This window comes from Pithys albifrons, chromosome 4, assembly GCF_047495875.1.
Source record: "Pithys albifrons albifrons isolate INPA30051 chromosome 4, PitAlb_v1, whole genome shotgun sequence".
Lineage (NCBI taxonomy): Eukaryota > Metazoa > Chordata > Aves > Passeriformes > Thamnophilidae > Pithys > Pithys albifrons.
Window position 1 is genome coordinate 54,399,568 of NC_092461.1, and position 72,089 is coordinate 54,471,656.

Sequence of the window (72,089 nt, forward strand, 5' to 3'; positions counted from 1 at the left end):
GCACACGGTTTATATAGGGTTAGAGGTACATCTTATTGGCTAAAAAGGTCTCACCCCAACACCCTAGAACTTCTAATTGGTTAAAAGCCTGTCTCTCACAAGTCCAGTGTTTGTATTATCTCATCCCGATGTTTTGAGGTCCATGTCCAGAGATCAGGAAGGCAGTTGAGACGTTTCATGAAAACATTTGCAAGGAGTGACCGTCGCCTAACAGACAAACAGCAGGTGTGTGTCCTTGCAAACTGAAATATCTGCATGATTCTCACTGAGCTGAAGCAGTTTGGATTGCTCAGAAATTCACTTTTTGCAAGCAAAACAGTCTACTATTGTGAAAATAAAGGAGAATGCACAGCCTTTCTAAAATACAACAAACTGAAACTGGAACAATTAATACAAAGCTGTATCTTTAATATTACATGAAGGTTTAGAGAAATCTGAATGATGTATTACAGATAAATCTATATAAAACAAATCTATATAAAAATAGAACTTAAGCAGGTTTGGTTTTGTATGTAACCTTTAAAATGTGACTTTGTGTAGTTTTATGTGGTGAGCATTTACTGCAGGCTCAGATACTTCAAACATTCACTTGCCCTTCTTTTGACTGATAATCATGGCAGTTTCTGGTGCACAGGCACCAAACTCTTCTTATGGATCTCTCGGGGCATCCAAGGCATACTGGAGAATTTGTTAGTGTCTTCTTGGAGAGTTCAGCATGGATGCTTTGAGGAACCACCAAAAGTCATTCAGTGCTGCAGGATGTAGCTGTGCTTGTATACATTTTATAACCTCCTTTCTTTTGGATCCAGCTATGCTCATTTGATATCTGTGTACACCACTAGGGGTGGCAATTCACAGGAATTTCAATATGATCAACAACTTGACTAGTGTTCATGGACTTTGCTGGATACCTTGCTCAGTCCATATTACAAGGAAATGAGGGGAACTAGCAAAAAAGCAGGCGGAATCAAGGCCACCTCGTAAGAAAATCAAGTCACAACTGAACAAACTCAGTCCACTTCCCTGAGATGTCTGACATGTCAGAGAGTACCAGCCCTTTCAGTCCAGATGCAGTGGTAGGATTGCACCACTTGGGAGAGTCACAGAACAGTGACAGATTTACTCAGCCTATAAGAAAAAAAACAAGCTCTCTGAGAGAGATCCTGGGACTGTTTATTCATTTTATTATTATCTGTTGGAAATTAAGTCAAAAATACTGAAAGACATAGGAGTAATGATAATTTTGTTTGTAAATTTAAAAAAAATTGAAAATATTGGATAAATCCTCAGGTAATTTTAATCTTGGATTGGATAAATCTTGGATTGGATAAACCTTGCTATATTGATGTATGAGGATCAGTCAACACTTTTCACCCCTAACCTAAAACAGTATTACTTTGAGAATATGCATGGCTGAGGAAGGCTGGAATAGTTCCAGTAAAACCAGCATGCTTTAGCTGTTTATTTGCAGGTTCCATTCAATACTATGGTACTCACTAAACCAGATGCTTCATGTAGTCAGCTCACAAAATGTCTTAAAGAAAAAAAGTAGTTTCCTGGATTCTTTTCTCTGCCCCACACTCCCAGAGTTTAAATGTGTTTTGACAGTCATTTACTACATGTCTAGTCCCCATGCAGCAGCTAGATTGCTTGTGAAGCTGTTTGTAAATGTTTTCTAAATTCAAAGTCCACATGTTTACCTAGTTTGTCTTGATAAACTGTTGGAGGACAACTTGCTATAACAGAGGAGAGGGGACAAAATTACAGCCACATTTCTTCTAGAGATTCCCTGATCCTTCCTTGGCAGTTCCATCTTGTTTAGTTTCTAGTGTCCTGTGTTTTGGAAAACTAGAAGTACTCATTTCCTTGGGTTAGCATTTTATTGCAGAAGAAAATAATTACTGTTTGCTCAATAGAATAAACATCATAATTCTTTTTATTCTGGAGAGTTTCTGTCTCCTTACTTCTTACTCTATCCTGCTTCTGAGACATCCAAAAGATGATGTTTACAGCAACACCTATGGCTGATCAGACCCTGTGGTGACCCAGGGGTCTCTGAAATTTCGTTATACAGTCAACTTCTTACCTGCAACAAGAATCAGATTATATAGATTATATAGGTTACTGAATAAACCTTACTTTCCAAAAGGCCTCAAACCTCTAGGAAAGTTAGAGCATTTGTCTCGGACTGAAATACCCATGAAGTCTGCTAATTTGCACTGTCCTGAAAAAGCAGAAACACCTTAGTGACTTGCAGCTCTCAATATTTTAGTATATCTGGAATTTGATCTATTAGTTATGGTGCATATTAGGAATAAATCTTGGTCACTGACCTCTGTTGCTAAATAGGAGCCAATATGAAGTCAGGGCTGAGGTGCTCATGGAAGCCAAGGACATCCAGAAGGTGAAGAGGTACATTTTGGGTCAGCTGGAACTTCTTCAGCTTCAGTAACTTCCTCCTCAGATGCAGCAGATCCAAAACATCCTGCCTATGTGTGTGCCCCACCAGAGGAAGAGGCAAGGTTGGTGTAGTGCAAGGATGTAAGGTGTTGCCATGCTACATGACACAAGTTCCACCATGCTGTGAGCTGAGCCTACCGAGCAACCCAGCAGAGCTCAGAAACAGCACGGCTGAGAAATGAGGGCACGAATGGAAAGTGGGAATGCTGTCAAGTCTGGTAATACTAAACACATTCTGGAGAGTGAGGAGTTGAGACATGTGGAGAGAGATCAGTAGGCCAATATAAATCTCTTTATCGTCTGGATTTGTAGCAAGCACTAGAACTAATACAAGTGCTCTACCTGAGAAAAAATAAGCAAAATGAAAAAAAAATTAAATCTGCATACTTTCTCCACTTGGTGCCTTTTGCTGGCAACTGCTTACAGATATCTTGACTGCTCTGTACATATGATTCAGTTGCAGCTATTAATGGCAGGAGCTAATTCAGAGTACCTTAATATATCGAGAGAATTGCTGGCAGTAGATAGATATCCGAAGCTGAGACAAAAGGCAAGAATGGCTTGGTATTCCACTAAGTGGGCAGAGCTAGGGGATGGTTCTAGTAGCCAGTTAAAGCTGAAGTGAATTCAACAGAGCAATATGGAAAAATAACAAATACATAAATAGAACAAAGGCTATAGCTGTTCATGTACTGACATCATGTTTGCAGTAGATGAGCAAGCAACTGTTTTGACTTACACACTATATTTTCCAAAGGGTGTCTGTAAATAGTTCACTACCAAATAGCAGGGGGACTTGGTTTTATCTGAGAAAAAGATAAAGAAGAAAAAAGGAGAGTATGAGTATGAAGAACTGCTCAGACATTCAAACAGAACAATTTTTTTCTTTTTCATAAAATAGCTAATTAATTATCTATTAATTTGTTTATTATTTATGCTTAATGCGGAAGTTCTGAAAAGGATGTTCTTGATCCTTTTCATTCATGCTGTTATATATTGGAAGCAGCCAGGATGAGAAAAATCTGGCTGCTGTTGCAGGCAATCCTATCAGGAAAGGGTAATGCTTGAACTTTAACCTTATCCTCATTTCAGTCCGCATCAGGCTATTTTACAGTATTATTCATAATATTTAGATGACAGTTTTCACTGAAGCTAAGCCTATGCTTCTCAGCACTTTTGCTTTGGACAAGAAGATGAACATCATTCTGGTTCTACTGCTCCAAGCAGAAGATCCCAAACCAGCAGGCTCTTTCTTTCCTGAGAGCATCAAGCAGAGGAGTTCTCCCTCTTGTGGAGTCAAATGTAACTCCACTGGAACTTTTACATTCTGCTTCCATGACCAGAGACTCTCTGCCACAGACAGGACGTAACTCCTAAGATAACAAGAGAAAGGTGAATTTAATTTTCAGGTTTCCTTATGTGATGACATGATATGGGCAAGAGCAATGGCTAACAAGGTAGTATCACCCTAACAAGCATATTTTCACGTGAGCACACACTGCATTGCAACCATTCAGAAAATCGTTTGTACTATTATAGAAGCATGTCAGGCATCTTGTTCAGCAGCTTGTCCTTGACCTTGTGGCCATTACCGTCAAATTTGCCTTTTTTTTCTGTTTCTAAATGACTCTTTTTTATATAAAGAAAAGATTTATTACAGTTTTAAAGCAGTGCATGTTCCTTTCTTCATTTTTACTTCACACCCACCCCCCCACCCCTCCCCTCCGGCTATCTGCATATAGGTAGAATGTCCTCAAACATCAGCAGAAAGGTTTTCTTCCAGTGTAAACTCTTTTTGCCCTCCTTCCCTACAGCAGGTGTGGCTCATAGTTGTTTCTGGCTCTGTGAAATGAACATTTCTGAGCATTACATAAACATATTGCTGAATTGATTTTTGTTCTCTTTGTTTCCTGAACTGTATTCTCTTCTGTCACTGGACAGACAGCACATTTTGGGTGAACAGCTGTTTAAACATCTCCTGATTTCTACTGTGGTTTTCTTATTGAACTGTAGCATGAACCAATTCATTCTCATTTTTTCTTCTCAAGAAGATCAACTCCTGATTGCTTTGATATTGACCTCTCCTGTTTCAAATCCATGGTCATGTAACGATTCCTTTGACTCTAATAACTGACCTTACAAGGTAGCTAATAGCCAGACATTTCAGTAGCCCACTCGTCTTTCATGTTTTTCAGTGATATCCATTATATTAAATTAGTCTTCCTAAATAAGTATTTATAATTTTTTTTAGCAATAATCTAGGCTCTTGATGTACAAGACAAAGAAGTTAATTCTCCTGTTACTGTGTGGAATCTTATTTCCGTTTGCATTTTATTTCCCAATACATTTTTTTTAGGGCTTTTAAGCCACTTGCAAAATACACTTCACATAGTTGCTTGGCTACCACTCTTCATAAGTCAAAAAATCAATCCTGCACAAAAAAAAAAAAAGGGAAGATTTGCAAAACTTGATAGACTTTTAGAAGAGGGACTTGACAAACATAGTACTACAGATTGAAAGATTGTGCAATAATACTTCAAAAGATCCTGTTGCACAGTGAAAGATGTTTAGGAAATGTCTTCAGTTTCAAGTCTCACATGCAATGAAAGCACTTCATCCTGTAACAGAACTGTGACCTGTTGCAGTGTCAGGAAGTGCATATCTTGGGTTGGTTCACATTTCAATATCCTCATCCTACCTGATGTATGAAGGCATTCCTTTCCCTCTGTTTCCAGGGAACACACAACTGTCCTTACACTTCAGGCTCATGCAAAGCCCAGACATCTTCAGACTTGCTATGGCTGACAGCAATACCAGCTTGTTCTCCTTAGCTGACACAGAAATTGAATTTGATCCCAATTCTCTTCTCCTGTTTTTATTCAAAGAACTGTGACTTTTTCTACAAAGCGAGAACCCTGTATTTTCTTAATTTGTATAGAAGAGCTAGTATTCCCCCCAAGTACTGCATTGCTCCAGTTTTTCCCCTGAAAGACCCTTCCCCAGCTCTACATGTGATCTCTTGTGCCTGCAGCCTGCCAGACTCCTGTTACGCTTTGCAGTGCAGCCTTTACCTCCACAGGCTGCATCTTTCAGAGGCTTCCAGTATTACCCATATCCCATCCCTTCCACCACAGAGATGTCAGCTGGAAAACTAGATGTCAAACAGCCTCCTCCTGTGTTATGTAATGATGAGATACTTAGCCTAGGTGCCAAGACTGTCTCTGAAAAAGTAAAACTGTTTATTGTCTTACTGCATAATTGAGCGTCTGTGAAAAATGTAAAAAAACTGTTAACTCTTAGAACAAGAAAGTGATTGAATTGCTCATATGTCCCATCTGAGAGCAACTCAGATTTTTTCCTTCCATAAATGCTTATTTTATTGTGTTACAGAGAACACAAAGAAGAGTTAGCCTCACTGCTCTCCTGGCAACCCAACTTGTGAGATGCAAGGCAGGGCAAATTTCTTTCACAGTACTATTTTTTATGCTTTAAAACCACAAAACTACAGCATTTGCCAAGGCTCAAATGTTTATTTTTTTAAACACTTGCAACATCTATGTCTTGCTTTAGATATTTTGTATTATTTTTAAGGAGTGAAAAATCAACAAACATGTTAACATTTCTGAGATTCCAATGTCCATAGAGAATTTCAATAACTTTATTTGCATTTATAACCTTGCATGTGACTACTGCTTTCCTTCTGTCCAGAAAGAAAAGAAATTCCTGTGCAACACACCCAGAAAGTTAACAGACTGTAGTGCTTTGATCTTGACTGGATGCCAGGTGCCCCTCGAGCTGCTCTATCACTCTTCCTTCTCAGTTGGACACAGGAGAGAGAATAAGATGGAAAATGGTGGTTGAGATAAAGCAGTTTAGTGAAGCAAATGTGCACAAACAAAGAGGGAAAAAATAATTTTATTCTCTAGTTCCCATTGGTAAGCAATGTCCAGCCACTTCCCAGGAAGCAGGGCTTCAGCACATGTAGCAGTTGCTCCAGAAGGCAAACATTCAAAAAATGAATGCCTCCTCCCTCCTACTTCTTTTCTTAGCTTTTATATCTGAGCTGGCATCATACAATATGGAATATCCCTTTGGTCAGTTTGGATTGGCTGTCTTAGCTGTGTCCCCTCCCAGGATCCTGCCCACCCCCAGCCTCCTGATGTGGGGTGGAATGTTAAAGAAAACAGTGCTGATGCTGTGGGAGCACTTCTCAGCAGAGGACAACACACTGGTGTGTTATCAATGTGGTTCCAGCTACCAATACAAAGCACAGCACTTAGGGGGCCGCTGTGTGGAAAATGAACTCCATCTCAGCCAGATCAACACACACATTCATACAAAAACAGATTTTGGCAAAGAACAGATAACAAAAGAAGCTTCCCAGCTCAGAATTCTCTATGGAAATGGTCTTATGCCATTATTATACAATTATACAAGCGCTTATTATACAAGCTGTAATGTCTCCTATGTGTTACCACCTCAGATGTCATGTCAGGTGTCTCAAATCACTCAGAAACTTTGGTCCTCCACGGAAAAGCTTCAGAGGACGGCACAGTGCTCTCTTGGTGTGACACATGGCTCAGCATCAAGCATGACTTTAAACTCCATGGAGGCAAAGGTTGTCATGTTTAGTTTGGTACTTAGAGGGTTTGTACCTTGACACAGTTTGGAGCCACAGATCTGTTGCCCACCAGTGTTTTGTAAGAGATGGGGCAAAAATGCAATATTTACATACAATCAGAGTAGGATCACAGTGGTGCTATACTGTAACAGATGCATGAGTTGTGTGTGAGGAGTACATGGACATGTTCTGAGCTGAGCAAACTAAATTACACCCCAGGTCTTCTTTGCTCTTTGTGTATTGTGACACATAACTGATTTAAGTGCTCGAAAGCAGTGGCTTCCTAAAAGGAAAACAAGCATCTCTAATATCTCAATGTTTACCTTAATTAAGTGCATTTTTATTGTTCATACTTTGTATCAAAAGAAAACCTTGCTGAAGGGAAGCTGCCACAGCAAATGGCACTAAAATGCAAATAGAACGTTACATAGGAGCCCTATCAGCAAACACATGGTGTTGGAGATGCATGAAACTACAATCTTGCAAGTAACTTTACAGTGTGGGATAGGAATGAAGAGACATTGAAGTAGCAACAATTGCCTATTCTATTGCTCTTTCTCTGAGCAGAAAACAACAAAACATGGTAATTCTAGAAGCTACAGGAACTTGATTAAGATTAAACTACCCTAATTGGGGCTAATTGAAGAGGAACAACAAAACTCAAATTAGAAACAATGTAGGTCACATTCAAATATAAATACAGAAAGGAAGTATGACTTGCCAACGAGGATTACAAATGGTACTGCATATCAACAAACCATATTAGAGCTGGAGCACTTGGTTTTTAAGGTCTACGTTGCAAGGCTGATGGCTTTTTTTCCTGAACAACATTTTCTGTCTTCCATTTCAGAAGACTGAATTAGTCTAATTTGCTAATAAGGAAAACTTAACTGACATCAAACAAATGCACAGTGCAGTGATTAGTGCTTCAGCATGACTGAACACATGGGGAGAACTTCAGATGATAAAAATTGCTGCAGATGGGAGATGTTAGGGCCCAACTCTCAATGTTGAGGCAACTCTATTTACTCTTAGCTGCTGTAGGTTCCACATCTATGTCTAGGTCTGACAGAGCACAGTAGAAGAGCATCTGAACATACTTTGTTGTTGTAGCTGCAAAAGCAAAAATTAATGAGACAAAGTTATAGCATATCTTAGAGAAATATATGGATTTTAAGGATCTGAAAGCATTACACTGGTATTAGGAAAATCTTAAAACACCTTAATCAATTGAATTAAGCATGTTATAGATAGATAAAGTAGTACAGTATTTAAACTCAAAGTCTGGTTTAATCATACTTTCACCAACATTTTCATTGAATTGTCAGATTGATAGCTGAGTCCAAAGTAAATAAAAATATTAATGTTTAGCTTTTCAAAACTGCCTGAATTTGAGGAGTGGGAACTACCCTTCAAAACAATAATTAATTATGTCATTGTTTATGAAAATGCATGGACTTCTCTGACTTGGATGTTCTATGCCTTGGATAGAAAGTGAAGCTGTGGTGTCCCCATATTTCTGCCTTCCAGGGTGTTAAAAAGTATGCATTTAGTACTCACAATCCTAAATGGCTTTTACGAGGCAGCATATGGAAATGGCTCAACACCACAAATATCAGATGACCATATAACATCCATATATTGGACTAGCTTGTACAAGTATGAATGATTTTGTTTTCAAGACCATGTGATGAAGCAGATGACATGCCTCATACAGAAGCATAGCAAAGCCTAATACAGAAAAAGGATTTTAGGAAAAATTATTCTTTCTTTCTTCTGACCAACATTTTGTCACTGTGACTATGACAAGATGATCTTGCTTACCAGAGAGCCACTGTAGACATTTAGGTCGTTTTTCAACTGGCAGATAGACTCCCAAATAATATGCAGGAATGCCTGAGAGGGCAATACCAACGCCAATAAGGGAATTGATTGTGTCACTGTAGAGAGGAACTAAGACCAGGAAAAGGGAACATAAACAGTATACTATAGGGAAGAAGAGGCTAAGCTGTGGAGACAAAAAAAACCCAAAAAACATTTATTAAAAGATGCAGTAAGTACTCTGTTGCAAAAATGCCAGGCTTTGCAGATTAGACAAATCAATAATAAAAGTATGTACTGAATCTTTTGACTCATTACAGTCACCACAATTTGCTAAGTTCTGTGTACACTGCTGAGAGCCTCGTATTTGGTACACACTTGAGTATCTGACCATTTTATTTTTTTCAGGCCTGCACAAGCTCAGTTCCTTTACAATTAGGAAAAGATCAACCTTTGAAAGCAATAATTTCAAACTGAGTAGTGATGGATAGTTTTCCCTCTAAATTCAGATGTGAGTTTTTAAGTGTAATTTTGATTGGGAACTAACTCAGCAAGACTTCAGTTATCATCTTGATGCTATAGAACTAACGGACTGATTTACAACCATTTTGTGTGGGTACTTAACAAATACTACGCCACAAATAAGGAAAGTTGGGCCACAACGTTGCTAAGAGGACTGGAGCACCTTCCCTGTGAAGATAGGCTGAGAAAGTTGGGGATGTTCAGCCTGGAGAAGAGAAGGTTATTTAGAGACCTCACAGCAACCTTTCAATATCTGAAGGAGCCTCCAGGAAAGCCAGAGAGGGACTCTTTGTCAGGAAGTGTAGTGAAAGGACGAGGAGTAACGGCTACCAACTGAAAGAGGGGAAACTTAAGCTAGATACTAGGAAGAAACTCTTTACTGTGAGGCTGGTGAGACACTGGAACAGGTTGCCCAGGGAGGCTGTGGATGCCCCAACCCTGGCAGTGTTCAAAGCCAGGCTGGATATGGCCTTGAGCAACCTAGTGTAGTTGGAGGTGTCCCTGCCCATAGCAGGGGGCTGGGGCTGGGACTGGGTGATCTTTAAGGTCCCTTCTTACCCTTAACATTCTATAATTCTATGAAAGTTGTAATAATCTCTTTATGAATTTATTTTTCACTATCTTTTTTTCATTGTCTGAGGTACTGAACCTTCTTAAGAGTCCAGGAGTTGACATTTGAATACTAGCTGAAGCTCCTGAGAGTTTACTGGTATAAATACTTATTTTTCCTTATAAAGGTTAAAAATGCAAGCTGCTACATTTCGGAAAAGGAAAAAGTGTATGTGGAGTTGTGGTGTTAACTAAGCTGCCAAATGCTGACAGGAATTAAACAGTCATTATCTATAATTTCAGTGTAATCCTTAGTTTAGTAGAATCAGAAACAAAAGTGCCATAAGGCAGGATTTAATCTTTGTTTTCCATATATTTTGGGGGAGAGTTCAGAAATCAGTATGAACATGCTTCACAAAAATTTGGTCTGCTCTGGAAGACTGAAAACATTTCTAGCAGTAGGTCCTTTAGGATAATTTTTTTTTGAACCATTTTTAAAAAAAATTAATCAGGATGTTAAACTTCCATGGAAAAAAAGTGTTCATAAAAAAGATGCAGTTTAGGAAGAGAGTGACAAGGAAGAAATGTTTAGGTTGGGTGTTCATTGTAGTTCTCTTAATATTTACTGCAGAGTCAAAACACAGGTAATCGAGCCAACAAATGGGGGCCAGGTCATGATTTTGTGTGCCTGTGGGAAGCTGTGTATTTCCAAACTTCCTCCTGGACAATCATCGGATTAAAACTGAAAACTTTTAGACACACTTTGTTTCTTTGCAGTCTACCTCTCCTAACTGATAGTTAAATGCTCTTTTAAGTCAATTATTAAACTTGCATTTTACTGTCTATGACCACTATACAATGGGAGGAAGCAAATCAAAATATATTTGATTATTTAAGCTTTTGCGCTTCTCTGTGATCAGAATTGTGGACATTTATGGGCTTTGGAGGCATTTTGCTGAGTTTGTTAAATCATGTAATTTTGATCAGTATTAATCTCTCTGGAGCCTCCAGCACTAGCTCTGCTGAGGTCTACTGTTCTTCCAGGATGGACTAAGAACCCCAGACACTTATTTATTCCTTATTTATTTGAAGTAAAAATATTTATAAGTTTGAATGAAAGAAAAATAAATGGTAGATGTAATTTTAGCCTCACAACAAAAGTCTCAGAATGGATATTCTTGTGGAACACTCAAATGGGTTTTGCTCCATCATCTAGTATTTTGAAAGAATTTCTATAGCTTGTACCGTCTGTGACATAACTGGTAATGTTGTGGTTGTGGTATTAAAGATCACACAAACACATGCATTTGCTGGCTTTTAGGGCTTGCTTCCTCTCTTGTTTACTTACTTTGACAGGCCGTGGTCTATGCGGCTGAGTATATCTCAAATATATTAGTCCTCCAATAGACAGACCCACGAAGAGCCAGTAGTTGAAGCAGTAGTAATTAATGAGGAGAAAAACATCTTCCACAAGGAGATAAAGCAAAGTCATTAAGCCCTAGAGATAATACAAACAAATACTTTTTAATGTGAAAATAAAGGCAGAGTATTATAAACTGGCCTGTTTCCAACATATTTGCCTGGACTTAGGAACAGGTCCTTGCAAGAATGATGTACTGAAAACTTTAAGGAATCTGCAAATATGCTGTGTGAAACATGATGTAATCTCTTCATTAAACACAGCAGTGAGACTACCACATTTAGCTGAAGAGGTGTTGGGTCTGTGAAGTTATGTTTCAGCACCAGCAGGCAACTCTCCAAAGAAGGCCAGGTGAGGAGCCCCAGACACTGCTCTGGTATGGAGAAGGCTGGGAAGTTTTCAGTATGTAGAGGCTTCTTTTGCTGTTCTGGTTGGCTTCAGTTTGAAAGCAATTTTTAATTTACTTTCACTTTTGGAGGCTCCCACAATCCACTCATAAATTGAGACCTTTCAAGTAAATTCTGTTGCCTGCATGTATGCTATACTGCCTGCATGGAAAGACCTAAGCCACCAGGAGCTGAGCAGAAAAAACTTCCACTTTCCACATGAAAAATATGAATGGTGGTGTATTAAGAGAGTACAGCTCATCTTACTACTGCAAACAAAATTCCTGTGAGAAAAGTGTTCATAATGAAATAATAACTTTTAGTAAATTATTTGATGTCAAACAGGACCAATATGATAATCTATTCATAAATAATATGTAACACAGGGCAAAAGCAGACACAAAATAAAATACACACTCAAGTACATGGATTATTTATGAAAATAATTTGCACTAATTCTACAACTTTTGTTTCCTCCATTTTGTGTCACAAGACTCATTTTGTATAGTGACAGCAGGAAAAAGTCAATATGGCGATAGGCATCCAAAGGTAGAAATTTAATTTTAAATGCTTTGTCACTCCTGTTATAACTAGAGTCATAGAATATCAGCCTATGGCAGGGTCTGAAAGATGTTCCTGCCATATCCTCCTCCAGTGACACTGAAAGCTCACAGAAAGACTTCAACAGTTCCTGTCTATACCATTACATACTTAGCCATTCTCTGTTTTCTCAGTAGTGGTACTGTACTTCTCACTAATATTGTTTGAAGAGTGTATGAATGTGAATCAAGCCATTTCCTTTCCACTGAAAAAACCCGTATCAGACAAAATAACACCATGCCCCTCCCCTCAATGAGTTTTAGAAGTTGTGGGCATTTGTGGAAGATGTGTCCAGCACAGGAGAGGCCTGTGATTACACCAGGCTGAGGTGAGCTGTTTTGCCCCTGGGTCTGAACCCTGGCTGCTCGAGGCTGGGCTGTCACTTACATTGAAGAGGAGAGAAGGGACTGGTGTGAAGCATTTCACATGAATCAAACTCAGGCTGACAGGGAGGTGGCCCTCTCTGGCTCCAACATAAAAAAGCCTAAAAAACAAGTAAGAAGACTCAGTGAGACAGTGAGCCAAGGAACAGCTTGTTGCTTTCTGACAAAATGAAGAAATAATTCTTTTATTACTCTGTTGTAAATGCTGCTTTCATCTCAAGTGGCTTTTGTTTATCAAATGGTGCTGATCATGAGAAGACATGTCTGATTGTAACAGCTCCTCTATAATAAATGGACAACTTGTCATGGCAAAAAATAACTGGGTCACTCTTACCACGTAGTATTAAGTAGTATTTATTTTCAGTTATTTAAAAAAAATCTTGCATTTCATACCGAGATGCTGCAATAATTGATGAGTTTAAGCCACTATAGCAAGACATGGCCACTGCTATAGGAATTATCCACTTAGCATGACTAAGGATTTCACTGCCAAATGTCTGTAACAGAAGAAGAAAATAATAGTGAGATCCATTACATTAAGCATATAGACAGTCCTGAGAAACTCAAGAAAACACACCATCCCAAATGTAGTGTCATACCCCATGCTTTCTTATGACACCCAATAATGACTTGGGAAATTAGAATTTAGAAAAGCTGATCAGTATAAAAATAAAAATGGTAGATATATTAAAAAACATATAAAAAAAATTCTAAGCCTAAATCAAGTCAATGAGGGAAAAGATGATGTATTGGCTTTAATCTATTCTGAAGGATCCCAACTGTAGTAATCCATGAATTTCCATTTCACTTCTGTATAATACTGATAAGGTTTAAAAAAAGCATTTCAGTGAACATTTTTGTGTTGAAAATATTGCTGTGGTCCTGCAGCATTAAACATCATAGACTGTAAATTAGAATGACAACAAAAAACCCTGGTTCTTCAACCACCCAGACTTTTATAGCTCTTACTCTGTCTGATCCTGGCAAAAGCATCTTTCCAATGATGAACTGTTAAGAACATGATTTATGGAGTATATAAGCTGATTTTTCAAGAGCAGATTTATTGGATACATTCTTCAGATGCACCTTCCAATATACTGGTACTCTTATATGAAAAAAATGTTTTAACCAAAGCACCACCCTTCATCATGAAATTGCTTGCCAAGAAGAATGCTATCTGAGATTTTTCAGCAGTGTCTTTTGTTTCAGTTATTTTCCCCAACTTACCACAGCCACTGCATCACTTGCGAGGAGAGCTGACATGTCCAACACTACATAGTATGCTATATTAGTCAGCAAGTAAATAATAGCCACAATAGGCATTGAAATTGCAATAGAAAGAGGTAGATTTCTGCAGAAGGAAAATGGAAAAAAATTATTTCATGTTCTTTAAATTAAAAATACTTAAAATAGAAGATTGTTCCCAGATTCAAACATTTGTGAGTGGATACCTCCATCACAGCTTGTAATCCATCTTTTTGTAATCATGGGCTTACAAAAAAACATGCAGCCATGTGTGGAACAATTCCATAAGCAGCTTAGTTTGTTGCTTGTGGGTCTGTCACAAGTTTTAGAGAAAAAAAATGCACATTCATGTAAATTTAATATACTGTCTTTCATATGAAGCAATTTAAGAGAGCACTTAAAACAATGCCATTTATATGCACGCTTCGGTATTTTTTGATTGTGGCATTTTTTCCTGACTTGTAACCTATGCATGTCCTAAGACCAGGTGGACTGTATCACTTTGAGTAGCTGATGCACACAACTCCCACAGGGCTGACATCCCGACAGAGGGGAGGAGATGGTATTTGCCCAGAAACAGTAATGCTGAAGATCCCCAAAGTATTCCCAGTTCCAGGGAAAAATCTTCCCTTAGTTTGCTAGCAAAAGTACCCAAAGGAACTAACTGGAAAGAAATTGGGAATTTTAGAGGGCTACATGGACCCATAGTTTTGCCTGCTTTCAGCAGGGATTTGTTTTCCCCATTTAAAAATTCTAGTCGAAGTGTAAGGTGTAAAATATATGCAGATAAGTGATTTATTAGTGCAATATAACTGATGACTGAGCACAATAATCAGAAAGAGTTCTCATTCCTTTGTTTGAAAAGAATAAGGATTTTGCAGAGAAAATAGTCTGACTAATTTCCAGTCAGAAATAAGTAGAGAGTGGCTTGCCCTGCCACCACCTCAGATTCAAAGGAAAAGCACGTTTACCTTTTAGGGTTCTGCATTTCCTCAGTGACGTAGTTGAGAGTGTCCCATCCCGAGTATGAGAACAGGGCAGAGTAGAAAGCCAAGGCAATCATCCCTGGGTTTGTTGCTGAGCCCTCGAATGGAGCTCTCAGGTTTTCCATTTCCCCTGTACAAATGGCAGGCACCAATTGTGTGTTACGTTTCAAGGATCACAACTTAGGGTGCATCAGGAACGCATCACCAGCTGGTCAAGGGAGGCAATTGTTCCTCTCTGCTCTGCACTGCTGCAGCCTTACCATGATATTGTGTGCAGTTTTGGGCACAAGATTAGAAAGATATTAAGCCATTAAAGAGTGTCCAAAGAAGGGCAATGAAGATGGTGAAGGGCCTTGAGGGGGAGCCGTATGAGTAGTGGCTGAGAGCACTTTGTCTGTTCAGCCTGGATAGGAGGAGACTGAGGAGGGAGTTACTCATTGCAGTTACAACTTCCTTCTGAGGGGAAGAAGAGGGAGAAGCACCGATCTCTTTTCTGTAGTGACCAGTGACAGGACCTGAGGGAATGGCAACAGGCTGTGTCAGGTTTAGGCTAGATATCAGGAAAAGGTTTTTCACCCAGAGGGTGGCTGGGCACTGGGACAGGCTCCCCAGGGAAGGGGTCACAGCAGTAAGCCTGACAGAGTTCAAGAAGCATTTGGATGATACTCTCATGCACATGGTGTGACTCTTGGGATGGTCCTGTGCAGGGCTAAGAGTCATACTCGATGATCCCTGTGGGTCTTTTCTAACTCAGCACATTCTGTGATTCTCTCATACACTGAAAGTCTCAGCCAACCAAAAGGAAATAAACTCCCACTGCATCCAGGGTTTATTACTGTATCTAAAAGTGAGCAGCTTTCAATTTTAATTGACCAACAGGAGAGTTTCTGTCAGATATTCAGAGAACTACACTTGTACAGGGAGACAACAGAACAAATTTTCCCATATTTGTTATTTGGATGACTTGTGTAATTCTACCAGAATTCATGAGTTTTCATCTCCTGGCATTCCTGCCAAGCCTTCTGAAGGAGGGAACCATACTGAGGGCATGCAGTACCCTGTCAGCCAGACACAAGTACTTTGGAAACCAAATTTCAGTTCCTGAATCTGTCTCATATTTCTCTCTAATATTAGTACTTTTGTTTTCACCGGATGAATTAGAGACTACTGGAGTGGGACCTCCTGGAGGCATGGATCTAAGTGGGATGCCCTGCCCCACAGAGGTGTTCCCCAGAATTAAGAGATGAGAATTAAAACAACTTTCCTGTCAAAATTCTCTTCTAGTTTAGCACAGTTGGTTGAGATGACAACCTGCAGAATGCTGCAAAATAGATGGAATGTTAATGAAACTGTGTGAGCCTTCACAGCCAGTCTGAAAAAGGGAGGAAAGGACTTAAAGAGTTTGCAGAAGGAAAGTTGGCTACCTAATGCAAATGGAAGTGGGTTAAGTATTAAGGAAGATACAAATATGCTGAAAACTAAATTTGAAAAGAAAATAAGGCCTTTGCTGTAAAATAAAAGCAGTTCACGCTGTGGTTAAACTACGGAGTTCATAGATCCCACAAAAGAAATTCAGCCCTTGAAGTGCAGTCACTGACAGGAGGCTGTTTGAACCACAGAAGAGAAGCTATGAGATGTAAGTGCACTTTGGGGAAGAAAATGGTTGGAGGGGAAAAGCCCAAGAAAAATAAGCTGGGTTTGTTTTGTTTTTTTTTTTTCCTGTTTTTGTTTCTGGGTTTTTTTTTTAGTTTTACAAGAGGCAGCTCATATTCAAAATTAGATACATTGTGAGTCTTTTAACTCAAAAGGTGTATCCAGGCACATCAGAAGGAATTCAACATGGCTAAAACATCATAATTGTTCTTTTCATGATACCATTTGAGTTTCAAAGTCATTGACCTGATCATAGCTTCCTCCAGAAGTCTACATCACTCCTCCTTCCATTCCTTCCTGTATTTAAGTGCTCAGTTCTGCTTAAACAAAGCAGAGATGAGACCTTTACTACCACTAAAAGCTCTCAGCATTTCGTGTTCCTCACAAGCATGTTTCCATTCCACTTTCACCCTCCCTGACCCCTCAAAGCAATGCAGATGAAACAAAGTGGGCTATACGGATGTGGGACCAGAGGAAGCAGCGCCTGTGCCAAACAGCACACCACAGAAGGCTGGAAATTTTGAAGGAGGTGATTTGAGAACAGTGGCAAGGCTGATATAGAGGTGACATCACAGACTCATATGTTCGTAAAACTGCAGCAGTTTTATGAGGGGAACTACTCCTTCACACAACTGTGGCCCTTAGGCAGTGCTTTTCCTCATCTTCATGTTCCTGCCCTTAGGACTGGGTTCAGTTGTTTTGATTTCTTTAGACTTGAACCAACCAGTGATAATTGACATGCACAGATCATGATTAAACAAAAAAGCTTTCTTAAAGTCTGGTGTAGCTTTACAGTGACAGCAACAGCAGCCAAGCAAAGGTCAGCAAACGGAAAAGCAAGAACGCTCTTAGGTTTATAAGCTCGTTTAGCAGGAGAAAAAGAATTCCAAAACCAAGGAGGGGAAATGATCTTTATTTCAACTGAATAAAGACACAGTGGCTATACAATTTAAGAATGTCAAGTGAAATGAAAATGAAGAAACCTTAGTAACCTAAGCAGCAGAGTTAGAATTTGAAGAGACTTCACTTTATCTAAGGCCCACATTAATAAAATCTAATCTATTGTCATACGCAAAGATCAGAGGTAGCACTGGAATAGACTACTCTCCAGCTTTTCAGTGTGTTCAGTTTAGTCCATTTATTGCTGATAGGAGCTGGCTCATCTGTCCTGTGATGCCTTACATTAATACAATACCACAGTGATTTACAGAACTGCACTATTACAGCCTTCTCCCTTGCTGAACAACCATGCCCTCCCACAAATCCCACCAATGATTTCCCCCCTCCCTGATCCTCTCCCTCTGGCAGTGTGTTCTGGGGCAGGGCTGTGTGTGGGGCACGGGAGGAGTATCATGGTAGGGGAAACATGAGGAGCAATGCAAATTCTGCTGTGCTGCTCTGTCATAGCACAGGTAGCCATGTACGAGTCAGAGACACTGAGGCTGACTTTAAACTAGTTAGCAGTAGAGTGATGTTTATTCAGCTGCTATTTGCTATTCAGACCAAGTCCTGTGTTGATTTTCTGCCAATGGACATAAGAATAATTAATCTCTTATTGCATAAAAAGCCATAAAATTCCCCTGGTCTTTCTATGGCAGACTTTTTTTTCCAGAATAAACAACGTTTCATATGTAAGTCCCAGGGTATCTGATATCCTTGCATGGATTTTGAAATTAGTATATGGTTCATTTCATAAAATTTAAATAAATGCAAATTATTCTTACCTTTACCAATTTTGTAGAGACCAACAGATATCACCAAGATAAGAGCCATAACTTTTGCATATGTGAAAACATCTTGTACACGGGTTCCCCACTTCACATTAACACAATTAATAAATGTTAAGGAACCTACAGAGAAAAAGAATATGCATGAAAAGAGCACTGGATGTTCTACATCATTGAAGTTATATATTAAATCCATCCTTGCAGATATCACCCCTCTTTCAAGGAGTAAAATTGACTCAAATTTCAGCCCCCTTTAGGACCACCTAAATTTATTAAGAGGAAATAGCAGATATAAAATTTACACAATGGTTTTATAAAGGATACTGTCTTCTTGACAGTAAGACAAAACACATTAGTTTTTCAATTTTAGGACTACCACCTGCTCCTTTTAAATAATATTTAAATAATATTTAAATAATATTTACATTTTATTGAAGTCAACAGAGTTGCTTACATGCAATAGGTAAAATTTCTTTATATCTTTACAAAGTTGTCCATGCTGATTCAAGCTCTAGTCTAGGTACAGAATAAGGACAGCTTCTGCACAAAAACGTTTGGATGCTGTGTTCAAGATCCTGAATCAAGCCAGGCTCAATTGTTACTCATGGCTTAGAAGCTACACCATTCACACTTTGGCCCTGAGTCTGAAAATTGCACAAGTACCTATTTATGGAGTCCTTTCAAGTCCCAGTTTAGGAAGAATGTAATAGAAATAACAAAGTAGTTAGTTTCAGAGAGTAGGTAGGATCAACTTGTTTTTCTTCTCTCCTTCTGCCATATTCTTTGCAGTCATTTTTGTCACTCAGCTGACACATATCCAGCCAGGGGCTGAGCCATGTGTCCACTTATTCTCATTCTAGCACACACATGTGGCATCATGGGCAACTTCTCTCTCTTGCACTCCCATGATTCAAAACAGAGAGAGATGAGGAAAGGTAAGGACATGCTTTGGTATCAGGTATGAAGCCCAGCTACCAGAGAAGTAAGCAGAACAAATGTGGCATAGGTGAACAGAATGCTCCTAAGCATGGATCAGAGTGGCCTATTTCTTTTCTAGAAGTCTTGTTTGTCTTTGCTTCTGTTTCCTTGACTTGGTTATGACGTACACTTCAGTTTTGAAAGGAAAAAAAATGGTTTTGTAATCCTCAAAACTAAAATAATTTAGAAATAATTCTATATAGTAAGGACAATAGCATCCAACCACAGATGCTCAAAGAACTTCTTGCCTTCATTTTCACAAATGAATCTGCATATTTGACAGTGTCCTATCAGCTGTCAAAGTAATAATAGATCTATTTACAGCACGAGGACCTGATTTGGACCCCCTATTTGTTGCTAGTAATATATCAATATTGAGCAATGGGAAAAGAATTTTGTCTTTATTCTGTTATTAAAAAGCTTAGTAGGTTATATAGTGATAACTCATGCCTGTCATGTTTGACTATGCTTTTAAACATGTCTGTATAGTATGACTTCTGAAAACCTTGCTCTAATAAAGTATGGAGAGGAAGAGGAGTTGCCCTCTACATCAAGAAATGAATAGTGTGTGAAGAGCTGTCTCTGAAGAACAGCCACAAACAGGTTGAGAGCTTAAGGGTAAGAATCAGAGACTGAGATAACAAAGGGAACCTTTTGGCTGGTGCCTACTACAGGCCTCCTGCCAGACCAAGGCGAGCCTCCCAGAGAAGCCTTCTTGCTCCAACCACAGGAGGCATCGTATCCTGCTGGGGAACTTCAACCACCTTGACATCTGCTGGGAAAGCAGCAACGAGCTGTAGGCAATCCAGGAGACTCTTGGAATGCATTGAGGAAACTTCCTAAGCCAGGTACCAGATAGCCCTACCAGAGGGGATGTGATCCTGGATCTCATGGTCATCAATGTAAGTGAGCTAATTGGGGACATCAAGATTGGAGGCAGCTTGGCCTGCAGTGATCATTCATTGGTGGAGTTTGCAGTCCTGAGGGATATGGGTCAGGTGAAGACTTAAATCAGGACCCTGAATTTTAGGAAAGCAAACATCCAGGTCTTCAAGGACTTAGTCAATAGGGCCCCACTGGGAAACAGTCCTCCTGAAAAAGAGAGCAGAACAGAGATGGCAGCTCTTTAAGAATACTTTCCAAAGAGTGCAAGAGCTCTCACTCCCAAAGTGTAAGAAGTCAGGCAAGGAAGGCAAGAGACCAGAATGGCTGAGTCAAAACCTGTTGGTCAAACTAAAGGGCAAGAAGGAAATGTACAGACAATTGAAACTGGCCAGGTATACTGGGAACAATACAGGGACACTGCCTGGTCATGTAGGGACAGGGGTCAGGATGGCCAAGGTGAAGCTGGAGCTGAACTTGGCAAGGGGTGTAAAGAATAGTAAGAAGGGCTTCTACAGGTATGTCAGCCACAAAAGGAAGGTCAAATAAAGTGTGCCCCTCCTCACGTACACAACTGGTAAATTGGTAACAATGGACAAGGAGAAGACTGAGGTACTCAATAACTATTTTTGCCTCAATCTTCCATGGCAGCCTATCTTCCTACACCTTTCCAGTGGATGGACTGCAAGCTAAGGACTTAGGAAATGAAGTCCCTTAACACTATTAGAGTCTAAGATCAGATGCATGATCACCTGAGGAATCTGAACACACATAAGTCAGTTCAGAAATCAGAGGCACCAGAGAGTCCACAGTAGATTCACATAAAGACTACAGAAAGAATAAGGAAAATGATGTCAGCATTTGAAGGCTACTCATAAGCGTTAGGGTTTCATGAGGAGAACACAGAACACCAGGGAAAGAACTTTTAATCTAATAAATAACTTGCTTTGCTGTGCAAGTGGAGAATTTCAGCTGATTAAGTCATTTGGAACAGCGTTAGTTGCTTTTTAGACTGAGTGGCCATGATGGTCCCAAGTTATATCATAAAGCCTTTTTCAGAGGTGAACTTCTATGCACCACACTGATGAAAGTCAGGAATACAGGGAAAACATCTTTTCAGAATTATCAGTATACATTATATTATCTTAAATTAAAACTACTTATCCTTTTTGAAAGCTTTTTGAACCGTACAATTTAAAACCATGTTTAAAATTGCATGCTATAGCACAGCTTCAAAGAAACTCATACTATAGCTTGAGAAATCCAAGGTAACTTTACTTACATATACATGCAGCTGCAATCAACCTGACTGCATCATATGGTGGCTCACAATGAGGAAAAATTGGTTGAACAATATAGTTAGCAAATGTGATTGCTATCACAGCCTGAGTTGTTGGTTCAATAATTAGCAAGGAAGACCAGAGTCTGATGAAAGCCACAAAGGCACCAAATGCTTCCAGGATGTAGGCATAACTGCCTCCAGATTTCACAATGGATGTCCCCAGTTCAACGTAACACAAAGCTCCAAATAGTGAAAACAATCCACCAAGTGCCCAGATGACCAGCGAGAGTCCATAGGAAGCACTGTACATTAAAACACCTTTGGGTGATACAAATATCCCAGAGCCAATCATATTCCCTACAATTAAAGAAACTCCATTTAGTAAAGTGATTTCTTTTTTCATCTGCATTTTTTCACTCATCTCTGCCATATTGTCCATTTCAGCTTTTCCATTCTTAGTTCTGGACATTTTATCGCAGCATATTTTCCAAGGGGCTGGCATCTTCAAATCACATTACCTGAAAACAAGAGGAGAGAACATATTCTGTAATGCACATGACATCACAGGTACAGATAATTAGCACACAAGGCATAAACAATACCAACTATTTTGCCTGCTTTTATCTTGCAGTTCAGGAAACACACACTATTGAATTTTCTTAACTTTCACTGTTCCATACCTTTTTAATGGATAAATGTGAGGCCACTGTCCTTGGTTATAGGTCCACAAGCTTTTGTTAACTCTCAGTTCACTTTTATTACTTGTCTTCAATTGTAATTCCATATTATGTTTTTGAAGATATTTCAGGGAGAAAGGAGACACTGTATCCCTGTAAACATGTTCCAATACAGCTGGAGTGTCCTCTACAGGAATAGTCTCAGTTAAAAAGGAAACCTCAAGGATAGTGAGGAATCCTTCTGGACTAGGAAGGGGGCCGCCCTCTTCTCAAGCCAGCACAACCTTTGAAATTGAGACACTTTAATCAGAAAATGTAGAAAGGAGGATAATAGTTCTTTACTACAAATATATAAATATATATATATATATATATATATATATATATATATATATAACCAAACCGAAGAACAGAACAAACAGCAACACAGTAACCAAAACTTCCAAACAAATCCAGTCCCATTTCTGCCCCTTCGGAGCAGTTGTATTTAGAGCCACCAGGCGACGCTGTCGGGCTCCGGAAAGGGAAGAACGGGAGGAGCCGCCGGTTCCGAAGCTGCCGTGGGAATGGCTGGAACCTTTCTGGTGCGTGCACCAAGGACCTGCTCACTGTCTTTTGTCCGAAAAACTGGGGGGGGTGGACTTGTTAGAAACATCTGCAGAGGGTGCTGGTCCCTCAATGAGTCCGTAGCAAATCCAGGCAGTGGTGATTGCCCTCCCAAGAGAACAGCATAGGACACGCAGAGTTGGGGGGATGAGCCAGGACCCCTCCCAGTGCTGCTGCCAGCCCAGCAAGCAGGAACTGCACCCCCAAGCAGATGCAGAACAAAGGTGCAGTGCACCGGCAAAAAATGAGCATTGGGAAACCACACTCTGACAACTGGAAAATTGGTAACAATGGACAAGGAGAAGACTGACGTACTCAACTATTTTTGCCTCAATCTTCCATGGCAGCCTATCTTCCTACACCTTTCCAGTGGATGGACTGCAAGGTAAGGACATAGGGAACGAAGTCCCTCCCACTATTAGAGTCTAAGATCAGATGCATGATCACCTGAGGAATCTGAACACACATAAGTCAGCTCAGAAATCAGAGGCACCAGAGAGTCCACAGCAGATTCACATGAAGACTACAGTAAGAATAAGGAAAGTGATGTCAGCATTTGAAAGCTACTCATAAGCTTTAGAGTTTCACGAGGAGAACACAGAACACCAGGGAAAGAACTTTTAATCTAATAAATAACTTGCTTTGCTGTGCAAGTGGAGAATTTCAGCTGATTAAGTCATTTGGAACAGGGTTAGTTGCTTTTTAGACTGAGTGGCCATGATGGTCCCAAGTTATATCATAAAGCCTTTTTCAGAGGTGAACTTCCTATGCACCACACTGATGAAAGTCAGGAATACAGAGAAAACATCTTTTCAGAGTGAAGTCCTTCCCCCCAGCCATCACGTTGGAATGCAAAGCTCCTAGCTATCCCTTTGTTTAGGCTTTAGAGAATTAGCTGGCTCCTGGAGCAGGTAGTGACAGAGATGGGTTTCAACAATCCACCTCATTCTGGCTCCCAAACCTCACACTTCTGTGTTGGCAAAGGACAAAGAAAGAAACACAAAATCCCAAACAAGCAAGAACGAATCCATAAAATATTTTGAAACTATAATAAATACCTCTTCCTAAATTTTGCCCTCATCCCAGAAAGAACTTGATTTCATTATTATTTGTTTCATCAAATCACATCCACTTGAAACTATCTGCCAAGGTACAAAAGAGAAAAAACAGAAAAAAATACTCAAAACCTGTATTGTCACAAGATAAATGTTAATGTGAAGATAAAGAAAAGAGTTTTAGCTGCTCCTAGAGAAGAGATTGCTGCTGCAGTGAATAGTGTAGCTTGTTTAGTTATTAACCTCACTTGACTTCTCAGTAGAAGCCACAAGCATGCATAGGGATTGAGTTTTGAACACCCTGTCCCTGGAACACTTCTGTATAAGAGAGTCCAACAAAACATCACTGTAAAAGCATCCCACTTTGGTGCTCAAAGGGCAAGATCCAAGTATTCTGGGAGCTGGGAAAAATTACCTTCCTGCATAGCTGCATCGATGAGTCGGCCTTGTGCACACACTGCACTACTCTGGGTCTGAGGTCCTCAGGGATGAGGACGCTGGGACTGCAGTGACGGTCTCAGTTCTTGGGGTCCTGCTAACTCATAATGATGCTTAGAACAATGGCTAATTTTTGGTGCCTGTTTCAACAGAAGTTTGTTTCTTCTTCCCTTCTCCTCTGAGTAGAACAAAGCTCATCGATGCAATACTAGCAAAATCCATTTTATTACAAATGCTTAAAACTTACATTTACACATTACGTTTGATTCACAAATTTGTATTTTTAAAGTGTGGGTCAATGGCCAGTTTAAAACAACCTGCCCTCCCCAAACTCCCTAAAAGGTTTGCTTTCCTTTGTAAAGTATGTCTCTTTTAGCAGCCCAGAATATAATTCTATGTGTTCTTTTCTAGGTTTTGTGATAAACTCAGTTTTCTAACTGATCAAATAATAAATGAGGCATGATGAGTATTAAGTATTAAAAGCTGCCAAACTTTTTTCAAAGATTAAATGTTTTTCTCATCCTAATGGCACTTTAACTGCAGGAACACTGTGGGAACACTGGAATAAAGTTAAATATTAACTCTTGCCATAAGTGGTCAAGCATTCCTGCAGTCTCCCATGATTTTGCTGACCTCCACCTCGTACACAGGTGACTCCTCTTCTCACTTTGTCCCTCTATGAATAAAAAACAAAATCCTGGTTTGCAGGGAGGAATTTCAAGTGTCCAATACACCAGTCATGTATCTTCCTTAAAATTCCTGATAAGCATTCCCAGTTTCCTTCTCCCCAGGTAATGTCAATGTGGAGCTATGCAAGTAGTGATCAAACACAATGGATATCAGTTTTCCTGAAATGAAGTCTCACTGATAAGTAAGATAAAATTATTTTCTTGTAAAAAAGAGGATACATCAAGTAACTGGTAGATTGTCGCTAGTACATGTAATTTGTACATGGTATTAAACCTGAACTTTGATGTCTAGTCCCTGGTAGCTAAAGGGAATTTGAGCACTTAAACTGGCAATGCTACTAAAGTCTAGTATCACTTTTCTGATCTGCAGCTTTCATGACAGCACAAAGGTAAAGATTAAATTTTTTTCTTAAGTAACATAGTGTTTTGCATATTTTTCTGTTATCTCTGGTGCTAACAAAAGATTATTTCAGATTTCTAAAAATGGGTAACCAGAGCGCTGTAGGAAAATATTTATTTCATAAATAAGTGACTGTGGATGAAACAATTTCAAAATTCTGCACTTTGAGAGATGTCACATTAGCAAAACCTTTAATCAGACCCTGAATTAAGTCCACAAATAAGTATAACCTAAGAATCAAAGGATAAGAGATTCAGTGTTCATAAGAAAATGTGTATCTTCACTTTAATTAAGTCATCTCCAATTTTAGATAAACAAGGTTTGACTGGAGCAAGACTAATGCTAGGCTAGGACAAGTCCTCATGTTAGGCTAGGACTAGCATGAAATCATTACTTCAGTCCTAGGTTAGGATTCAGCCAAGTCTTCATGCTCTTAGGAAAATTAGCAGAATATAGGAAAGAGTCTCCTGTACAGATCTTCTTGTATAATAACAAAAAGAATAATAATTTTTTGTCAAATGTGTGAAGAATTTACTGTCATTACATCCCGGCAGTGATGAAAACATATGGGGGATATGGCCAATGTCTGTTGCCATAGTCAAACTCTTTATCTCATTTATAGCTTCTGCTATCTTGTTCTTACTGAACCTGGCCTGCAGTCCTACCTCACTGTCATCACTGTCACTTCATCCTTATGGCATCATCTGCCCTTTCTGGGACCATCGCAGAACCAATTAAATTCATAGAATCAATTATCTTGGAAAAGACCTTTGAGATCATTGAGTCTAACCTATAAGAGAGCAGCAGATTGTTAACTAGACCATGGCACTAAGTGCCACATCGAATCTTTCCTTAACCACTGCTGCTTCTGCCTCACACTGGTGCCAAAAAGCTTAAGCTGAGAAGCTTAGCTGTTCAAGAATGCTTCAGTAGCTCTTCTCTATCACTTGGGCATTTGTAGGCCACATTTTGAGGATGCACATAATCCAGGTGAGAGCCAGTAAAAGCTATATTCTGGGAGAGCTTTGCTGGGGACAACCATCAGAGCTGTAACAAGTTGACTTCTTACAAAGGGGTGACCATTTTCAGGTGTAAAATCCTCTATGATAATAGTTAACAAATTCTTATTGTCAATCTTCTAGCATTCAGAGTTGCTTTCTGAGAACAGAAATATTTATGCAGTAATTAAAAAACAGAGGTTCTTTTCATTTTGCTTTAATGTGGTTGAATATTTAAAGGCTAACCCTACTGTGATAGTAAAACTTTAAGGCATCAAAAATGTAAGTACAGGTGTTTTAGTAGCTCTTCATTATGAAGGCTGAAGAGCAATTCATAAAACTTTCTGACGTGAAAGAAGGTCCCTGCTCTTTTGGTCCCCATAGTCTGTGAAAAGCAGAAAGAGCTATTGTTCTCTGGAAATCTGAGACTCTGAGAGGCATCAACGTGCCAAAGTGCTTCAGAGGCTGCCGCAGGCTAAATGAAACAGCTGCAAACACTTGTCTCTGCTTTGTTTCAGCAAGTGATCTCTGTTACAAAACTTCAGAACCCTGTTTTCACGCAGGTCCTGCATTTTCTTAGGGGCTCCCTCAACAAATGGAGGGAAATTTTTCTCTCAGAGAAAAAGCACAATGCCTTGAGAGCACAGACAGGCCTAATGGCCCTACACCTTTTGCGCTTTTATGTTTTACCTCCCAGCTGTACGTGCAAAGAGCAACAGAAAGGAACTTGTAGACTGACACATGAGAAGTTAAAGAAAACAGTTAATACCATGTACAGGTAATTCTCAATAGGTAATTTCTTGATCCTGTCACTGCCAAAAGTCATACAGAAAAGTGAAGGAAGAAGGGACAGCTTGATAGTAGTTGAAAAGCCAGAGCTGAAATCAAAGACAGTTCTTTCATTAAGTACTGCAGGGCTGGTTTGGCAGGGCAGGATTTTCTGACACTTCCATTCTTCAGGGGTCTACAGCCTCATGAGTGATTGCCTCCTTCTTAAGGGGCTAATTAACCTTTGCCAAATGAGTCAGCAAGGCTTGGTCAGGGGTTATGGAGGTGCTTACGAACTTCCATAGGAACTTACAGTCTTATAAAGCAGTCTTATGAACTGCTTCATAGACTTCCAGAGGGACTGAGGTGCCTCTATTTGCTAGAACATTTTGAAATTCCCAGCTTCTAATTCAAGAAATATTCGTAAATCAATGTGTTTCTCAGAGATCAAATATTATTGCCTTCAGCAGATTCCCTTGGCTTAACTTGCCAAATCAGAAAGACTTTCAGAGAGGAGAGACTAGCAAAGAGTGGTAGCTAAATGAAAATCATAGGTATTATTTAATTTCAAACAACCTAATATTTTTCTGTGTTTTTTAAAATATATTTTAAGTTTAATCTATCTATTGCTAAATACTTATCACCTCAATTATTTTTCTTACCTTTAAAATTATAGATCTTTAGCTTTTGTAGTAATTTATGACATGATGCATGAGCCACAAAACAGGCTGATCTGGTGTTAAGATCTTATTTTAAATAAAAAAGCTTTAAAATATCTAGGAATAAAATAAGCAAGGAAAGAAATTACTTACCCAATGTATTCAGCTTTGTCTTTTGAAAAATTATGTTGCCCTGTGTGATGTACTGTTGCAAACTATGGTATACAGCACAATATACACTGAAACAAGTAGACATCCAGAAAACAAAGTCTTTTGGGCAGAGCAAAAAAGTTAATGAATGCAAGAGCACTAACCTGAGATTTTTGTTTTCCATGAGGAACAAGGCCAGTAGTAAGGCAAAAAAAAATGTGCTCACATGCCAAAGGGCATCTGATCCAGCAGGTCAAGAGTCTTAAGTCAGTGGAGTTGAGGCACCAGATAACAGGACTTCATCCGACCGGATTGACTAAGTCACGAAGGAAAGAGAAATAATTATGTCCCTTCAATGAGTCCCAGTAGTCCAATAAGAAAACAAGCAGGAGCACATCGTGTTGCACATTCCATTCTGTTACCCATGGTGAGCAAAGGAATAATAAAAACAACATAAATCTTTCTGTCATAAGCCAGTGCTCCTTCAGTTTCTTCCCTTTAAAGTAACATCTTGTACAAACATGCTTTTTGTGATAGACCAGACAGGTATACAGTTTACACAGAAATGGCTGTGCTGTCTTAAAATCCTATTCAAAGCAGGTGTATGACAATTACTTTGAATAAACAGCTTTCAAGCTACTTTGTCTATAAAGGATGAGAGCTCTTTAAGTCTGCCAGAGAAGATTGCACAACTCCAGTTGTGTGCAAATCTATGGTTATGTACATTACAGTGAGAATTATTCTGGCTACAGGATTGTTTTATAGGGATGTTCTTCATTGCTGGAAGAACAGAGGGGCTGAGTGCCATGTTCCTTAACTGAGACCTCTGTCATCTTAAAATCTTTTTCTTCTGCCAGAGCAATGTTAACGAACTATAGCCTAAATACCAGAATGTGTATTTTCAAGAATGTATAATTACTTTCACTTGAAAATTTGAACTTGAGTTTGTCATATTTCTGATTTTGGGCACCAAACTAGTCTTCTGATTGTATGTTATGCTGGGGGGGGGCTCTCCTATCATACTACCATTATACTGCCTATATATTCCCCTCCTGAGCCAGCCTCAGCCCTTTAATTCTGTAGAAGCTGCATGTTGGAACATGAAACACAATGTTTTCTTCATTAATGCATGCCATATTACTATGGGTCTGACCCTTGTGGTTATGTCCTACTGGATATTTGCCACAGATTTACGGGAACAACACAAAAATCAGCATTGAGCAATCATAAAGCATGAACTGTGCATGAAAAACTTGAACATTTCTTCTGTGAACACAAGATCTAGTTCCTTTGCCAAAGAAGATTGCATTTAATCTTGTGTTTTAAGTAAGCAGGATGGATAACGTAGAGATGTGACTAACTTTGTAACAAGTTTTTTTTACTCTCTTTTACAAGAACTTCTGCAGCAAGGCTTCTCCTGTACCAATTTACTGCTAATAGCAATTCCTCTGTGTGTTATAGTTACATATGCAGACACATTTGCTTTTGGAGCAACAAACTAAGGTATGTATGCCTGAATAATCCTGTGACACTTTCTGGTTTCTTGCCCACAATTCCATTACTGCTTAGGAAGGCATTTCATAGTCTGCACTGGAAACTACTTCAATGATACTTCAGTCTTACCATTGCCCAGCTGCAGGAAACAGCTCAGCTACACTCTGCCAAGTCCTCTTCTTCCTCCTGTTCCTTACCTCTGCCCCCTGTGACTTAGTGCTCAGCCACCGCTGGCTTCTGCATTCCTCATTGTCCTGGTTCAGCAACTGAGACCACTGTGTATGACCAAAGCTGTGTATTCTCCACCCTCTATGTAATCTCTCATGAACTGCTAACAATAGACCATTTGCAGCAGCTACTCAGAGCACACCTGACCCCTCAGGGTGTAAGGTGGGTGTTAAAGAGGCTGGGAGATAAGAGCTGTGATAACTCCCATCCAGGGAGTCGTTAGCACCTTCACACCCAGCCTGAGGGGGTGTGTCTGCTAAGGGGCCATAAATGATTCCAAAAATACCCCATGACTCACAGTCAGCTCACCCATTGTGGAACTCCCTGCACTGGGGAAGATACTGGGTGCTCCCACCTGAACCTGAGGGTATATAATCTTGGGGATTTGGGACTTCTGGTACCACTCATTAAATCCTGAGGAGGACCAGAACCTCGACAGGAGGAGACCACTACTCTTGACCAGACTGCGACTGTCATCTGCACCAACAGATTTTGCACTTCCTTCTACTTTGGACTCAGGGTAACCATGGGGGATCTCAACACAGGGGCTAATGAACACCACTGTGTTTGTGCCCCAGAGTGCTGGGTTATACTTCTGGATTTTATGGGTTAAAACCAGTTTCTCTTTGTGCATTTATTGTAATATTGTTATTAAATCGTAACTCTGATTATAATCTCTTTTGTGTTGAGTTCATTTCTCCTGCTGGTTTACCTTTAAACCAGCACACTCATCTACAACAGACACATTTAGGCTTAATCTGGGTTGTAAGCACACTACCAAACAGCATTTGCCATTAGGTGCAAGAGTGTGAATGACAAAGGCCACCATTTGTGTCATCTTGGTAAAATCAGATCTTTACTTACTTTGCCATGAAACTGATGCATGACAGAACACAGCTCACAGACCATATCAAGAACCTTCTACCAACTATATTAACTCCAGGTATGGGAGCGGAACATGAGGAACAGCCACTCTGAAGTGACTAGGTGCTAAAGTGGCATATGAAATCTAGTGCTAACACATGCAAAATAATATGTGTAGTCCTATCTTTCTATTTTCCCCCTTGTGCATGTAAAAACATTTCTACATGTATTTTTGTACATTTCTACATGTACACTGAGCTTTTTCAGTGAAAATCTTTTATTATCAGTCTGAAACATCAGCAGCACTTTTCCTTGGAGTGAAAAAGCTGAAAAAACTGTTAGGAATTCCTATGAAAAAGTGATGAGTATACAAAATACTGCTAAAACAACTGTAAAACAACAGAAGTGTCAGACTTTGGCTCATGTTGATTCATATGTCTGTCACCTCCACACATCCTTCTCCCACTATGTGTTGATCAGGTACAGAACCTTCACCACCCTTTCCCCATGCCTATTCCAAAGCATTCTCCTTATGCCTTCATCTGTATCCCTCAAGTCTCAATTCTGCTGCCTCTTCTCCCATTTCACTCAAGGAAATCTGTGTATACCTAACACATTGGACAGTGCAGGTTTATATTTTCCAAAGAGGTGGTGTTCAATGCCTGTACCCTGGAAACACTCAAGGTCAGACTGGACAGGATTCTGAGCAACCTCATCTAATTGAAGATGTCCCTGATCATGGCAGAAGTGTTGGACTAGGTGACCTTTAGAGGTCCCTTACAGTCTGAACTACTCTGTTATTCTGCCCCCTTATGGAGGGAGGCTCAGAGTCAAAGAAAAGAAGAGGGAGATTGGACAGTTTTTCTATTGAGTGGTCTCAGGGTTTCCTTGTAAGGCTGACTTTGGCTAGAACATTCATAGCCTTACAGATGTGGGCATATGCAGGACAGGGGCTAGAAAATTACTTTTCCTGCAGCTGTGTCACCTCTAGGGGATGGCACACAAAGAGGAGCCGTCCACAGGGACTGCAGCAGCAAGTCACAAATATCTGACTCCATAGGCCATAATTATCATTATAATTAAGTGACTCTAAGCTAGTTCATACCACCAAGGAAGAGTCAGCAGGGAGACTTCAGAAAGCAGCAGGATGCTCTTTTTCCTCACCCAGGTGTCTTACAATAGGTCCTCATCTTTATGTCTAACATTTCCTCTCTACTATGAAAAACTGGAGGATGGGCAACTACCACAGTTGTCTTGGCAGCACCTGGCACAGCTTTGGAATCTACCCAATTTGTTGCCCAGGGCTCTCCCACTCATCCACAAGGCTCCTGAGTCAGCGCAGCTCACAGGCTCTGGCAGAAAAGCTGTAGCAGGATCACTGGCAGGCTGCAGAAGAGAGAGGTGAGTGACTACAAATAGGCTGCAGAAGCACTGAGAAGGTCCAAGAGCACAAATCACAAATTCAGATCAATCTGCCAGCCTGTGCACAGCATGTAGAGTGAGGAAGGATGGCACCTTCCTGTGACTGAGTTATGTTCCAAGGCAGAAGTTGCTTTCAATGAAATGGGAAAGCATATCCCCAGAAGGTGCATATCCCCAGATGAGACATCAGATGCCATCTGGTAGGCCAAGGCTTTTTACACATAGCAGGACTGCTTTTACCTTCTTACATGTAGTTTATAATAACAAATTAGAAAGTTTGCAAATCATGCAGACCCTATTGCAAGAAGAAGATACCATCTTAAAGACATACCCCTAGTGAAGCCTCTGTTCTCGTAGTCACTAAAACCACAATTCAGGAAAACTTTTAATAAATGATGAATTTTGGACACCTATCTAAGAAATGCTACTTTTCCCCTTGCATGACAACTCTTTCCTTAGGTGCCACTAGTAAAGTAAAAAATGTGGCTTAAAGTGTGATGTGTAGTGAAATACAGTTCTGGCACCAAACACCCACTGGCATGTCTGACAGCTTTCCTTAGAGCCTCTCCCTGCTAGACACTGTTAGTGCTGCTCTAGAAAAAGCATTGCATTTCATTGCACCATGATCCTAGTATCAGCCATCTAGTTTGAATTTTACAGCCTCCAGAGAGAAGCAGGATAGAAGGTAAATTCACAGTTTGTGTCAGAAACTTACTGTATTAAAAAGAATTTTAAACCACTCCTTTTCTATGCAATAAACTCTACATGATATTCTTGTGATTCAGTTCACAAAATGAAGACCGTGAAAAAAGTAAGCAGCTGGCAACTAGTAATGACCACACCGAAGCTTGAATCACTGAGAAATGGGGCAGATCTCATCTATTGCATAGGTTTTGCAATAGCCATCACCATATTTTACACAGTATTAGCAAAAATTGAATTTATTAGTGCTCGCAAAAATAATCTGCCTTTACTGTATTCTCACAAATTAAGTCCAGTATTTTTTTACTGGTTTTGAAGTCACCTAAATAAAGTTACTACGCCTTTATGAAATGAGCTGAAAGAAAATACCACCTACCTTTTCCCTCAGGTGTCCCCATTTGTGCCTCAACCTGTTAGCACCATCTTTCAGATAAAAAACGATGGCAGAGATGTTGTCCAGAGAAGGTTAAGGCAGGTCCTGGCAGGAGAGACCCACGCATATCACTTCCAGCCTGGCAGGGGAAAGCACTGCGTGATTATTCCTTGTACAGACCCAACTACAGCTCATTATGTGTATACTAAAAATAAAATCGAATTAGTCGTTTGCTCCAGCAACATGAGAGATGAGAAGTATTTGTGGCAGATGACAAGGGAGGTATTAACCAAGGAAATGTAAAAGCGGTATTAACTGAGTGTTACGGGTTTAAACCCTTTGATGAATTTCCTCCACACCAACAGAGTTTTGAAGGAAAAAAAGCAGCAAGTCTTTTCTGCTACGGAGAGATAAACATCAAGGTTCAATTGTCTCTCTAGCTTAGAGATAAATGACTCTCTTATTGAAAAGCTAATAGCCTCGCATACCAATTGGATCACCCCAAGGGAGCGCTCTGGGGAAGAAAGAGACAAATAAAGCACTGGCAGTTTTGACTTGCAGCTGCTTTTTTCCCTGCTCGGGGACCGGGGCTGCCGCACCGCCAGGAGTGCTGCCTGTGTTGTCTCTCATGAACGGCGTACCCAGGTCAGTATGGAGCGGAGTTTCTACGTGCACCCCCCGGCCTGTGCTCGCTGCTGGCAGGAGGGTCCCAGCTTTACCGCGCTGACTCAGACCTCAGTGCCTGCCCACGCCGAAGCCAGCCGCGGACAGGGGGAGCTCGTGGAAAGCCCACCCCACTCCGAAGGCGAGAGCACGCCCCGTTCCCTTCCCGCCCCCGCAGCAGCTGCTGCTGCTGCTGCTCCCGGAGCAGCTCCGAACTCGCACCGCACTGCCCGGCCGGTCTCAAAAGGCGGGGCAGCCCGACGGCGCCGCCCGTTGTCTGTGACAGGAAGTGCACCGAAAGGCAAAGGAGCGCTGCTTGGCTTGAACGTTTTGGTTACGGTGTTGTTGCTTGTTCTGTTTTTGTTCTACGTATTTTTAGTAAAGAACTGTTATTTTCTTTTCTACATTTTTTGCCTGAAGCCTCTTAATTTCGAAGTTACAGAACTTGGAGGGAGGCTTTTTCTTCTTCCATCCCAGGAAGGTTCCTGTGTTCCTTGGCCAATATTTGTCTTGTTAAACAAAGACACTGAGGGTGCCTTTATATAGCCTCTATCTGGATCTCATGCCACCATGATTTCAAGAATAGTTTGAATGCTTGTAACCAAATAATGTAAAAGGCTGTAGCTGCAGCTTTTCTCATATATCAGTTCTGAGCAGAACACAGATGACAAGTCCAATGTGCTCCTTGTCCTCAGGCTTCTCTTTGGACTGACATTCCTCTTATGCCATGGTCTGAAGCACTTGTCCTGGCTACAAAATGGGGAAAACAAAACAACACAACGAAAAAATACTCTAAAAATGCAATGCAAACTTGCTCCCACCTACCACTCTTCTCCTGTACATACACCAGTGCCAGTATAGCTTAAGGGAGAAAATGTATTACACACACAGCATAACAGCCCCAGAACAGAGCATCTAGATTATTTCCCTCCTCTAGGGGACAGAGCAGATGGAGGGAGAAAACACATAGTGAATGTTGAGATGAGTTGTCTCAATCCTGTGAGGTGAAAGGAAAGGCTATGTATGAACAGCAAATATGTAAAACAGGGAACATTTAATGTTTTTCTTTGTCATGTATAAACAAAATACTTTTTACAAACTGAGTCAATGAGTGTCAAGTGTTTGGCTTACGATTGCACCCAACTGATTAACTGTCACTCACCAAATGCAGGCTAGATGAACTCAAATGTCATTTCTGAGACTCTACAAAGGCATAGTAAGGACAAAGCAGCACATATATAAAACTACTATACAGAAACAAGAATCATGTTGTAAGAAATATTCATATGGTTTCATATAGAAAGAAAAAATTTAAGCATGCAGTCTTTGAGAATTAGATACAATGTCTGGATAAGGTTGAAGTCCTAGCTGTTTGTTATCTTTCAACTTTTGTACTATAATTCTGGCAAATTCCTCTCCTTGGCTGTCTGAAGTATCAAGCAGTTGTCGTACTTTTGATGTCCTTGTAGGTTTGGTGCTTATAAGTTCATAATCTTCCTTCATGAGTAAAAATCTTGATAGAAGAGCATCCAGTGATTGATTCAAACATGCTTCAGTCATCTGATCAATAATTTCTTCTCTTTTACTTTGGATCCATTGATGAGCTACATTGTGTTGTGTGGTTTCCAACAGAAAATCTGAGACTGAAGAGGATTAAAAAAAAGAAGGGATTATAACTGTCTGTCAATAAATGTTGCCACAGAACAAAGAACAAGCTGAGAAAAAGCTGTTATTAAAATGTTTCAATTTGTCAAATACAGTGGTTAGAGTATTGATTCTAACTGAATCACAGAATAATTTAGGTTGGAAGGAGCCCTCAAGGAGGTCATCTGGTCTAATGGCCTGCTCAAAGCTGGGCCAACTTCAAGCATAACTCAGGTTGCTCAGAGCCTTGTCCAGCTGAATTTTGAGCATCTCCGAGTGTTGGTACTTCTGCAGCCTCCATGGGCAACCTGTTCCAGTGTTCAACCCGACCTGGTACTAAAAAGAGAGAGGTGGTAAATTCACTTTCCAGGGGGATTTTTATTGAAGTTTACTGAAAACATCCCTGTAGCTTCCTGGTATTTTCCTCAAGATGAGCATTCACACAGGAAAAGGTGTTGGTTCTGGTATTTCCAGAAGAGGGATGATGCAAAAGATTTTTATAAAGTTGCATGTCATTGTGCATCCCCTAAAAAATTATATTTCTGAATAATTCATCAGGCATTACAGGTTTTTTTGTTAACTTTTTTGGAAGCACACTTTTAATAATTATTTGATGCATATGAATATAATATAGTGGGCTCTCAACTAACACAGAAGATATTAGTTGAGATGCTGTGTGAGATGCTGACACAGATGCTGCTTCTCTTTGCATCACCATTACCGAACGGAAGATAGACAAGCCTAAAAAGTGAGAAGTGACAGGCAAAAAGATGACCAAGTTCGAGCTAAGTTTTTTTTCCTGTTCTGCTGGACTGCAGCACTGTGCAGCAGTAGGAGACAGAAGAAATATTATGAGCAAAGGCAATGGGATAAGGAAGACCCACGGCAGCAGGAAAGAAGTTTGCTTAAAAAGAGAGAAAAAACCTAGAAGCTACAGGTACATGTACTTGGTAACATTTTACATTTGTTTTGCTTACTTTGTAATGTAAGTCTAGAAGGACAGAATAACTTGTGTTCTTAATCTGCAGATGCTTTGTTTTCATTTTACACATGAATAACAGTTCCTATTTCCATTTCATACACACATATATTTGATGTTAGGACACTTATTGTGGGTCTTGGAATTAAATAGGAATACCTGAAGGAATCAGTGATGACTGCAGTATACATGATGCAGAATTTGAGGCATCTGAAATACTTTTGTCAGATGAGGGAACGTTACTGTATGGATGCACAAAAGGTTTGGCACTCTGAGTTACAGAGATATTTTCATCCATGCTCTGGCTGTTGAGAGAGTGCAGACCTGCAGAATATCCATCTTAGGAAAAAAAAAGGAGAAAAGAGAAAAAGAGCAAGTCTTTACTTCTACATTCAAATAAAATATAGCCATCAGAGACTATTTAGAGAAAATCCATAAAAAAAGTCCTAAACAAACTACTTTTACATGATATATGGCATATGAGTCCTTATCCTCAAGTTCTGAGTACATTTATGTCCCTTATATTTCACCAAGGCTTGACCATGGGTTTGGGGGTCCTGTTTTATTTTAAAGAAACATTAAAAGTACAAGTCTGGTACATGTGAATGCTAAATGAAAAAACTCTGACAAAATTTTTGTGGGGACTAGAAGAACAAAATAAATACTTTGAGTATTTGGACAGGTAAGTCGAAATCAGCATGAAAGCAGACTCATTTATTTTGATGAAGTTTGGCAGCACAACAAAGGTGAAAACATTAAAAGAAAGATTCAGGTGGAGGAAAAGAACAGGAAGAGCAATGTTAACATTCAGTGGGAGGCCGGTGGAAGCTTTCTGTAGTCCATTAAAACAGGATACAACTTCAAGAAAGCTTCAAGTAAACTTTTGCAACTAAAAAGTATTTCTATGAGGTGGGAAGCTTACTAATTTCTAGTTTTATGATTTTTTTATAGTAGAAAAGGACAATGGATCTGAAAGCAGCAGTAGGAATGACTCAAGGAAGAGATGACAAACAGCTGATGAGAAACACACTACAGGACATATGTCTATTTCTGTAAACAGTTTTCATGACAGATTTTCACAGTGTCACTTGATAAAGAGATGTTAAGTAACATTTTAACTAAGAACCAGAGATGCAGATGTAAGAATTCAGATCAATATCTAAAGACACAATGAGGTAGCCCCATGGACAACTTGGGATTACCTGTCCAATGGGGAAATCTGAACGTCTATTCCGAGTTCACTGTTGACCTGTAGAAGAATATGTCTATAAGTACATGGAGCAGGACATGGAGCAGGAATAGGAAAATGTGGAAGAAATCACATTCTAAGTATTTTAAAAATGGTGGACTAGAACTCATAGTAACAAGTATTTTATTTCATGAATGAGAGAGAAAGCTGGGCAGAGCTATGTAGTGTGAAGCAGCAGGTATTATCCACTGTTAGTGAAAGATTATTTTAGAGAAGCATTTTAAGTAGCTCTGCTGGGATAGACTGTTATAGGCACACATACTTAAATTTAGTAACATAAAGATAGAACTACTGGGATTGTAGTGGTATGAGAAATGGCCTTGACCAGTGACCACAACATAAAAAATACAATCATAGAAATCACAGAATCATTTAGTTTGGGAAAACCCTTAAGATGATCGAGTCCAACCATTCACCTGGCACTGCCAAGTCCAGCATTACTCCACATCCCCACATGTCTACATGTCCTTTAAATACTTCCAGGTTGGTGAGACAACCACTTCCCTGGGCAGGCTGTTCCAATGCTTGACAACCCTTTCTGTGAAGAAATTTTCCCTAATATCCAATTTAAACGTCTCCTGGCACAACTAAGGCCATTTCCTCTCCTCCTATTGCTTGTTAATATCTCTTGTCAATTAAGAGATGGAACCCCAGCTGGCTACAACCTCCTTTCAGGTAGTTCTAGAGAGCAGTAAGGTTTCCCCTCAGCCTCCTTTTCTCCAGACTAAACAACCCCAGCTCCCTCACATAAATGTGCTAATGAGATTTATTCAGATGTTATTAGAAAAAAAACCCAGGTTGACACAAGTTACTCAGAAAGAGCCTACCTACCCTAGAAGACTGGAGTGATAGAGGTGGAAATTCAGAAGGCAAATATGAGATATAAACTTTCTGCTTCAAGTCAGGGCTAATGATTTGAGGCAACATGAGGAAAAAAACCCTCTATGTAGATTACTCTGTAAAGAATGATTTTTTGAGAAAGTAAACCTTAGAATTTTATTTTTCCTAAGTGATGGGGTTTTTTTTTAAGACAAAAACCCCCATCTGTTCTGTCTTTCATAATAGTAAGTAGAGGTCTGGTAGTCTTAGCTCAATGACTTAAGTTAGAATATACATGAGAAGGACTAGCAGCATACCGGTAGAATAAAGAAGAGGATTTTATGAAGGGACTTCAAAAGAGTGTATCCTGTTCATCTGGCAAAACCAAGAATATTACAGGATTACTCTCTAAATCAGAAATTAAAAGGGAAGAGTGAAAAGAGCTGTTTAAACTTAGAGCAATGCCCAAGACAAGCTCACTAGGGAAGGGAGGAAAAAAAGGAAAGATGAAACAAGAAGACAAGTCTTAACTCTGAAAAAGCAAGTTTCTGAAAAAGTATTGTAATTGTACTGGTGAAAAAAAAATCTCAAGTAAAATCTATAGTTACTAACTTTTGCCTTAGTGCCATGCCAAACTTCTCTCTTCCTAACACTTTCCAGGGAACAGATTTTTCACCTGAAACAATTGTATCTGAATTTAAAGAGTAAGAGGAATGTTGGTCTTGCTTTCCATTACAACACTACCTGATGCAGATAATGGCAAAGGAATAACAAACACTTCTGCAGGGTTTTGCAGACACTGTTTCCACAAGCTTTACGGTACCTATACACAAGGACAACAAAGTCTAAGCAATGACTCTGTAAAAGGACCACCAACTTGTTATAGTTTCAAAATCTGTCATGGAATTTTTTTTGTCCCTTATCAACACAGCAGCTGGGAACTTGGGAATCAGAATGAGATGGGTTGTTGAAGCCCAGCTCTGTCACTATCTGCTCCTAGAGCCAGCTAAACTGTCTAAAGCCTACATAAAAGGATAGCTGATAGATTTGCATTCCAATATGATGGCTGGGGAGAGGACTGGGAGAGGTGGGGAGAGAGGTTTCTTGGTGCTCGCTACACTTTTGTCCTCCCTCTGCTGGGCTGGTAGAAGCACTGGCAGGGGCGTCCTGGCTCACCCCCGACTCCACGTGCCCTGTGCTGTTCTGTGCCCTAGCTGTTCTGTGAGAACAATCACCACTGCCTGGATTCGCTACAGGCTCCTCGAGGGGCCGGTGCCATCTGCAGAGGAGTTGCTAACCCCCAGCTCTTTCGGACAAAAGATAGTGAGGAGGTCCTTGCACTGCCTGTGGTTTCAGCCCGTCCCTGTGGCTGCCATTCCCAGGTGAGCTCTGGGACTGGCATCTCCCTACCTGTGTCTTTGCCTCATCAGAGCCTGTCAGTCACTGAGCCTCTGCCTCCTGAGGCACGGCATTGCCTCCTGCTGTTTGTAAGTACAAATGCACTGAAGGGGCACACATAGGACTTGATTTGTTTGAAAGTTTTGGTTATGGTGTTGCTGTTAGTTCTATTCTGTTTTTTTGGGCTATACAGATATATATTTGTAGTAAAGAACTGTTATTCTGTTCTCAACATTTTCTGATTAAAGTCTCTTAATTTCAAAGGTTATGGTGGTTTTTGAGGAGAGGCCCCCTTCCTAGTCCAGAAGGATTCCTCACTTTCCTTGGTAGATATCTTGGTTTCTTTTAAACTGAGACACAACTGATCGATCAGTATCAAAAAATTTTCATTGATGACCTCCACAGGCAGACAAAACAATTTTGAGCAGAAACCAGCAGCAAGAAGGGTTGACATTTATCATTATCTTCTGTGATTACACTTACAGCCCATGTTCATTTTAAACTAATATTCCGTATTCTAAAATTTATCACAGCATTCTTATTAAGTCAGGTAACTATGAGTTATTCTTAATCTCTGAGATTTTTATGCTATATGTATGGATAAAGGCTTCAGCTGAGGTACAATTAAAGTACCTTGTACCTGCTTTCTGTCATTTTCTCCAATAATTCCAAGTCCCCAAGCCTCCCATAATTTATTTCTCTTGGAATTCCTACTGTACTTATATTGCTCTACTACAATGAGTAAAAGTTCAAAATTGCGGACATGTTTAAACAGGAGCTGAAAAAGAAACTGCCTGTGCTCCCCCACCTCTGCCAAAGTATCTCTGGTTTTGCAGAACTCAGCACACTTTTTGACCTCCTTACTTCATAGCAGCAAAGTCCATTTTTTGTCTGCTTTGACATTACTGATCCCTATAAAGCCAGAGGATACTCCATTCTTTTGAAATATGTTTGCATTTCACGAACGGAACCTAAATGCACAATATGTTGCTATCCCATCTGGGTCCCATTGCATTTTTCTAGCTTCTCATGTCAGCAAAACTTCAAAATTGAGTTATCTCAGGGAATTTTAGCCAAATTTTATTCAGAAAAGTGGACAGCTACAAAACGTCCGTGGAGATACTTTTGAAGGCAATCTATTAAAGCCATTTTTATTGATTGAATAAAAAATGATCTAGCGGTTGGGCTGCACTAGAAACTTTGAGTTTACTTAGCTTCAAGAATGCCTCAAAATGTGTAGTTTTTTATATTTAGAAGTAGTCCACAAATTTAAAAAAAAAGTTTGTTAAACACCAAGAGCCTTAATGTTATCTAAACACATTATTTGCTGACATGAACAGAGACCAAACTTCCTGCTACGCAAATGTAAGGTCACAGTGGGAATGTAAAGCTGCAATGGCAACTTAAATTTACACAAAATCAAGAGTATCTCACCTGATGAGAGGATATTATACTGGGGAATAGACTTGAGTTTTGATGTATCTGGAGAGATGCTCCGAAGAGGAAGTGCATCGCATTGTATGGACCCAGAATATGTTTCCTGAAATAAATCCAGGTGTATATTGAACAGGCACATCAAATAAATAGAAAGTTGCAATTTTTTTACAGAGAACTTTCCCATCATTGTGTTTTACTTGCTATCTAAATACACAGCACACTTGAAATACAGTAAATCTGAAGAAATATAATCCTAATACTTGTGTTTTTCCAAAGCTGAGAGCAATTTTGTATCCAACTTTAAATACTAGTAAGAACTAAAAGCAGCAGCATTAAGAATCAAATATGAATCTGTATGACTGTATGTAAGCAAGCTTCGTAGAGGTGTAAGGGAGCAGTAGACAATCTCTTACAAGTGGTAGACATTGTGTGCTGCATTCCTCCTTAAGAGAAGCATAGAATATCCTAAATTGGAAGAGACCTACAAGGTTCATCAAAGCCCAACTCCAGGCCCTGCACAGGACACTCCAAACATCATACCATGTGCCTGAAAGCATTGTTGAAACCCTTCTTGAACTCTGTCAGGATTGGTGCTCTGACCTCTTTCCTGGGGAGCCTGTTCCAGTACTCAGTGACCCCATAGATGAAAAACTTTTACCCTATATCCAATCTAAACATTCCCTGACACAGCTTCATGCTTTCCCATATTGAGATGCCCTTCTTATTTCTGTATACCCACCCTTTACCATCTTCCCTATATGGCTATGCATTTGTTACAATCCAGCTCAACTAATGAATTTTATGCCTTTCCTGACTGCACAGGAAAGTAAAGTGCAGAACCACTCCCCCTAACTAGCTTCCCTTTAAGCTCCAAGGATGCTGACATACTAACTGCAACACATAAAATATTTACCTTTTGGGGATTCAGAGGTATATTTAGACATATCGGCTCCACATTTGCTTTCTTTCCACTTTTGTAAATACATTGTGATTCATATAGTGACTGGAAGAGACATATTTACCTGTATTATATTTCTGTTATGAGACAAGATGACAGCTCTGTACAAACACATGCTTCAACCAGATACAGGATTAGATAAATGACAATGAAGATTACATCTCTTTTAGCAAGCAAAAATCACCAACTTACTTGACAACTCATGACTGTAACAAAAGCTACATACCTTTGATCTCTTCAACAGAATTGCTGCTTCCAGCATTGCTATTTCATCAAATGTCCGCAGAACTGGCTCAAGGTCTATTAAACATTCTAAACAAAGAAAGAGTACTTTGTGAATGGTGTGAAGTGGAAATCAAGTTGTCATTTTGCTAAAGCAAAAATAATTTGTCTGTTGACAAATATTAAACCACGTATGCTGCTGAACAGAAGTTTCTTGTTTTCACCTGTTAAAACAGTTCACACTACCAAAATAAACCCCATCCTGCTCTGGCCACCTTATTACTCTGTACCAAAAGAGATCCAGGACAGTGCTGCAAGTCTCACATTCCTGGAACGGACAGCTTGGTGAGATTGCTGTGTTTCAAGGCAGGCCCACCAGGCCTGATGAGCTGAATTGGACCAAACACCATAAAAACCTCAGAGTGAGTTGCTGTCTCCCCACTGCAGCAGAGGTGTTGAGGATTTATATAAGGAAAACAAACACAACCCCAACACAGCACTACCCACCATACATGCTGTGAGGCAGGGCCAGAGAAGATGGGATAGTCAAGGCACTGACCTATCACATTCAGTGAAACCAAGTGATACTTTCCCTCATTTTCACCAAACGCAGCTAAGATAGAGAAGCTCAAGTCTTCCGCTCACACAGGGAGGCACAGGACAGTCCAATAAGGAAATGACCATCTGTGCTATGCTCCCTTGCTTCTAAAAGTTTGTAATACTAGCTATTATTTTAAGATGACTCTGTTACAAAAACATCTTTGAAACTGTGCTTGAAATACAGCAAAAGCTCAGGAAAGGATGATAGATTATCACAATTCTACTGCATTTCTATGAACTCCACTGATTCAGCATAACTTATTTACCATACTAGCAATGTGTTACACTGCATATTTGTTAATGTATTTTTACTTTTTACTGTAATTTTACCACTATTCTTCCATATTAACTTTTTTCCACTAGCATCTTCAAGACATACAAGAAAATAAGAATCCCAGTATTGAATGTATCAGCTAAACCAGACTTTTAAAGGTTTGGTACATCATTTTTCACACTGAAATACTAGCATTGTTAATTTTTGTTGACTGTAATTTTGACTATAATTACATTGTAGGTGCACACTCTAAGTTTACATGGAGAGATGGTGATAAGCAGTCTTTATGGTCTAAGAGTAATAGATAGATTATCTGAGTTTTTCTATTAAAGCTTATTTAATAAAAAGGGGCTTTGCGTGTCTTTGTGTGTCCGTGTGTGTGCTATGGTAATGGCAAAATTTCCCCATCAGTGAGCTTTACTTCCCTTAATTCTGAAACAGTTTTGCAACTTCTGCTTTCTTTTTATGATAGTAAAGCAGAGGCAAAAGCAATGCATGTTTTTTTTCAAAGACCATCTTACCTCAGATACGGTACTAGTAACAGAACCCAAGTTACGTCACGCTGTAGTACATATTCCAGGCAATTATTCCTTGATTCTTTTAGATTTTCGAAAATATTGTAAATAGATGTATTTTCTTGCTTGAAAAAAATAAAATATACATCCACAACTTCTACACAAATCAGACTCACTCCAACATAACCTGACATTTCAAAATGTTCTTAAGGCAAAAATAAAAATGCCTCAAAAAAAGTCACATAATTAATTTTGGACTGTAAACTCAACATGAAGATGCTGTATGTGTTTGGATGTTTCCCATTTTGCTCTCTGCCAAACCAATGTAAAAACCCAAAGTTATGAACATCTCCTTCTATGCTACGTAAGTAGCAATTTTCTAACACTTTCCAACTGGAAAGAAATATGTCTATAAACACTTGCAAAATAATAAACTTCTGCTCACCAAACATACAAATGAAACACTGTCGTGGAGCTCTCTACTCGTAACATTAAAAAACCCCAAGCAACCATCCAACAAACCACCCCCTCCAAACTCCAAATCAAATCAAACTCTAAAGCAAAAGGCACCAGAGCCAACTAAAAATCCCTGGTAGTTGAGGTTTGAGTCATTGCATTGTTGAGCCAGACATCTCTGTACTGTTCTACATTTGAATACTTTCAGAAACTCTTATACATTTTAGTCTCTTGAAGGTGACTCAGCTTTCTACACTGAATTAGGACTACATTTTCTAAAGCAGTAGGGTGAAAGTTTTTAAAGTCCATGCAAATTAAAGAAGCACAGTGAAGGCAGCTTCCAGGAACCACTGTTCACTTCACCACGCTGACACATGTGACCATGGCAACACTCTCAAGAGCAAGTTTGACAGTCAAAAACAGGTAATCCCTCTCTGCCAATTTTGATGGAATTACTTTTATGCAAGTAAAGTGTGCTGGCTAAGTTCAAACACAGGCTTGCAGAAATAAAACCAAAATTTTTTCAGTTCATATTCTAATCTCTGCAAGCCTGACACTTCAGTCTTATTCTCTAAATTCTGCAATCCACTGAAAAAAAGGCTGAAAGCTGTATTTGGTTTCATGGACAAAAAGCTAAACACAAAAAAGATGGAAAGTTAAGTTCTTGCTCGATAAAGGAAGGAACAATCAACGTCTCAGTGAAAAAGGTTTATACTGAGGTGCAAACACAAGATGAAGTCACTACATCTGATGTGCAATGGTTTGTTGGTGTTTGCCAGCTTGCTTGTAAGCCCCACAGTACTCATTCTATGCTTCACTTCCCACACCTTAAAAAACAAAAATTCTCCTCAACAATAACCAACCATCCTTAAACACAAGTAGTTAAACAAAACACGCTGCTTTTTTACAATTAAGTTAAGAGATGGTAAATGCAAAAGACTTCAACAAACAACACGGATTTATAGCACACATGTAATTCCATTCATAAAAGTTTGTTTACAGATATGGTAGAAGCAGCCAAGCACCTTATTATCAGCAACAAGACTGAGCATGTACATCTCTGCACATCTTTACACCTCACTTTTACAACTTTAACCTTGCTGGGTAAGTACCATGTCCAACAGAAATCTGATAATTTCAAAATTTTTTCTCATTATGCAAGGTAAACTCACTTAAGAACGATGGTCTTTCATCTGGGTTTTGTGCCCATGCACTTTGCAGCAGTCTTATGATAAGCATTCGATGAGGAATATCCATTGATAAACTTTCTTCACTTAAGTCTAGTCGTTGTCCTTGTGACACACTATACATTATCTGCAAGGGGTTTATAACTTCTGTCAAAACAAACATCAAGCAGTCATTAGAAATATATGCAATATGAGTAGCTTACTATAGGATAAATAATTTAGTTTGCAGATAGAGTATTTACAGTTCATCAAAATAACCTTATGGTTCTTTTCAAATAAGAAATGTATTTTTAATTTTTAAAACAACACTGTAATTAAAAAACCCAAAAACAATAAAGTGTCTAATTTGAAAAGTATCTCAGTGTTCTTCAACAAGCTTAGAAGTTGAATCATTAAAAATAATCTCTAAAATGCAGTCCCCTGGTACCCAGGTCTCAGGCTTAACCTTTACATTAGGCAGGAAAAATAAATTAAAGGAAGATAAGGCCTTACCTTCAAAAGGCCGTTTCCTTGACATCACTTCCCACATGATAATTGCGTAACTGTTTGAAGTATAAAAAGCATAGAAGATGTTATTTCAGATTACCAACACTTAATAACACAATGTGCTCAGCTTTACATTTTGCTTAAAACATTTTGGTAAAATGGTCCTGCAAACACCCATGGGACTGACTATAGCTAACTGCAGTAATGACTGAATAGATGAAAACCATAGCAGTTTTAACTAGTGACTTTAACTAGAAGTACTTAACAATACTAAGTACAGAAAAGGTACATGGCATATAAACTCCTATTCCAAATCTGTATTAACTTTGCTGTAGTCAGATGTTGTGAATCATGTACATGCAGTTTAAATCTCAGCATGTAAATTAAAGCGAGCCCTAGAGACCCAACTGCTTTATCCTAACTGCAATGCTGTGGCACCTCCACAGTCCAGACTGACACTGACATTCCCAAGAGAACATGGGTATTAGCAGGGAGGATGACTCTGACCACCCTCTCTATCCTAATAACGTCAAAGAGACAAGTAAGATACGCACTTCCACTCAGGATGCGCACTCCAGCCTCTCCGCCCATATATATGCTTTCAACACTTGCAATCTTCTCTATAGGAAGAGATGTCACTTACACCCAACATTCACTTTCCAAAAGAGACTCTTGGGAACTCCACTCTGATCTAGTGCTAGGAGACTGAACACACATCTGCTTACTCAAACCTTTTTTTTCCTTTCAACACAAATGGGAAGTGGTTCAGGGAGTACAAACTTGTTCCACCTCTAGTGGACTAGTAACTCTATTCAGCCATCAGGATATATTAAAGAAAAAGATAACTTTAAAAAACTTTGTAATTTGATTAAGTTTAGATTATTTCATTTAAATGAAGCATTTAATTCCCAGTCCTTTTTCTAGATGCACATCATAAACCAATTTTATCAAAAGCTGTGACTACATTTTTATGAAGCTGTCCAGTTTTCTCTTGGCCATATTCTGACACATATGAATGAAGTCCCAGCTTAATTTCTGGAGCATTACACTTGTCACAGCATAAAGAAATGAGTCACTCAATTTTTTATTTCTCAATTTCATTTTGCCTATAGAACTATGATACTACCACTACTAAAAATAATAAAACTGTTGAGAATATGTTAAAATCTAGGTTCAGAAAACCAAATTTGAATTCAAATTTCAAAGGCCACTTGAGCATAACATGAGTTACCTGTAGATATCATGTTTCACACTTGCCCGGGTTTTCTGACTGGGGTTGTAATCTTCAGGTGGCATGTAGATAATTGTCCCTCCTTCTGGCAAAGAGGATTCACTTCGTGATTGTGACATGGATATGACACGCCATTTGGACATGCCAAAATCTGCAATCTGGAAAGGTCAAATCAGTTGTTCTGAGAAGAAAAACTGGATTTATCTGCTGACAGTTGTTAGAAATTCTTCAAGTACGCCCAGAAGAAGGGGTCACCCAAAGTCCTTAACCTGACACACAAAAAGTATGTGGTTCCTCTAGAAACAGGAAACATCAACTCCACTTCATAAAGCATTCCAGGTCATGACTCATGCTATCCCTATAGCACTGCCCTAACCTGTTCTTTTAAGGAAGGACTCAGGTACTCTATGGCTGGGGAATTTGTAGTAGAAATCTGTCTGTTATAAAGAAAATCACTTTCTTGTGTTGAAAAAAAGCAAACAAATAATTATTGATTACTTCTAGCTTCCTGGTATGAAGAAAGCACACATTTAGTGTACATCATAATAGCTCTATGTAGCTTAGTTTGCCAATATCCCAAGGCAGTTCTTCTCACAGAAAAATTTTAGGGCAATTCACCTCACTCACAAAACTGAAATATTAATCCTGAATTAATTTGATTTCTGAAATTCTGTTCTGCAAACAGTAGCTGAATATTTTCTTTACTGTGCACTCTGGGGCCTGTTCCCTTTCTACAGGTTACAGTACATCTACACAAAGAATTAACTGACTTCAGTTTAAATTTTCAGACATCCATGAGTCAGGGTGCAAAACATTAGACTAGGTTATGGGTAGGGAGACAAACAGCCAGTAGAGTATACCAGCTGGCTGAGCTGCAGAGTGTCTGACATACAAGGCAGAAAGATAAGCAGCCCAGCTCTGCACTTGTCCAGCATTTGCATAAGAGCAGAAACATTTTCAACAAAGATGCCTATGCAAGCACTGTAACAACTAAGATTACAGAAACAAGCTTTCTGAAGAGTGTACAGTGAAAATATCCAATGAAAAGTAACCTTTTTCTCTACAACTCACCAGCACCCAGCCTTCCTCACTATAATTTGTCTTAATTCTTACTCATTCAATAGATCAGGGACAGTCAGCAGCACTCTATGAATGGTGTTACTTTTGTACATCAATACTTCTATTTTGCATGCATGATAACCATCCTAGAATTTCCTGTCAGTTGTCCTAATTTAAAGAATCTTGTTTCACCTCAAAAAGACACTTAGAACTCTAAGGACACTCCTTACAGGAGGCAGGGCAGCTGTGCAAGAGTTAAGCTCTTCCTTTCAATTGCTTCAGCAAAACAACTGTTCAGATGAGATCAGGCAGAGCACGAGACACACCAATGCTATTAGGGATTAAAAAACGAGTGGATAAAAAATTACTTGGACTAGTTCCCTGATCAGGTTTATCAGGAAGCTCGAGAAATGGCAATACCAGCACAACTGAGTGGGAGGAGGTATGACCTGCTGAGGGTGTGAGCGAAGACAAAGCCACATGAGGCACTTTGCTGCCAAGAAAAATTTCTGTGCAACGGAGAAAGAAGAAATCAGCACTGGATCTTTGCTCTTTGCTCAAAGGACACACAAAGAGATTAATCTCATGGTAACAACTGAAACCTTCCCCATTCAAGTATAAATTCAGTGCAAAATATCTCTTATTTCAATTTACTTGAATAATACATTCTATTATAAAACCAGAGGATCTTAAAAAAACACAAACAAGAAACAAAAAACCCAACTCTTGCAGTTATGGAATCACCTACCTGTTTTCTCACAAGTACTTTCAGTCTCTTTTTCACATCATGGCAGTGATATTTTAAACCGCAGAATTAAAGTTTTAAACTCCTGTTACTTCTCAATTATGTTTGCTTGTTCTAAGGAGCTTCACAAAGCAATCTTCCATGTTCCAATTTTGCAGGTATGTTTTACAAGTTCTTATACTACACTAACAGAATAGGTAAGTACATATTGCATGATAAATATCAAATTGAGTATTAACATTTGAATTTGACCTACTGTCTTCCAGAAGTAACTTGTCTGAGCATCTCAGACAGGAAGCCTTTCTATTTCCTGCTCAGAAAGGGCCAGATGTAGCTACCCTTGGAAGGCTGACATACAAGAGCGTCAGTACTATTGAGTATCAGCTACTGCTAGAGCAGAAACAGCCCAAATTCTGTCCTTTTGGTGTTTTCACATGGATAAAATCTACACTTGAGCAATGCAGTTTTCAAAAAGACAGACTTGAAAGTTCTGTCTGCAGAGATAGAAGAAAAAAGTCTGGCATACAATTACATCCTCTCTGTATGGCCAAACCTCACTCTTCATCATCTAATCTAACTGAAACACTTTCACTCATTTTAGATGCTGAAGAACATAAGAATTAAATAACTCTACCTTGACATGAAACTCATCATCCAGCAAAATGTTCTGAGTTTTTAAGTCATGGTGCAGCAATGGAGGATTCATGTTGTGCAAATAGTTTACTCCCAAAGCAATTTCGTAAAGAATGCGGAATCTCAGGCACCAGGGAATGTCAGGATATACATCTTTCTGCCAAGAAAAAAACACAAAACCGGAATATAATTCTCTGTTCGGATCTAACAGCACAACACAAAGACTTGTTTTAGAAGAAAAAGAAAGTGACTTGGGCAAGCAGCAATCTTTTTAAAGCATCCATCACACGAACTCCTTAAAAAACTGTGATGGAGCATTAAGACTGATTAGTTGTTAAAACAAATGTATAAATAATACTCATGCAGTGTTATGGTTCATCCCCTGGCACTCACATAATAGTTCATGACTACTGTACATGATACAGAGCATTTACTACATTAGTCATTCATGTGGAAATATGAATTACAGATAAACTTCTGCATGAAACTTTCAACCCACAGATTATGTGTACTACACAAAGGAAGTCAAGCACCATATCTTCAACTGACACTGGGGAAAAATAAGATGTGTTGAAACTAAGCACAAAATACTACCTTTATAAATATTAATACATAAAGAAAAAGGCAGTAAAACAACAGAACTCTTAGAAATTATATTAACAATAGTGCCTCTATGAAAAACCCACATATGAGGTCTCTGATGCAAATTGATCAAAAGTGCAGAAGAGGTGCTGTTGGGACAACTGCAGTGGCTTTATAGTAGCAACTCCATGTTCAGGCGAAGCCAATGGGAGCAGCTGAGAGTTCAGCAAAGGAGAACTTACTCAAGAATAAGATCTGGTAGACATATTAATATATGTTTAGTAATATTCAGCTTCTGTAAACTAAAGTCAAAATCTTCAGTTTATTTTTTAGAAATATCCAAATTGGGGGAAGAGAACTCAATATTTGTATTGGCAGAAACTCTAAAACCCCAGCTGAAGTACACGTAAGTTCTTCAGCACCTAACTAGAAACAACAGAGATTTTTTAAGTGACTGTATAACATAATTCAACATAAAGCTAGTAGTAAGTCATGACATTAAAGAAAAAAGTTCAATAAAATTTAAGTCTACTTAGTTTGGTTGCCATTTTGATATACAGAAAAGTCTGCCTGAGCACCAAAAACTACTAATGATAAGGACTGTTTTTTAATGTGAAATATTATTAATAATACACATTACTATACTAATTAAGTATGGAAATTGAAATCTATTTGAAGCAACCAGGTATCTATTTAAAGACTGTAAGTACACTTACCCCATGTAAAAGTTGGTTTAATGACCCATTTGTCATATATTCTGTTACTATCCCCAGAAATTCAGGCTCGTTGCAAATTCCCAAAATTGGCAGAATGTAGCGAAATCTGGCTTTGTGTAATATCTCTGCTTCTTTTAGAAGGTGGTCTCTATCACTTAAAGAAAACAAGCAAACAAACAAAAAGCATTACCATACCAACACCAGGAAACTGAAAGCAAATATGTTCACTATATTCCCTGTCAATTATATCCCTGTGTGCAGTACCACCACCTTTCACTATTTGCTTCTACCATTCTGTTTTGATAACAAAACAGCATAAGACAAATTAGAATCTGTGAATGCAAAGGCAAGACAGCTTCTTCAGTTTTGCTGTCCCTCACAAATCTATTTCCATCACGTTTCATCCATGTTTCCAGTAAACACAAGGATACAGTCAGAACTCCCAACTTCCACCATTCTTTGTAACCACGATGATAATAACCAGCTACATTTGTCCTATTTTACTGCCCATCTTCAAACCCTGAGCTTTCACTAAGGCCCACTATTAATTCTTCTATGGAGTGGAGATTTTAATGATTCTTAAGTCATTAAAATTTAGCGGACTCTGATGTACATTAAAATAATACAGGCTAAAAGAATGCACTTTCGATTTCTGAAGGAAAAGGAATGATTAACTTCAAATTGAGTGCCTGCATTGGATTACTTTCTAGAAAAAAACATTCCCTCATTGTACAGGAAGCAGGAAGATATCAACAAAACCTCTACCCCGGACTTCCAAAAGGCAGACTTTGGCCTACTCAAGAGGCTGGTTCAGAGAGTACCTTGGGAAACCACCCTTAAATCAAAGGGGTCCAGGAAGGATGGACATACTTCAAGAAAGAACTACTGAAGGAGCAGGAGCAGGCTGACCCAATGTGCCGAGAGGTGAGCCGGCCAGACCAGCCTGACTGAAGAGGGAGATTTTGCAGAAACTTGGGGAAACAAAGAGAGTTTATCGCCTTTGATAAAAGGGTAGGCAACTCATGAAGTGTTTAACGTGTCGTAAGGTCATGTAGAAAAAAAACTGGAGAGGCAAAAGCACAATTTGAATTTAATCTGGCCAGTTCTGTTATGGATAACAAAAAGTGTTTTTATAAATACATCAATAGCAAAAGGAGGGGCCAGGAAAACCAGATTACCAAAGACAAGGAAAAGGCTGAGGTACTTAGCACCTTCTTTGACTTGATTTTCAGCAATAAAACAGGTTATCCACAGGGCAGTTGGCCTCCTGAGCTGGTAGACAGGGAAGGGGAGCTGAATAGCCCTCCTGTAATTCAGGAGAAAGGAGTTAGTGACTTGCTGAGCCACTTGGATCCTCAAAAGTCTATGGGACCAGATGGGATCCATCCTAGGATGATAAGGGAGATGGTGGAAGAACTCGCCAAGCTACTCTCCAATTATCCACAGTTCTGGCTCACCGTGGAGGTCCTAGATGATTGGAACTTCTCTAATGCGGTGCCTATCCACAAGAAGGGCTGGAGGGAAGACCCAGGAAACTACAGGCCTCAGTGTCCAGCAAGGTTATGGAACAGATCATCCTAAGTGTGATCACATGGCACCTACAGGACAGACGGAAGATCAGACACACCAGCACGGATTTAGGACGGGCAGATCCTGCCTGACCAACCTGATCTCCTTTTATGACCAGGTGACCTGCCTGGTGGATGAGGGGAAGGCCTTAGTCGTAGTCTACCTGGACTTCAGCAAAGCCTTTGACACTGTCTCCCATAGCATGATCCTGGAAATGCTGGCAGCCCATGACTTAGACAGGGGCACTCTGTTCTGGGTTAGAACTTTCTGGATGGCCAGGCCCAGAGAGTGCTGGTGAATGGAGCTGCATCCAGTTGGCAGCCAGTCACTAGTGGTGTCCCCCAGGGGTCAGTGTTGGGCCCAGTCCTGTTTAACATCTTTATTGATGACAGACGAGGGGATTGAGTCCATCATTAGCAAATGTGCAGATGACACCAAACTGGGGGAGAATGTTAACCTGCTGGAGGGTAGGAGGGCTCTGCAGAGGAACCTGGATAGGCTGGAGAGTTGGGCTGATTCCAATGGTATGATGTTTAACAAGACCAAGTTCTAGGTCCTGCACTTTGGCCACAACAACCCCATGGAGGCACTAGGACCGGAGTGGCTGGAGAGGAGCCAGGCAGAAAGGGACCTGGGGGTACTGATCGACAGGAAGCTCAACATGAGCCAGCAGTGTACCCAGGTGGCCAAGAAGGCCAATGGCATTCTGGTCTGTATCAGGAATAGTGTGGCCAGCAGGACCTGGGAAATGATCCTTCCCCTGTACTCGGCACTGGTGAGGCCACACCTTGAGTACCGTGTCCACTTCTGGGCTCCTCAGTTTACAACAGATATTGAGGTGCTGTAGCTTGTCCAAAGACAGACAAAAGGGCTGGTGAAGGGACTGGAACACAAGTCCTGTGAGGAGTGGCTGAGGGAGCTGGTGTTTAGTCTGGAGAAGAGGAGGCTCTCTACAACTGTCTGAAAGGAAGTTGTAGCCAGATGGAGGTCAGTCTCTTCTCCCAGGCAACTAGCAATAGAACAAGAGGGCACAGTCTTAGCTGTGCCAGGGGAGGTTTAGGTTGGACATTAGGAAGAAATTCTTGACAGAAAGAGTGTTCAAACATTGGAATGGGCTGCGCAGGGACGTGGTGGATTCTCTGTCTCTGGAGGTATTTTAGAAGAGACTGAATGTGGCATTTAGTGCCATGACCTAGCAGACAAGGTGGTGTTAAGTCAAAGGTTGGACTGGATCTCAGAGGTCTTTTCAAACCTAGTTGATTCCATGATAAATCATGTTTAGATGACTGAATTTGACTGTTTGAATGTTTTGTTACCTCAAAACTCTTTATAAATGTGGACCTAATGCATCTTTACAAATTCAGACCTTGCAGCATGTGGATTCAAGAAGCTCAAGTTTTATTTGATCATGCTTCTATGCCTAATAATACTATTTGGCATGCCTTATATCTCAAATGGTCTTGGAAAAAATGGGTTTGTTAACAATGATGGTAGTTTGACCATGAAGGATAATTCTGAGAAAAAAGATTTAGATTTTGTACCTGCACAGACTGGTACAGGTACAAGTACATGACTAGAATATCCAAATACAGGACACTATAGCACATTTAAGACTGATCCTTTGGACGTGAGCCAGTCTGATTCAGAAGCAATAGGGCTATGCTGGGGCACAGCAGTGTACAAGCCAGGTCTATGCCCATCATGATTTGTTCAGCTCAGCACTGTGTCAATGTGGCTACACAGATACCAGTTGACAGCTGGTTTGTGTCCATCAAGCTCAGGGCAGTCTGGACCCAGAGATGTGAATCTCATAAAGAAAGGTTGTCAGGGCATATGGGGAAAAGAGAAAGCCCTGAGAACTAAAGCCTGCTGCTTTTACAACAGCAAAACTTTGAATTTAGATGGATGTGAAATCGAGATTCTTATCTATGTGATGGAAAAAGATTTTTACTATAGGAAACTCTAGGAAGGCAGCCTTGAGAAAAGCATGGGACAAGAGATACAACTCTTATCCTTTCCACACTCTCTGCAGAAAAGACTAGGTTTGAGGAAGCTAGGGGTTTTCCCAGAGAGTAGGGCACATTTGCATGAGATTCAGCTGTAACTGGGAAACAAATTGCATCATACCAAAATCTATTCCTGGGTCTATAAGTCACTTCACCTTTGTCTGCTCCATACCAAAAGGGCACTGAGTAATGCTTAAATGATTACGTGCCCACAACAGCTTCCCAACTGGCTTTGCTCTTGGGCTGGTCACACAGAATATTCTGGGATGCACAGCACAGACTTCTCAATTAGGGAATTAACTGTACCACGAACTCTTCCCTTTCCTTGACAATACTTACAGGCTGGCATTCTATCCTATACAACCAACAAATCATTTGCTGCAGAGACTCAGGTATAACAGATTTCTTACAGCTTTCAGTCTTCTGATACCATTTGTGAGCTTTGCACAATAGATGGTAGGTGACTGAATTGTTTACCGTGCTTTCCCTTTTCATCACAATTTCACAGGTTAGATGTCATACTAATCCAAATTCTTGCAAGGCTAAAAATAATATTTGGTGTTTCCCCCCAGCTAAGTTCTGAGGATAAACACTGTATTTCTGATTAGTAGGGACTTAAGCAGACATAAAAAAATAATCACAAACCCCACAACTCCCCACAATAGAACACAACTGAGATTCCATTTCTGGCAAGATTTCAGAGATAAAGCCTATGTATACACACATCGATAATAACACATGAGAGGACTTAAAACAACCTATCTTATATTCTAGTATATTGGGTCACAGGACTAGAAGCCTTTTTGAGTGAAGCTACCCAGCCTAAAGTTATAGTACTAGATCAAAGAAACCTGAGGCAATAAAGTTTGAAGACACCGAGATAAGACTCTGGAGAGGCAGGTTTGCAGTCAGGCAGGCCTCAGACAGCCTAAGATGAGGCAAATTTGCATTGATATGGTGAAAAATCGGCACTGTAGGGATTGAATGAGACAGAGATGGATGAAAAATTATAACCTGCTGCTCCCTCACATGGAGTGACAGCTCCTGTAATAAACATGCTGCCGCTTGGGTCCCTGGAAAATGGGGAACAGCGTTGCTACTTGGAAAGCAGCAGTTGTACATGGGGGCCTACAAGCCCATTACTTAAAATCAGCTTACATCAGTACTGTGAGATCTGGAGGAAAAAAATAAGTAATTGTGCAATGTGTCAGAGAAGCTTCGTCTAGGAGCGAGAATAAATCTCTAGTGGATACAGTATAATGTTCCCTATATTCTTTCTATTTCTGTAAAGAACAAATCTACTAGTTATCACTGTACTTTAATATCCTGCTAAAACCTCAACAAAACAGTCAGTAACCAACAGATCCGGAGAGAAGGCAAACTGTGCCAATCCCACGCTGAGGAGGAATCAAGGTACACACTGCACAGAAAAAGCTTCCAAAGGAAACAACCTAATTAGTGTCTCGCAAACCGAGACCGAAACCACCGATTTCCAACAATCGAAAGAGAGGAAGCTCCGGGGCTGGTACGTGCTTTCTCGTGGCTCAAGCTGACCATTCTCCCTGGGAACCCCTTTCTCCGTGGATTTAATGCTACGCTGTCTACCAGAACACTAGGACTGACCCACTGGCCGGAGAAACCCACTCCGGCATCTTCGCCGCGGCACCCTGTCCCCTTTCGGGGGGTGTGGGGCCCGCTGCTTAGTTTAGGGAAAGGCGGGCTCAGCTCGGTCCTTGCCCCCGGGCCGCCCCCAGCGATGTCCCGTCGCGCCCACCCCCCCCCGCCCACCCCGTTACCTGTCCAGCAGCGGCCCCTGCAGGCATTTCAGAGCCACCGGGACCCTCCAGTCGGCGTGGCGGGCGGCGGACACGGTGCCGTAAGCGCCGCGGCTGATAAACCGCAAGTCCGGGAGTTTGCTGGAGGGGATGGAGGGAAGGGCGTAGCTGATGGCACCCGCCCGGCCCTCACCGCCATCCCCGCTGCTCATACTCGCAGTTCGCCGGGCGCAGCGGGGCCCGGAGCGGCGCTCCTCTCACCCCGCTTCCCCGCCTCTCTCACGGCTCTCCCCCGCCTCCCCGACCCGCCCACAGTCCACCCTTCCTTCTGCCCCACAGAGGAGCCACCTCCCTTCCTCACGGGAAAGGCCCGCCCGCGGTTCCCGCTGGGGGAGGGCGGAGCGGCCGCGGCGGGAGGAGCGAGCTGGGGGAGCGGGGGTGGCCCCGCTATGCCGGGAGAGCTGCCGCGCCGTCCCCGCTGCCCCCCCCGGAGAGGTGCCGGGCTGGAGCCGCTGGCCCCGGGAGATCTGCCGGGCCGTCCCTCGGCAGAGCTGCCAGGCCGGAGCCGCTGCCCCCGGGAGAGATGTCGGGTCAGCCCCACCATCCCCCGGGAGAGCTGCCGGGCCAACCCCGCTGCCTCCCGGGAAAGCTGCCGGGACGACCCCGCTGCCCCTGGGAGAGATGCCAGGCTAGCCCTGCCGTCCCCCGGGGAGAGCTGCCGGGCCGGCCTCACCTCCCTCGGGCAGACGGGGGAGCGCGGTGCCGGGATTGAGTATCTATCCCCCCTCCCCGTCCCTCGGGCGTCGTGCCCATGCCGGAGAGGTGAAAGAGGGAAACCGCCCTCTCCATCCGGGACGAAGAGGCGGGGGGGAATGTGTTAGTTCTGCTCCCAAAAAATGATGCGGGATGCCGGAGCCGAGTGCAGGTCGACGCAGTGATTTGCCCACTGCATGGAATCATAGCATGATTTGGGTTGGAAGGGACCTTAAAGACCATCCAGTTCCAACGCCCCTGCCATAGCAGGCAATCTTCGACGAGACCAGGTTGCTCAATACTCCATCCCGTATATATGCATTGCTCAGGTGAAGAGAGAAGAGCATTAACTCATGCACGCTCTTATCTCCTCCGTGTCTGTATTAGGAAGATTTTTTAAGGATAGCGGCGTTTCAAAAAGGTAATTTCAACATTTCCCGTAAGTGCGAGTTCACCCTTCCCTGCTCAGAGCAAGCTGCCTGACACACAGGTGTTTACGAGAGTTTTTGTGAGGGTTGCGCAGGAGAGGTTTGTAAGGCCTGTTCATCGAGTCAAGTTCCACAGACTAACAAAATGCTTTAATTTAAAAGTAGATGTTTGTAGCTTTCCATAAAGAGTGACAGTTCCACAGGATGAAACAGACGTAAATGAAGGAAATCACTCACCTTTCCATGTGTGTGGATCAGGAGCTAAGCACCTGTGGCTTTTCACCTCTCCTCTTTTCTCCCAGTACTCGGTATGGGCCAGAGAATGGGGAAAGGTAGCAAAGGTTTCAAAGTACAACGTTGTTCAATTTTAAGGCATGGAAACTATTTTTCCATTCTGTCTAGTTCCTAGTATTTTTGTAGCTTTGCTCTTTTTCTGATTTTCTTGTCTTGGATGACTTGTATCCTCCAAATGCTGCAGCATTATGAACGTACTGAGCAGCCATATAAAGCAAGTGGTGATTTACTCTACTTTTAATTTGCACTAACCTTCTGTCCTTTAGACATTTAGAATTGTAATTTGGAGGCAACATTTGCCTTATGCAGTTTTTGGGCATTTGTTTAGCCCTCTCTATATTTGTCATGTTGGTAGTACTATTTGTCACACTATTTCAACTTTGATAAGAAGGATTTTTTTTCCTAAAAAATCCAGCGTGCAATGGACAATTACCATGAGCATGCACTGCAAAACCACTGTGTGAATACTTACTTACAGTATTTCCCCTTAAGATATTATGTCACTACACTAAAAATAATTTGCATATCTTGTTGCCATATGCTATGTTGACTTAATGTACATTTATAGTTTTAAGTATACTAACTTAAAGGAAGGTGTGATTCTAAAAAGTGGGTGTAGAGGCAGCAATGTTGATGTAGTGCAATGCTTCCCTTCTCATGCCTCTTCCATATACACCATTCCTGGAACTGTAGGTGGTGTTATTTCCTAAACCCGAAACCTAATGGCAGCTTGGGGCCCAAACTGAAGTCCTAAGGTAGATCAAACTTTTGATAAAACAAAAGCTTTACTTAAATACTGTTTCTAAATGATGGAAATAGTATTGAGATAATGTGGCAGATAAATAGTTGCCTCTTGGTTTCTTTTTTGAATTCTTAATTTGTGAGATTGCCACACAGTGCTTTTCATTCTATTTAGGAAGTCTTTGGTCTGACTCTTCCTTTCACAGTGAAATTTTCTAAAGATCTCCACTGATAATGAGATAAGCGAAGGTCCATGCAAAGAGCATAGTTTTTTTGTGTGTAATATTTCTAGTGGTTTGATTAGTGTTGTAATGAATGTAATTCTCTTTCTTGAATTTAAAATAGAAGTCATTCTGAAAGTGTGACAGTGACATCAATGAGCTTGGTCTTCAGTTGCAAAATCTGGGAGGGTGGCTGCTATGTTATCAGTATATGATGACAGAGACTTGTAAAGTGGTTTTCATTCCTTGTATCTCTGTAAAAGATCAAATAAAAATATCAACTAAAATTAAACACATTTCCCAGACTGAGGTGGTATTTGCTTTCTGAGATTCTTCCCTGTGGACAGCATAGGCTGGAAAGAGCTTTTAGATTTCTGCTATAAACAGGTATTCACACAGATGTTTAGAAGAGAGTGCAAAATGCAGAAAGGTGCTTTTTTATTGTATGATTTCTTCCCCGCCCCCTTCCCCATCCATCTATGGAACTCATACACATTGTTACCATTTGAACACAAGGTCTCCAATGCATAGATGTGTACCCACCCTTTATATTCACATATGTGTTTTTAAAAATGCACACCCACATGTCTTTACTAATAAAATGGCTATTCTTCTGTAGTAATTTGTTGCAGTCTTGCTCCTCCATCAAAGAACGTTAATGTCTTCATTTTCATGGACATTAAACACCAAATCCAGTTGTGTTATTTTTGAAATGAACCAGATTTGACTGTGTTTCCACAAAAGCAGGGATCTGTTTGTTGTCAAGGCAAGATGTTCAGCCATGGTTCCATGGTGCAGTTTTAAAAACTGATTTAATTCTAGCCAAAGAAAGGTAACTTTCTCTGTAAATAAATTGAGTTAATTTTGTTGGGGTTTCAAATGCAGTTGCTCCTTGTTTTTAGAAAGAATAACTTTCTGGTTTGTTCCTGGTAATGAAAGTGTGGTTTATACTGCCTATATGGTTTAGGTCTGGCCTTTTTGGTCATTTGTTATATAGATACATCTGAGTTTAGGAGTGGTCCCGTGGTGTAAAGGAGAGCACTCCGGAGTCTGAATCCGAAGGTTGTGAGTTCAAGTCTCAGTGGGACCGTCCCCTGGCAGTTCAATGCCTCCCTGCCATCCAATCCCGTCACATCTTGGATGCTTCAGCAGGGTCAGCCCCACTTAGTACCGGGTGCTGTGACAGTCCCGAGGACTTCACTGTCACTGTCCAAGCTCACTTGGCCGTGGCAGATGGACCTCAGGACTTAAACGGTGGGGCCAGTTCTGCGCATGCTGTGCCTCACCTAAAAAATCCACTGAGCAGGCTGGAAGGGCACACCCAGGTGGGGAGAGCCCTTCCCAAATCTTCGTTTGTGACGTCTGGCCATTCATACATTCATCTGGGTTTAATGAAAAAGCTGGAATTACACTGAAAATCAGAGATTACAATGGAATGATCCTCTCTCATCTCAGTAGCTGAAAGACTATCAAAAACAGAGGACTATGAGATATTCTTAGGCTATGACTGTGTGTTGGGATCCAGGATGGATCTCAATCTGGATATGTCACCTAGCTGTGATCATTAGGAAAAGAGCTGGGAAGAGACTTAGCTGTGTATTACATTCTTCCACCTCATCTGCCTTGTCTTTTTGTGCTGTGCTTCCCATACAAAGTGACACAATATTCAGAAAGGACAGATACCAACAGCTCCCATGAAACAGGGGCACCTCAACTGTGATGACCACCATCTGTCCTGCCTTGTAGGTACACCCTTACTTTGGCTTTGTTAGCACCATCCCTAGTGTTTTCACTACTTCCTCCCCCCCTTCTTCTTTTTGGTGATATTTACGGCTATTTTGTAAGTAGGATCCTATTTATGACATGATTTAAAATAACAGGCCTAGCAAAATGGAATTATTATTTTGCCAATAAAATTTAGGAAGATTGTATAATAAATTGTTGTATTTTTAGCAAGGTATTAAAAAAGAAGGTAATTAAAATCAAATAGTGAACGTGGTTATGTCTTATAAAGATAATTGAACCTTTGTTAAAGTCACTAATTCAATTTCCTGTGATCAGGTAACATTTAATATTCATTATCGACATTTACTGGATAGGAATAACTTGAGGACAGGGAAATACTAATCCTACATACACTAATTTGTAATACTAAGGTAAACTATTTATCTGATCATGTGAAGTAGTATCAAATCATATTAATAGTCAGAACACGGACTTAAATATTTAGCTGCTATATATTTCAAATAACTTTACTATATTTTTGCTGTTGGACTTAAACATGACAGACCCTGATACCTATAAATATTCTGAAACATTTGGGGAAAAGGCAATACTTCTTTCTTAACTCTTGATAGTTCCTAAATTTTAATTGTATCTTTAGAGTTGCATAAAGGCCACTGTTTTAAAAATGAGTTTTCATTCAGTAATCACAATGCCTTTGTCCTTGCTTTTTATTTTGTGGATTTTTCCAAGCAAGCAAATAAATAAACAAACAAACAAACAAACAAACAAATAAATAAACAAACCAACCTGGATATTTGGTTTATATTAGCCTTTCTAAAAGGAATATTTTGTCTGAGTATTTTGTATTATCCACAGTTCAGAACTAAAGGAGTTTGGTAGCAAGCTCTTTATTTGTACTGTTCTTAATTAGTGTGAAATTGTTTTCAATCCTGATATTTGTTTGAAACAAAATATCAGATGTTTAGATTCTGGCTGAGACACTGTTTGCCTGCTGTCACCCTGGCAATGTAATGATACATTTGCTCAGATCTGTTAGTAATGTGGGCTACAACCATGGAAGCCAACACCCTCTGTAATCATCTCTGTAGTCTTCTATAAGCCTTAATCAACCCTTCCTTCTTACCATGTGCCACACACTAGGTGAGCCATTCGTGAACATCTGAATTCTTTTGGAAGTTGTTGGCAAATTGTTATTGTTTTACATGTCTGCTGACACAATTTTGTATTAAGAGATCTACATGAAAGTACTTGTATCCGGCTATTACAAAACGTTGATGCTACCCAGCTGAGTGAATTAAGGGACAGAGCTGCTGGGAGATTTTGTAGCAGTTTGGAGGGTGGGAGGGAGGAAGTACTTGGGGTGCGATGCTTCTGAGTCACCTGGGTTTTTATTTCCATGTTGGACTACTGCTGGGTACCATGTGGTGATGACAAGATAATGTCTCTGATACACTTTTGAAGATGTTTGGCATTTCCTTTCAGCACTAGTAGTTTAACTAAGCCACTCCACATTTGAATAATTTCAATGGGTTTTTTGCTGTTTTCACTAAACTTCCTCTTTTTTCCTCTTGCTTGTGGGACCTGGGCAACTTTATGAAGCCAGTCCTCTTCCTAGCCACCATTTTTTTATGAAGCCAGTGAAGCTTTCTGTGTGGAAGTAATACAGAGGAAAAAGCTCTGCAGAGAAGGAGGAAGGAAAAGAGGGGGCAATTTTGAAAGATTTGTCTGTTACACTATAACATTGTGCATGTTCTCAGCATGTGCTGACTTGTATTCTCTGGGAAAACATGGAGTCCAGTTTCATCCTAGGTGCTGAATCCAGTAAACACCTGCTGGACCATTTCTTAGCAACAAGGCCAACTAGCATGAGATGACTGTCATCTGTATGAAACAGAGAATCTGTGTCAAAAATGCCTGTTAGGAGTAGTTCCTGGGTCTAATTCCTGAAGCATGGAGATTTATTAGAAGAGTGGTATTTCTCATGAGGCAAAAGGGATTTTTCTAATAGAATTCCAACTCCTTCTGGCAGTAGATTACTGCCAGGCAGGCCTAGAAGCATTCCCTGACACTTCTGACTTTATAAGTACAAGTAGTATGAGATATGCAGTAGTCTGCTACATTCAGGATTAGGTTAATTATTTTAAGCTGAGCATTTCCTCAAATTCTTCATCTTCCCCCTTCACCTTGCCTCTAGGTTTTAACCTTTATTTTGGTTTTCAGTCTAAAATTCTGATGTTCTTGGTGTTTCCCACAAAATTGTTTCAGCTGAGAGAAAGATGAAATTTTTTTAATCAGTGCATTAGAGCAAAATTGATTTTTCTTCTTTATTTTTCTCTTTAAACTGTTATACAAGTGCAGCAGATTTGATGCCAAGTCAGCAGATTGAAGGAGGTGATTCTGTGATTCTTATAATTCAAGCCTTAGTCATTTTGTTAGTAAGTGCAATTAATTCGCATTCATTTAGGAGCAGGTAGTTCCTGATGAGTATTCTGATGAAACTCTATGACTTTCAGCAATAGTACTTATGTTTCAAGGAATTTATAGTAAGCCAAAATGAATCAACCCTGTTAATCATTCTTTTGGGCATAAACACTTGGCCCGCTCTTCCTCTTTGTAAAAGTAATAACCGTGTGTCATCTGGAAATAACATAAGGCATAATTTCAGCACAAATGTAACTGTTTGGGAGAGGGTAAATTCCAGAAAATATCTCAATGAAAAAAAAAAGTCAATACAGAAAAGCTGAAACAAAAATGAAGTAGGAATATTTTCATGAATAGTATATGTGCAAAATCTATATTAAGTGAGGGCTCCATTTATCAGCCCACATGCTAATACCATTTCTACAGGTTCAATTTGTCTGAATGCCCATAAGTATTAGCATGACCCTCTCCCGAGTCTCTAGACTGGAGCAGAAAGACCTCTTCTGTGGGTGTCTTTCACCAACTCATTGACACTCAGTCAACATATGAAATGCCTGTAAAGATTTAACAGGCCTCAAGTTAGCACAGGTCCCCACTGTACAGGAGAGAATAGCACAGTCAGGAGGAGATGGTAGTTGGGATGGGGCAGAAAGATGGATTTTGAAATGCACCTGAAGTGATCTCGGGAATTGTTTCCCTGGAGTGCAGTTCAGAAAACTGGACACATCAACATGATGCAATCTTTGTTGGCAATGGCAAAAATGTAATGTTATTGTCTTGAATAAAGTGCATAAAGAGAAGACACCCCAACAACCAGCTCCTAGCTGTTCACGTCCTTACAGCTTTAGTGTCCTTTAGGCATCCCAATGGCATCTGCTGAATCTGCTGAATTCAGAAGTGTGCGGGGCAAGTGAAAAACTTCATTGTACTCAAATATCAGTGTGAACAGGCTCAGACCTTCCATTTTGTAGCAAAACAATACCAGATGCCAAGTGTTTCCATTTTAAAATATAGTTTAATGTTTAACAAAATCTCTTAATTAAGTTTTCATTCAAATGAAGACTTAGCGCACCACAGCTGCATGCAAGATGGTCATCTGGTTCTTACGGCTGTTGAATAGAAATCATGGAAGAAATTTTCTGAAATTTGCACTGATTACTCTGAGGGTATTAAGGCCCAGTGTCTGTGTTAGAATGCCATGATATACATTTATATTAGAAAGAATAGTCCCTTCTAGTTAACAAAAGGCTTGAACACCTTATTCACTTTCCATTGGAAAGAGTTTGGACTGAAAAAGGCAATCCCTCTCCAAAAATTAGGATGTGTTTTACAGCTGTTTGAGGATTCAGGTAATAGTCATCGGGTAGAACTGTCTACCACTTTGTTACTGTATTCTTTCAGATATGTTTATTGTATATTTCACATGCCACCTTGTGGTGTTCAAGGGAAAGGAGAAATTTTGTCTGATTTTGTGGACTGGAAATAAGTTTCTGTGTAAATATTTCCAAAAAGAGCAAATCTCTGGTATAGATGCATGTACCAGCAAATTTTTCAAAACCAAATATTAAAGTTTTATAAAGACTAACTTTTAAGAGCATCAAATACAAATTAGTCTAGAACATGACCCTCAAAGTGAATATATTTATGTTGTAACAGTTGTGCTGTATTTATGTGAATCCTCTTTATCTCCATACAAAGATTATAGATGCTGGTTGAGGAAACATTTAGTCAGCGATACTGATATTCCAGGGACTGTTTTCATAAGGAATTAATTCTGGAAAATCTATAAAGATTTTATGATTGTAGAAGATTTTCACTAACTGAAAAAGAGTTATCTTTTTCAAAGCAGAAAATATTACAATTTCAAAACAATTGAGAAGTTTGTTTTGCTATTGCCCCTTTCCTGAGTGACAAAGTGGGAAGTTAATCACATTTAAATTTTCCTGAAGTGAGAACCTCTGAGACAAGTTGAGATTGGAAATTTAAGTCTAACCTGCTTCTGTAAATCTGGAAGGGTTTAAAGTTCTTGTAAGAAAATAATAAATTTTATTACTTCTTTAGAACTCAAAGGTTTAAACTTTGGTTAGAAATAGTTGCACTTAAAATAATACAAACAAAACAAAAGATTCTGTTTTCTTAAACAGTGTTTAAATTGATCAAAGGTAATTAAAGAATACAAGGAATAGATGGGAAAGAGGGAGAAAATAATGAAGATAAAGGTAAGATTACATGGGTTTTATACATCTGATATTTAAAAAAAATCTTTCAGAGTTCCGATTATTCATTTAGTGTGCAATTTTTAGCTTGCCAATTCTGTTTAATAAGACAATTGACTTAGAGTTAGGAGGAAGATAGTAGCTTTAGGTTGGCTTTTGGAAGATATTAAACTCACCGAAGGCTTCCATGTTTATGAATATGTGTCATCATACATTGCTTTTCTACAAGTGTCTGCTTTTCAGTGCTGTGTCTGCCTGACAATTAAAAAAGAATTATCAACCTCTTCTGGTGTCCAAGTGTCCCATACTTCTTTGAAAAACAAGGTCAATGCACATTTTTGAGCACAAGTTGTGATTTTATTTTTATTCTGTTATTGAGTGCTTCCAAGCACTAAGGATCTGCTTCTAAACTTTTGGATACTTTTTCAGCAGTCTCATTTTGGTGTCAAGCAAAGCACAAATAATACAAATGATTTATTGCTTAATTGATGGAAATGGCCAAGACACGGAGAAAGGCACATATAGGAAAAAAATTGGACTGTAATTGCACTGCATCTTGTCTGACGTACCTTGGTGTACTGTTCTTACACGGAAGAGCTGACTTAGTGGTTTTGTTTTGTGTAAAGGTGTGGTGAGTTGATCTTGACTGTCCATCAGGTGCCCATCCAGCCACTCTATTATTCCCCTCCTCAACAGGACCTGGTGGAAGAATATAAGATGAAGAATATAAGATGAAAAATATAAGATGGGTTGAGATGAAGGCTGTTTAATCATCCCATCAGCAGGTTATGTCCAGCTAATACCTGGGAAGTAAGGCCTTGGTATGTGTCATGGATGCTTCAGAAAACAAACACCCTAATGATGAATGCCCCTCTTCCCCCTCCTCCTTTTTCTTAATTTTATTGCTGAACACAAAGTCATTGGTATGGAATATCTTTGTGGTCAGCTTGGGTCAACTATCCTGTCTTCGTCTCTCTGCTGCTCAGCAGTAGTCAAAATGCTTGTGTCTCATCACCACCTTTCTGTCTACAAAGTACAGAACCATGAGGGCTTATATGGGAAAGCTGACTCCATCTCACTCAGACCCAATACAATCTCCATGCCTTATCCCATACCGTTTACATCCTGCTGATGCCCCACATAATTGAATACAATTATACATCATCTAGCTATCCTTTTGTGTCTAATTTTCATTACTGAAATCCTTCCTTAGCAACACAGATTATACGGCATACCTTAACCATCTTTTTATGAAACCTATAGATTTATGCATTCTCACTAACTACTATCCTAAGTCCCTTAACAGATACTAATTTTTCTACCATTCCACAGATTTCCTCCACTCATCCAAATGTTAAAAACAAGGCTATGTTTTGGGTCTATCTGCCATCCTTGTATATCATTGTACATTCTTTGGGAACTTGAGAGCCATCTTCACTCTCCTGTGCTGGTTATCTGTGGCGATCCCCTGGGGTGCTCCAGGGAGGGCACTGCTGCAGTGCAAGAATATTCTGTGCAAGAATATCTCAGTTGCAGAAGGTCATCTGATACCTCCACCTCCTGTGTACATACCAAAGTGTGCTACTGTTATTCATCTGCTTAAGCCCCATTGTAAATATCCATTAGCATAGCGCCCTTGATTAGTTTTCTTACAGAAATGCTATGGAAATAATTTCTTTCCAATATCAGTGAAAAATGACATCAGAACAGAAAAACAACTAGCAAATGAAACAGGACATTTTGTGCACACTGTGAGTTTGTTATCCATACGGGCTGTTATTATGATGCTATAAAAAGATTTTCCTTTACTTCATTGTTCAATTCCTCTAAAGTCTCACACCATGTGCGGAATCTGTTTCATATCATACAGACAATATACACTTGAAATACTCCCTCCTTGAAATCTGAAGATCAAAGTCTTTGCATTGGACTCTCAGCATGTTCCCTCAATATAGCTCTAAATACCAAGGAGAGCCTTCAGTTAAAGGCATGGCCTGCAGATGCAGGGCATGATGTGAAAGTATGTTTGGGCAGGGAATGTATCATTGAGATGTGCTCTCAATGAGAGGTACATGTCAGCATCCAAACCTGTGAGGAGTCCCAGTGATTTCCTACATATTTTAACTACCAGAAGGTGCCTGCCCTCACAGCTAAAGCTATACCTTTAATGTGTAAGCAGCAAGGGCAGTAGGAGGAAATGCTGCTTTTAAATGTAGAAATGAAACAAATTATTTAAAAAAATAGAGAAGTGAAAAGGATAGTATAACTCCTGTCATACTGTGGCCATGGGCATTGGGAAAGGAGGGAAGAAAGAAACAACATATTAGGAACATACTGTGGATTCAGAAAGAACCAAAAATAACCACATGAGCATTCATTGCATCCCTGACTATTGAGTGATCCTTGCTCTCTTGCTGTACAGTGAAGTCCTCTCAGCCATCCAGAAAGCCAAGCATATTGACTCCAGCCAGCTGAGCCCTTATGTGCGTGACTTGGTGACTTCATCTGCTGCAACAAGGTTGGCTTCTGAGTCATAAGGGCACTCACCTCTGTACTGGTTCTCTGATTATCCAAGCAAGGGGACTGGTTGGAGGATGAGTTTGGATACACATCCAGCTTGCACATACAAATAGTTTTGCACAGGTAGAAAGTACTCAAGGAGCAAGAACACATGGGCACAAGTGGGATTCCCATCAGTGCAGAGGCTGAGTAAGGACCAGAACCAGTACCAGGACTAAGTGGTGGGGATGCATTTGTGAAGACAAATTAGCCACAGAATTTGGTGCTGCTCAAATGCCTGTCAATTTGTGTTAATGCTTGTATGGTTCAGATGATCTTCTTCAGGCTTTTGATGCCAGCGTTTTAAGAGTGCAGCCCATCCTGTGGTGGATGCTCTGCCTTTGTATTCTGATCATACTTTTGTCAGTATGCCATGGGCTCTGCTGCATTGCACACAGGATTATGTTTTAAATGTTCCACTGTGAATATAAACTGCCTGTAGAGAATGTGAGGTGAATTCACCTCTAGCTGCTGTACAAGCAGTGCTACCTGATTTAGCACTACTTGAAGTCTATGCCTTTGCATTACCATCATTGCAGGGGTTTCATGGCAATACACAGCAGCAATTAACAACGATGACCACTCGATGTCGCTATTGTCACTCAAATTTGTATTTGTAAAGACTTTATTTGTGTTTTGATACTAGTGAGAATGTGAATATGACATTTCAGATGAGTAGCATAGCACATTTTTTTCAAATAGCTGCATAAATAATCAGCTTCATTAAAACACTCTTGAGGATAGATTTGTCTTCTGTATGTTCCTCAAGCACTTGTAGAATTTAAATATAAAAAAGTGTTGCGATCTGCATTTCTTATTTTTCATGGAATCCCTCTAAAATATAGAAAGGCTAATTTAAGGTACCATCTGTATTACAAATTATGGGTAGTTTTTACATGTTGGTATATTTTTAGTGATTTTTATACACAAGTGCATTTCAAGAGATCTTTCAGTATGCTTCTTTTTATAGATCTGTTTATTTGATGCAGTTTTAAGTTTTCACGTACATCTTACAGTGCTAGAGGAGAACACATGAATTTTTGGTAGAAAACTGAACAAAATTATTATCAGCATAGGTAACTATTTGCCAAAAATTGCTATTGATAATTGTATTTGAGTTAGAGGATTTGAAAAGTATTTTGAAATATTTGCTACAATATTACTTATCTTCTGGTATATTATCTAATTTCAATTGAAAGGTAAATCAAACTAAATGCTAATGGATGCAGCTTCCACATTACTTGTTCATATTCTGTGTTTTCTAACTTCAGGCCAGCACAGAAGGTCTAAGGGGGCAGGAAAGAGATTAAAGGGAAGTCTCATTCAATGTATTCATGTATTCAAACCTGGAGAGGAAATGCCAGAAAGACAGAGTTACTTAGGTATGATTGTCTCGAGCTCCCCAGAGAAGCATGGACTACAAAGGATGAAGAAATTTCAGACATAAACATATTTCTGTGAGTCAGGTATTTCATTTATGGCCTCTTCAGGAACTACATGAAGTCTTGAAGATAGATTGTTCTCTCACAGCATAGCTTGAGCTCCTAGGAACCTTATTTAGCTGGGGAAGAAATGGCTCCGTCCTTGTCTTCCCCTTGGTGCCAAATCTTGTATGAGAGAGTTTGTGCTGTCTTTGCTAAAGAAGCCATATCCTGAAGAGCGGGATGTTTTTTCATGCATTTTCTATCTTATTTGATCACTGGCAGAACAGCTTGGAAGCCACAGAGGCTTCCAAAACAAGAACCACCACTGAGGGAAACGTGCTAAATACTGTGGCAGTTTGATGAAACACATCTCCTGAAGGGCAAGCTTTCCTGATGAGGCACATGGTAAAAATCAGTGTTTTGACTTTCTAAATGTCTGGAAAAAATGAACACTTTAAGTTCAGAAGTCAAATGAGGACTCTGAAATTAAGGCGGAGCTGAGTTACAACAGAGTACAAATGTAGTGTTTGAGTTCTGCATGGTTCTTGTTACCTCCTTCTACACACTTTGCTTAGCCTCTGTAGTGGCCTTACAGCAATCTTCCCATAAGCAGGTATGCAGCTACAAGAACCTTTTCCCTTCCAACTCTATTTAGCCAGGATGAACAAAGCCGGCTGAGGATCTTGTCCAAGGAATGTCACATGGGTGGACTGTAATTAACCAGTTCTGAAAAGCTGAATTGTGGTGTTTTTCTATTATGGAACTTATTTAGAATAGGGTTTGTAGATATCTCCAGGAGACATCTGTCTCTGCCTCTGAAGTCTCCTGTATTATGTCAGTGACAGATCCAGTCCTGGAGCAGTGATTTCCTGTAACTTTCTTCCACCAGATGAGCCACTCCTCAGGAATAGGAGACAAGCTGCCATGAAAAAGATCTAATACATGATTGCCTACTGTGGCAGAATTCTAGAAATTTGCCATAATTGATCTATGTACCAGGAAATACTTCTATGAAAGGTTATTTTTCACATTTTCTGGATGAGTACCAGTAGTTTGAGTCATACTTAATAGTTCTTGGTAGTAACTGTAGTGATTTGAAATGGAGTGCCAGGATTATTTTCCTTGGATGAACTGACAGAAAAACAGATTTAATGAGCTAATGAAACTGTCACCATGAAATTCTGTTAAATTTGAGAGAATTCTTTTGACAAAAAATCTCTGTTTGCAGATAAAGTTTTTACTACATTTTTTTTCTTCAGGATCCTTAGGTCTCACACTTGTGAAAACTCACTTCTCAGGAAAGATGTACATGCCTTTTATTTGACTGCGGCCTTTAGCTAAAGTTTAATGTAAAAAGTAGAGAATTATTAAATTTCCTGCTTGAAGCGGAGAGTGCATTAATAACTGACCTTTAGCGTACTTGAAAGTTTAGCAGACAAGAAAAGTATTTGTATTACTGTGAGGGGCTTTCAGTGTGGGTGTTTTTGGTTTTGTTATTGTTTGTTTTTTCTCTCCAGAGAAAATGTAGGGCAAGCTAAAATTGTGTTCAGGTGAGGAAAGAGATTTTCAAAATTCACATGTGAGACTGGACCCTGAAGCCATCAAAGAACTTATTTGATGAACTGTCTGAGAAATGTTGAACCAGTAGCAAATTACATATCAGAAAAAAAATTGAGAAAGGATTTGTTAAAACACTGTGAGAAAAACTTAACCAATTTTGTGCCTTTACCCTATTGAGTTTATGTGAATTTTTCGAAGTTGTAATTATGGAAGTTGTGTTACCTCACAGATCACTGTTTCCTTCTGCATTAAAGGGGGATATTCAGCTTCTTATCTCTGTCTACAAGCTCCAGAAGCCAGTTATCCTCAGGACAACCTGTCTTACTGTTGAAAACTGAGGCAAAGAAAGTGTTAAATACCTCAGCCTTTCCTCATCCTTGATAACTGTGTTCCCCCTCATATCCAATAAAGAATGGAGGTTTTCCTTGCCCCTCCTCTTGCTGTTGATATATCTGTAGAAAGGCTTTTTGTAATCCTTCACAAAAATGTCAAGATTGAGTTCAAATTGTGCTTTTGTCTCTCTAATTTTCTTTCTACATGACCTAATTACATTCCTAAACTCTTCATAAGTAGGCAGCCATTTTTTCCTTAATTGGTAAGCTCTCTTTTGTACCCTAATTTCCTTAAAAATCACCCTGTTCAGCCAGGCCGGTCATCTTCCCCACTGGCTTGCCTTTCGGCACACTGGTACAGTCTGTTCCTGTGCATTCAAGATGAACCGTGTCCATCCTTCCTGGATCCCTTTGTTTTCAAGAGTTGCTTCTCAGGGTATGCTCTGAACCAGTCTTCTGAACAGGCTGAAATCTGCCCTCTGGAAGTCCAGGGTAGAGGTTTTATTGATGGACCTCCTTGCATTCCTGAGTATTGAAAACTCTATTATTTCATGGTCACTGTGCCACAGACAGCCTCCAACCACTACATCACCCACCAGTCCCTCTCTGTGAACAGAAGGTCTAGCAGGGCCTCATCCCTGATAGGCTCATTTACCAGCTGAAGCAGGAAATTATCCTCTATACACTCCATGAATTTCCTAGACTGCCTCTTCTCTGCTGTGTTGAGCTCCCAGCAGATATCTTGCAGGTTAAAGTCACCCACACGTACAATAATTGATACCCTTCATCATCCTGGTTGGGTGGTCTGTAACAGACTCCCACCAGGATGTCAGCATTGTTGGCCCTCCCTCTGATTCTGGTCCACAGGCATTCAACCTATCATTACTGACCTGGAGTTCTATAGAGTCAAGAGAGTATGTAACATATAGAGCCACCCCTTCACCTCTCCTACCCTGCCTGTCCCTTCTGAAGAGCCTATAGCGACTCATGGCAGCACTCCAGTCATGTGAGTCATCCCACCACATTTCATAGAATCATAGATTCATAGAATCGATTGGGTTGGAAAAGACCTCCGAGATCATCAAGTCCAACCCTTGGTCCAACTCCAGTCCATTTACTAGATCATGGCACTCAGTGCCACATCCAATCTGTG

The 72,089-nt window shown here is 40.0% G+C and overlaps 2 protein-coding genes across 8 annotated transcripts; both read right to left on the reverse strand.

The window, feature by feature from the left end:
* Positions 1-7,393: 7,393 nt before the first annotated feature.
* On the reverse strand, positions 7,394-33,774 carry LOC139671399 (Y+L amino acid transporter 2-like). Of its 6 annotated transcripts, XM_071554212.1 has the most exons (13): positions 33,680-33,774; positions 33,042-33,177; positions 28,120-28,271; positions 22,196-22,476; positions 21,516-22,033; positions 18,371-18,496; positions 14,979-15,123; positions 13,990-14,113; positions 13,156-13,259; positions 12,767-12,863; positions 11,322-11,471; positions 8,906-9,089; positions 7,394-8,194 (listed from the first exon to the last, which is right to left on the reverse strand). In XM_071554212.1, exons 5-13 carry the CDS (start codon positions 22,015-22,017, stop codon positions 8,103-8,105), a joined length of 1,524 nt encoding a protein of 507 aa, XP_071410313.1. In that variant the 5' UTR covers positions 22,018-22,033; positions 22,196-22,476; positions 28,120-28,271; positions 33,042-33,177; positions 33,680-33,774; the 3' UTR covers positions 7,394-8,102. The 6 variants fall into 6 exon arrangements, with proteins under 6 accessions (XP_071410313.1, XP_071410316.1, XP_071410311.1 ...); XM_071554215.1 differs by lacking the exon at positions 22,196-22,476 and having other exon boundaries at positions 28,182-28,271; XM_071554210.1 differs by lacking the exon at positions 22,196-22,476.
* Positions 33,775-34,736: 962 nt separating this feature from the next.
* RIPK2 (receptor interacting serine/threonine kinase 2) lies at positions 34,737-56,520 on the reverse strand. Of its 2 annotated transcripts, none has more exons than XM_071553064.1 (11): positions 56,263-56,520; positions 50,892-51,045; positions 49,595-49,750; positions 47,157-47,314; positions 45,932-45,981; positions 45,425-45,586; positions 42,412-42,497; positions 42,141-42,230; positions 41,225-41,330; positions 36,484-36,663; positions 34,737-35,344 (listed from the first exon to the last, which is right to left on the reverse strand). In XM_071553064.1, the coding sequence occupies exons 1-11, from the start codon at positions 56,451-56,453 to the stop codon at positions 35,013-35,015; spliced, it is 1,665 nt and encodes a 554-aa protein (XP_071409165.1). In that variant the 5' UTR covers positions 56,454-56,520; the 3' UTR covers positions 34,737-35,012. The 2 variants fall into 2 exon arrangements, with proteins under 2 accessions (XP_071409165.1, XP_071409166.1); XM_071553065.1 differs by lacking the exon at positions 34,737-35,344 and adding an exon at positions 35,351-35,681.
* Positions 56,521-72,089: the final 15,569 nt, after the last annotated feature.

What these genes read in the sequence shown, in the direction of transcription:
- LOC139671399 (XM_071554215.1), bottom strand. Translation starts at nt 22,017, where the DNA reads ATGCCAGCCCCTTGGAAAATATGCTGCGATAAAATGTCCAGAACTAAG. An exon ending in GAAATGCAGAACCCTAAAAG is followed by an intron (nt 14,114 to 14,978) that starts GTAAACGTGCTT and finishes TTCCTTCTGCAG; the next exon opens with AAATCTACCTCTTTCTATTG. An exon ending in CAAGTGATGCAGTGGCTGTG is followed by an intron (nt 13,260 to 13,989) that starts GTAAGTTGGGGA and finishes CTTCTGTTACAG; the next exon opens with ACATTTGGCAGTGAAATCCT.
- RIPK2 (XM_071553064.1), bottom strand. Translation starts at nt 56,453, where the DNA reads ATGAGCAGCGGGGATGGCGGTGAGGGCCGGGCGGGTGCCATCAGCTAC. An exon ending in CAGGGGCCGCTGCTGGACAG is followed by an intron (nt 51,046 to 56,262) that starts GTAACGGGGTGG and finishes GTTTTCTTTAAG; the next exon opens with TGATAGAGACCACCTTCTAA. An exon ending in TAAACCAACTTTTACATGGG is followed by an intron (nt 49,751 to 50,891) that starts GTAAGTGTACTT and finishes TTTTCTTGGCAG; the next exon opens with AAAGATGTATATCCTGACAT.